The 70,239-nt window shown below is 46.6% G+C and overlaps 4 protein-coding genes across 13 annotated transcripts in view; 1 reads left to right on the top strand and 3 right to left on the bottom strand.

Annotated features, from left to right (window-relative positions):
• Positions 1–1,689: 1,689 nt before the first annotated feature.
• LOC134521661 (uncharacterized) lies at positions 1,690–13,611 on the bottom strand. Its single transcript, XM_063348361.1, has 6 exons — positions 13,418–13,611; positions 12,288–12,563; positions 10,053–10,301; positions 6,543–6,680; positions 5,806–5,925; positions 1,690–4,353 (listed from the first exon to the last, which is right to left on the bottom strand). The coding sequence occupies exons 1-6, from the start codon at positions 13,476–13,478 to the stop codon at positions 4,193–4,195; spliced, it is 1,005 nt and encodes a 334-aa protein (XP_063204431.1). The 5' UTR covers positions 13,479–13,611; the 3' UTR covers positions 1,690–4,192.
• Positions 13,612–28,975: 15,364 nt separating this feature from the next.
• On the bottom strand, positions 28,976–41,701 carry LOC134521667 (uncharacterized). 3 transcript variants are annotated; one of them, XM_063348375.1, is made up of 8 exons: positions 40,767–41,701; positions 39,609–39,899; positions 38,008–38,295; positions 36,108–36,407; positions 34,761–34,892; positions 33,355–33,459; positions 31,695–31,838; positions 28,976–30,504 (listed from the first exon to the last, which is right to left on the bottom strand). In XM_063348375.1, exons 1-8 carry the CDS (start codon positions 40,819–40,821, stop codon positions 30,116–30,118), a joined length of 1,704 nt encoding a protein of 567 aa, XP_063204445.1. In that variant the 5' UTR covers positions 40,822–41,701; the 3' UTR covers positions 28,976–30,115. The 3 variants fall into 3 exon arrangements, with proteins under 3 accessions (XP_063204445.1, XP_063204448.1, XP_063204455.1); XM_063348385.1 differs by having other exon boundaries at positions 30,330–30,504; positions 31,726–31,838; XM_063348378.1 differs by lacking the exon at positions 38,008–38,295.
• Positions 41,702–50,923: 9,222 nt separating this feature from the next.
• LOC134521680 (zinc finger protein 239-like) lies at positions 50,924–56,709 on the top strand. 4 transcript variants are annotated; one of them, XM_063348403.1, is made up of 5 exons: positions 50,924–51,526; positions 52,331–52,550; positions 53,079–53,226; positions 54,356–54,445; positions 54,897–56,709. In XM_063348403.1, the coding sequence occupies exons 4-5, from the start codon at positions 54,394–54,396 to the stop codon at positions 55,814–55,816; spliced, it is 972 nt and encodes a 323-aa protein (XP_063204473.1). In that variant the 5' UTR covers positions 50,924–51,526; positions 52,331–52,550; positions 53,079–53,226; positions 54,356–54,393; the 3' UTR covers positions 55,817–56,709. The 4 variants fall into 4 exon arrangements, with proteins under 4 accessions (XP_063204473.1, XP_063204490.1, XP_063204480.1 ...); XM_063348420.1 differs by having other exon boundaries at positions 54,359–54,445; XM_063348410.1 differs by having other exon boundaries at positions 53,079–53,206; positions 54,359–54,445.
• Positions 56,710–66,017: 9,308 nt separating this feature from the next.
• Positions 66,018–70,239, bottom strand: part of ILDR2 (immunoglobulin like domain containing receptor 2) — a 40,452-nt gene continuing 36,230 nt past the window's right edge. For all 5 annotated transcript variants that reach the window (XM_063348462.1, XM_063348455.1, XM_063348439.1 and 2 more), the window contains one exon: positions 66,018–70,239. This exon is cut by the window's right edge and continues 524 nt beyond it. The gene's annotated coding sequence lies outside the window, so the exon portion shown is untranslated.

Below are 70,239 nucleotides of genomic sequence, written 5' to 3' on the forward strand. Positions count from 1 at the left end.
ACCGGACCGTTATCAGTGTTGTCTATCTGGTCTCAGACTCACCAACTTCTACTCTGTTGTTTCTGTAGAGCTGATGGTGGCGGGGAAGGCTGGTCCTCCAGCTGCCCACAAACCGCTCGCTCTTGCCCTGGTGCCTCTTCCCCCATGGTGGGCTCCGAGGGAGGGCACCAAGGGTTATGTACACAGTCACCGGGACATCAGGCACGGTAGCCTGGGGTAGAGGTTGGAAAGCAGAGCACAAACTGTTTTGTTACTGGGATGGGGAGCTTTACTGGCATGGGAATTTTGTGGGGATGAGTTCTTCCTGAATGCTAAAAAAAAAAATCTCTGCTTGCCGTTGTATGTTTCTTTTCTGCTTTTCCTTTCACCTATATCTTAAGTCAAACAAGATCATTTTCTGTTCTCCTTTCATATTCATAAACTGCATGAATTACACAATGAAAAGACTACATAGCACATTTCATGTCATTTGTTGCCTAGCATATGCCACAAGCAGAGGGAAATTTTTCTCTTCACACCAGGAAATATTGACATGGATACAAATCTAAGTGCCCATTCTGTCCCGTATTATAAATCACTGGTGGTTTGTCTCAGCTGAGAAGAAACCACATCCCAAAACATCCACGTTTCCCACAGAGCAGAGCTCTCCTTGCCTCGCCACTACTCGATGAGCAGAGGAACAGACCCTGTCCTACTCCCAGCCTTCCCCAGCCAGGACCAGTGGCCAGAGAGGACAGCTTGAATGGTAGCTCTCCATGCAGCTCCCCTCCCCTGGAAAGCAGCAGCTCCTCACAGGAGGCCAGAGGCAGAAAGAGGCACCCCAGCACCAAGGGCTTCCTCAGCAACGCAGAGAGAGTAGGGCTGGTGAGGCACAGCCTCACCAAGGCCACCAGAAGGCCCAAAAAGGCAGCACAGACAACTCTTTTTCTGGTAAAATTCCTGATAGCACCATGTACATCCATACCCATTACTTTGCCAGATAGCCCCAGGCCTGAAAGTATCCTCACTATTGCCTGGGTGATGCAGCGCCATAGTCAGGATGGAAAACAACTGCAAATTCAGGCGGGTGATTCCTTGGGGTGCTGGGTTCACAGGCTGCCGAAAAGGATCGCCCATGTCCAGTCACACCAGTGTTCCAGGGCTAACCCTGTAATGGTAAAGTCAAGGGATTTTATATGATCACAAACCATCTGGACATTGGTTTTACCCACCATCTGGGCCCGCTTGTCTAAGGGTAAGCACAAGAGAGTGATGTCCTTCTTGCAAAAGGAGGTAAGCAGTCAAGCCACAGCTAAGGTGGCTTAGGTGTCACAAAAAAATACAGATGGATAAAGATGGGTAAAACAAGACCATCTCCCTGCGTCCCTTCCCTGCACCTCATAGTTCGAGCAAGGCACCAGAGCAGGGTTTGGTGAGCTGCTGGTGCACACAGGTGTGCGGGCACACTAGCACACAGGCTCCGGTGGGGACTAGTTATGTGCTGCTGTCCTACAACCTCTCCTGGACTGATTTACAAACGGATGCCCTTGTGATGCCTGTTCCCTAGACTACCCAAGCCAGCTTTACTCAGCAGTAACTTGTTATCGCCCTTCCTTTATTTGGCCAGATGAAAAATTGGAAACCAGCCTGCACTTTCAATGAAAACCATAAAGAAACAATTATTAAATAACAGAACTTAAACATTTCCAAAACAAGTTAGAAAACAGATCTTTTTATTAGGAACAAAGTCATTGCAGGGAAAAGAGAAAGAAAGAAAAAAAAAACCACTGAAAAAGAACAATAGCTGGGCACAAACACATACAGCTGAAGGAAGAGCACAGGCTGCACAACTTCTCTCCTGACCTCACGATAGCAGAAACCTTTGCCCTGTGGCTGAATGGCACCTTCAGCATGGATGGACAGAAAACCAGCCATGTCCTATCTGCCTCATAAAGACTTCTCGAGTCTCAGATTCTCATCTCAATGGGAAAAAGCCTTCCCAGACTGGGGTTACACCACTGTTGGTGCTAACAGCTGCCAGGGCACCCCAGACCCTCACGGGGCTGGCAGCAGCAAGCCAGCACTAGGGCAACCTGGAGTCAGGATACACCAGCCCAGCAGGACAAGACTGGCCCAGCTCTGTCACCCTCAGCATCCAAAACACTGGCATCTGCTCTGGTGCAGCTCAGAGCACCATTCAGCCTTCGAAGCATGTACTGGAGTCGACTGTCCCCTGCCTGCCCCTGCCGGAAAGTGCAGAAGAGAAGCAAAGCTGACTAAGTTCCTCCATTTCGGTGACGCTGGCCCCTGTTCACCCAGCGTCGCTGCCACTGTGCTGCCTACAGGCAGCTGCCACCCCAAGCCCTCGGCGTCACGTTTCTGTCATTCAACTCACAACCTTTGAGGAATGTTTGTACTGAAAGGAGATAGCGCAGCACCGTGAGGAAAAGAATTATTATCTCCCTCTTACCGTGGAAAATCTGCTTCCTACGGCAGCCTTAAAAAGCAGAGACAGGCTGAAATCACCGCCAAACACAGCACACAAGATCCAAAAATCTTCTAAACAGAGTCACAGGACAAGGAAACAACAAGAGCAACCACCTATGGCTGGGCGTCACCGATGCAGAGCTTTGCCATGTACACAGACACGAAGGCCTTGCAGGTAAGCATGCAGCTCCCCCGCCTGGGAGAGAAGCGTCCAGCTCGGGTTTGATTTTGACGGGGTACGTGCAGACCTCGCTGGGTGGCATTTACAAGGCACACCTCAAATCCATTGCCAAGGCATTCATGGCACAATGTCAGCACAATATAAAACAGGGACAAAATGACAAGGGAAGAGAGGAATGCAATACACATCTCCCCATCCCTTTCGTCCTCGATCTGTACCACCTCTGCTTTTACTCTACCGCGCCTTTCTAGTCCATTAGGCTAGTTTAACACCAACGCACCTCACTTCCGACTACCAAAATGCACTTACACAGTAAATACCTTGCTCTGGCAGTGCATCCTGCAGCCCTCCCTTGTGGCCCGACAGCCCTGCAGCTCCTGGCAGCTTCGCCAGGGACTCAGCTACCTGCTGCCTGGGACCGAGTCCTTGCCCTCGCCTCGTCCTTCTCCCCTGCAGGTCTACCCCAGCTGCTCCACTCGCAAACCTCCCCTGAGCAGAACAGGACGTGCATAGCAGCAAGACTTGCCTAAGAGACTCTAAAAATTGCTACTGTCTGTGCAGATCGCACAGCGCTGAAAAAGCCTACACGCGCAGGCAGATGGCCAGCTTTATCAGCTTGTAGTAGCTACATCATTACACTAAAGGCACTAACGCTTGCACTGATGAACCATCTCAGCATTATAATCAACGTTTCTGCCAAAATTACACACCCAAGCCCGAAGCACCCTTCTGCTGCAAGCAAGCAAGCTAGCGACAGAGCTGTTTTAACTCACTGGCAACCCGAGCAGTTAGGTTCTGGCAAAAGGTAAAACCGGTAGCCCCCTGCCATTACAGGGCAGCAAAAGGCCGGCCAGCCAGCGTCACCTCCCGGGGTCTGCAGGCAGCAGCCCCTACCACCACTCCCGACCCCAGGCAGCAAAGCGGTGAGGGCCAAATCACGAAGGGTCAGGAGCTCAGAGGAGTGATTCAGATCAACACCCGGCACAGCAGATACCTAGCCGAAAACTCCACCGGGCTTTCTTTTTATTTACAGGGCCTGTGAAAGATGCCTTGAAATCTCCTGAGAAGAGACTTTCTCAGGAAATGTCTGGCAGGTCTTTGTTTCTGTCTGGGACCGGCAGGCCACCTCAGTCTGCCTGTTGTGCCTGTCCCTGGCAGGAACCGCCGATGGGCAAAGGCATGGCAAGGCGTGGGGTGGGCAGGGCGCAGAAGGAACCACCCACCTCATTTCAGGCTGTCCTCTAGGGCTCCCCAGTTCAGCTGCAGGTCTATTAACAGGCAAAGCATCAAAGAGCTGCCCAGTTTTGTTTGTTAGTGAACCTGTCAGCTGACGGCAGTGCGGCCTTGAAGCCACACATGTGCTTTTCCTTGTATTTTCTTTGTCCTTTTTTTTTTTTTTTAAAATGAGGTTACCAGGTCTGACACCTCACGTCTTTTCCCTGACAAAATTTTCTGTACCAATTCTTACACACAATGAGACTATGGGATGCAAAGGACAGGTGTCGTAGGCTTCAAGAGAGGGTAGGGAACAGCAAGCATGCCAGATCAGTCATCAGTTGGATCCGGGAAACAGTCCGAGGCATTTTCCTGGCTTTCCACATCAACTATGACCTCTGGGTCTGGCATTTCCTCAGGCTCTATCTCCACTGCTAAGTTTTCTTCCACCAACGGCTGGGGCTCAACACCTTGACCAGTCTGGGCAGCATCTGGAAAAGAAGGGAGAAACGGTTTGTAAGTACCCACTCATAGAAATCCTCCTCACGGTCCACGATGCTGCAGGCTACCTAACCCGCTCAGTCCCCTCTCCCCAGGCGTCTGCAAGCCAAATTTCAATTTTCTTTGTAACCACTCCTTTACTGAGCTGTCCATCGTGGCTTTAGACACTCTGGTGTTGAAGCTCTCTGTGCTCAACTGCCCAAAATATACCAAAATACCAACGCCAAATCTATGCGGTTACATCTGGGTAATTAAAGCTGGCTAACAGCACACATTTAGTATGTTCTCACCTAAATACTTTCCACGCACACCTCTGCTTTTAACTCATTTGTAGAAAATTTAAATATGGGATATTCTGTTAGTCAAACTGACAACGTGTAAATTTTTTATTAAAAAAAAAAAAAGTTCTACACTTTAAGTATATTAATATTAAACAATGACCTGAATGACTTACACCTTTTTCTTTTCTATCTTGCACTACGTTCATGAGTAGCATTTAATATTTTGAAAGCAGAGGAAAGCAGCATCAAAGTTAAGACATAAAGCATAGGTGAGCTGCTGAGAGGCTGCGCATGGTACAGTGAAGGATACCAGAAGTGGAGCCAGCGGTGCTGAGACCAGGCTGTGACCTGTGTAAAGTTGCTCCAGTTCATGATATCTCTGCTAGACCTACTTCAGCTGATGACGGTGCATTACTAGGGAAGGCGTTGCCAGCATTCATGTTTGTGAAACAAAATTGAGGGAAGCATAATGCAAAAAGTGGAGTATTAATATCAAGCCCTCACAGAACAGGAGGTTTCTGAAAGATTTTTATCGCTGCATTCTCTTGACCATACTGTGCTAAAGCTGTGGGGTTTTATTCTCGATTTCTTTGAAGGATTTAAAATGTGAGCATATTCCCACTTTAGCCCCAATTTAAGGAAATACACAAGCCTTTGACTTTGATGGGATTTAGCTGTGTTTACAGCTCAGCATATTGCTGGATGCTGTCCTGAAGACGACTGCTTACAAAAACAATGCCGACTCTTATAAAATGTTATTGATGAGAAGGGAGTGTGTGTGATAAAATTGCAGGAAAACTGCTAAGTTTTGAAGGGTTGCTGTTTTTGAGATGTGTATTTTAGCACAGGAGATACTGGAACAGTCTGCAGTCTGCTGGCAGCACCCTCTGCAGGATGCTTATGAGATGGCTGCCACTACATCTCATGGCTGGGTGAGGGCAAGAGCTCCTCCTGCGCAGAAGCCGAGCGCGAGTAAGGTACTGATAAATGACCTGCTGCAACTTCTGTTGTCTGGACAAGACGCAGCATCTTCCCTGCGCTAGTGAGTCCCAGGCTCCTCTACACAGTCAGCTCCTCCCCCACCAGTCACACACATCCATCTTGTCCTTCACCCTCCCAAATGAGCTATCTGTATGACTTAAAACAAGTCACTGGACCCACCAGGTTTCGGAGGGCAGTCGATTTGGGCGGCTTGAGCCTCCACATGGTCTCCGTTGGGGGGGCTCTTCACACCTTCACTGGAGACCACGGACATGATTAGTCCATCATCCTTCTCCTCCTCTGTAAAAGCAAAACCAGAGACTTGAAGGAGGGAGGTCCCCCACATCCCAGCAGCCTTGGCACAATCGTTACGAGGCCAGACTACCAACACATGCTTGCTTCTCCTCCTCATGCAGCGCTGGCTCCATTCCCGGAGCAGACAGATGTCAAGTACAGCAGGCCACTGCCAACCTGTCAGAGACCATCTTGGCCATGCTGGCAGGATCACAGCTTGAGGTGGCCTCACTGGGCATGGGCAGATTGCACTCAAGGGCTGGTGCTGACAAAGGACTACCATTAGAAGCCTTCAGGTCATTCAGGATCAGACCTGAATGAGGCTCAATTTTTTTGCCCATAGAAAAGGTTTCACTGTGTTTCTCTCTGGCCAGGAGCACACGGTGGCTAGCGTGAGGTGAAAAAAAAAGGAAAAGCAAGGTTTAATTCAAGACTCTGCTGCTTGTAACAGTTGCCTATCAGCAAGCAGCTTTTTGCTCTACCCGGGCAAGGGAGGGCTGGCTGGAAGACAAGTAGCCACCCAGCTGAAACCAGTTTATGTTGAGGCTATTTCAACCCCAGCCTGCACAAACACGCTCCCCTGTGAGACTCATCCCAGGGAGGAAACAGCATTCTCCACTCACCTGAAGGCACAGGGATGAATTTGTGTTTCCTCTTCATGCAGCAACATATGACTGAGGACACAACCACCACCAGGATAACCGCACCGCCTGCGCACCCTGCCAGGATGTAAATGAACCAGGGGTACTGCAGCAGGTCTCCTGCAAGAAGGACATGGCATTTTTAGTTACCAGGGTGGACAAGCTTTTCTCCAAACAGGAGGAACTCTGCAGCCAGATTAGAGCACGTAGTCACTACTGTTGCGTCAGTTTGGATCAGGCGAGCTGACGCTGTGAACTGTGGCACATCGTGATTTATGTCACATCGTTTAATTATGGTATGGAATTTTTTGTTAAAGAGAAGAGGCTTGTGTGACTAAGCTGTGTGCATGTGATTCTGCCTAATCTGACCAGTAACACCTAAAATAATTCCTAAGTTTTAATCAAATTTAACAGGGAAGATGGCAGTTTGGAAGATATCACATTTCAACAAGTTTTATGAAAACTGGCATTTGAGGAAAGGGAGACCTAAGCAGCACCTCGTGGTGAAAGAAAAGCTGCAAAGTCTACCCTCAGAGCTTGTATTAGGCCGCAGAGAATTCACTCAGGACAGGCATGTAACAACTACGCCAACCTCTAAGCAAGTCTGATCAGAGCCTGCAGTTCCTCAGGCACCAGAAACGCCATCCACCCGAGCCAGAGCTGCTGGAAACCGGCATCACTGCTGCTCGGGGAAGGATTTCTCTTTATTCCCCTTCCTAACTGAGATCATGCGAAATGCCTAGCAGGAGGCGAAGGCTGCAGATGGCTGAGCAGAAGGCCACACACAAGTCAGTGCTAATTACTACCTAGTTCAGAGCCCCTTGCTCAGGGTTGCTGTGATGGGTTGGACTTGCAGGTATGTTGCTGCTGAGCAGGGAAGCTGGTAGAGGGCATCACAGACTTGCAGAAGAAAGAGACCCGTCCAGACTTCCTCCCTCACCAAGACAATGTGCTCCAAGCTGGGGCAGCCAGTAGGAAAACTTTTCTTCCCATATGAAAAAAAAACATACAGCTCAACTGTCACTATAATACAAATTCCTTAAAACTCCTCAGGGAAACCTATGCCATCGCTTTTTTAATCATTTGGCTTCTTTTTGGCTAATGCACACGCCCGCACAGGACTGCACTACAGAAACTAACAGGCTCCTTGGGAGCTTGTTTTCGAGACCCCCAAATGCACAAATTGCTGTGTGTCCCCAGAGGCTGGGAAGTGTTTCAAATATTCCAGGACATACTACATTTCATAGTCCACATACTTACCAGAACAGTAAAAACAACTGTAGACAGGTGCTCCTGTGCCTGAAATCACAAATACTCAAAAGTATTTTCGGAGTGCTTGTTCCAGCCTCTTTAGGAACAGTTACCAAGTTCAAGAAATCTATACTCAAACTTTCAGCAAATGAGAAATCATTTCCCAAGTAATTTTATTTCATTTTTGATGATAGCTTAGAGAATATTGTCAAAGGCATAAATATATGTTGGAAAAAAATTTTCCTGAATATTTTTTCCTAAAAATTTGCCATTCGATAAAAAGGTCTTCTCGACAGAAAATATTTTGTTAAAAATCAGTAATAAACGAGTAATAAAAAAGTACTGAATCAATAAAAGCCTTTTATATATGTTGACTTGTTAACTTCTGAATCCTCTCCTTTAGATCCTGCGTGATCAGAGCCCTTTCGTGCCTGGGAAGTTTACAATATTTCTGCCAAATTGTTTTACGCTGACAATTATTCAAAGTTAATTTCACCAACCAACAGGTTGCCTCAATAGGTGCTTTTACACAGATCTTATACCTACAGTGGAAAAACTATATTCAGCCCTTTGCCTGTAACAACCCACAAAAATAATGAATTAGTCTTTAATTAATCTAATTGTACTCGTTTCTCTCTTCGGTTCATTTTACTCTTCCGAACTGCTTTAGTTCACTTTTTACAAATGTGGTTGCATTTGGTGACTAAAAAGTAGAATCGCTGCTACTTTCTTGCTCTCAGAACCTTTCCAAGTATGTGTTCGAGCGCGTGTCCATCCCAGGAGCTATCACTAAACTCCCCTGTGGGCTTTTCAAGAGGAAATGGGGAACCGATATCTCACCCAGGGGACTGGGCAGCCACCCAGAATAAACAATACTAACTGTCAGCACTCCCGTGATTTATCACAGGGCTTGACTGAACAGCTCAGGGACGTTCGCAGCCTCACTCCCCAGTGCCTCAGCCAACTTGGGTTTGACTACACTGAACCACCTCTGACTAATTTAACTGGACAAAATCAACATCACACTGCTCCACAATCACAACTGCCAAACTAGTAGTACAGCTTGGTCAGCGGCACCAACATGATCAGGCAGGAACTGCCCACAGCGTGTTTGTACTGAATGCCAGCACACGACACCGGGTTTAAATCAGTAATTTTGCTTTCACACCAACTGTATGCCAAACATAGAACAGAAGACAGTTTTTGCTGTGGAGCTGGAGAAATTGCCTCAGACAATTTCTAAAACGCTAGGCTCTACTGCACAGTACAATTATTCTAGGAGCAAAGGTGATTAAATTAATTACAGCTAAATTAGTCAAAAACCTTATGGTTAAATTATGCCACTCTGATGTGGTTTTGATGACTATCTTCACTGACAGAGAGGAGAAAAACCTTCACTACCGGAGATGCAGCAAGTGAAATTACACCCAAGGATATCTAATTATTTTTTTAATTATTTTTTTAAAATAAATGTGAGCTTACAACAAGACCAGTGTTTTGCATCATTAAGGTCCATCAGTTTTGATCGGATATGGATTTTCTGTCTCATTAAACTATGGCTTCATTTGAGCAGGCTACTCGGCATTTATGGATAGCTTGCAAATGGATAAAGTCACAGCCTTCTCACAGAACTACACAGCCAAGGAGGGCAGGGAGGGAAAAAGCCCTACATTTCATAAGTAAATGACTTGTGTCTTTACCCCACCTCTGATGGTGTGGGGCTGATGGAAAGACATTTGTATAGACTGGTAAAACCCTGTGCAACCGGCCTAGATAAGGAAAAAAGGAGACAAAGCAAAGCAAAACACCTCAGCTGAGTCCAGCAGCAACAAGGCTGAACTAGTGGAGGAGTTTTTAAGAGCTGTTGCGGAAACTGGAAGGCCAGCTGGGTAATGGATGAATGTCAGAGTAGGAAGCAGACTGTGTTTCTAAACCAGCATAGAGAACCAGTGCACAGGAGGGTGCAAGGTCTCCATCACTGGGAAGTAGGGAAAGAGATCCATTTTTGCTGCAGAGCTGGGTAACAAACTTTGATCCATTCTGTGGCCATAGGCTGTGTCAGTCTGAGAGGCAGGAGGGAGCAGGAAGTCAAGGGGACACTTTCTAAAGGGAGGATGTGGTAAGTCTGGAAAGCAGCTGCCAGAGGACAGAAGAGTTCGGTATTATGCAGACAGCAGCAATTCCTTAGTTTTATGCTGCAAGAGACCAAAAGGGAGATTTTCTGGAGACGCTGTTACTCACCATAGCTGCAAGACAGCACAACAGGCCTGGTCCTCGTGACACTGTTACCGTGGTAAACCTCACAAACAAACTCCCCGGGAACGGTCTTGTCCAGGCGAACCTTCTTCCCACCATCCTTAACACAAGCCTCAGGGGCGCTCAGCGCGGTGCCATTCAGGAGCCACCGAAAGCTGGTGCTCTCATTGCTGCTGACGTCGCAGGACAGCTCTCCAGTCCCATTAGGGAAGCACTGGATACCAATGGCTGGCTCTGGTCACACACAGCACAGGGCAATGGGGACAGGGAGGAAAGAGAGAGGTGAGGAGCGGACTCATCAGTGAACATGAGCATCCCTTACTGGCAGTCTTACTACCACCACACTTACTGGTAGCCAGGGAGCACAAAAGTAAGTAACCAGACTCTTTGGAGCCTGCCCCCAGCCCCGAAATGCTTAGCAGTGCCTGCCCAACCTTGCTAGTGACTCTTGATCCCTATTTTGGGGGTGCCACAAAAATCTCGCATCTCTTCATTTTCCTTATTGAAATTGGGAAAAGCAAAAACTAAAAGCCCCTGATCTGGGAGGATGATGGAAACACCCAAAGCACCTGCCAGCCAGAGGCTTCTTCTGTAATCAGAAGATAAACATAGCTTCAGAGGAGACTCGGCACTCTCCTCCACCAGAGGTTTGTACTTTTGCTGTCAACTCTGCCTCTTTGTCCATTTTAGAGAGGAACGAGTACAAATCATGCCCAACATAGGTATCACCACCGGACACCTGCAGTTAGATAGGATGACCCAGACTAGGACAATTTAAAATGATGTAATGAATCACAGATTTTATTACATTTTCCTGAATTCCTCTCTCTCAGTCTACTACAATGAGCCAACCTATTTCCTGCATTTGCCACTTTGCAAATATAGACTAGGCAGAGAAGTGGTACGGTTTTATGACAGGAAGAGTCACATTGAGAACGTCTATGCAAACATCTATGTAAATAAGCTCAGAAATCACCTTCTTCAACTAGGACATCATCTTCAGCTAAAATTCGCTGCCTCCAGGAATACCTTTGCTGTGAAATTGTTGCCCTGACTTAGGTGTGGCAACAGAACACAGGGAGGACACAAAAGTTCCCAAAGCAAATCCACTGAAATGGAGGTTAAATCCAGGACACTTCTGCAGTCTTTGCCTACTTCCACTCTAAGCCCCTGATCTTGGTGCCAAGGAGTCACATCTTTGACCGACTCTCCGTGGCAGTTCTGCCTGTTCGCACCCGAAAGGTGTAAGCATTCATTTGTCTTCACTGAGACCAGTTTGCTCAGACATTTTCATTACCATTTCATACGCTTCAGTTTCTTTTAGAAGCTTGTGTAAGTGAAAGCCCTGCAAAAGGAATGGTGGAGATGAGGACCAGAGCACTGGTCGCTGGCTGGCTGGCACACTATTCAGCAGGAGGGCAAACCCATTTAAGCCTTCTCCATATTAACCCCAGCAATGAGCTGGATCCTGTACTGAAGCGACTTTGTTTCTGTCTTCTCACCCTGCAAATGGATGAGCAGGCACATGAAGGGGAGCAGCCATTCTGAGGCCATGGGGAGGACAGCAGGGAGACTGGCACGGTAACGGACCTATTGCTGGTGTCCGAACAGACCCAGACGATGCTGACCTCCAAGCTGCTCGGGGGCAGATAAGAATCAGAAAGTCACACCCAGATTCCTTTAGTACCTTTCTTCGGCTGCATGAAGCAGGGGAAAAACCCAGCACATGTCAACCCAGACCTGCACAGAAGTCCAGTTCAGTTTCCAGAGCCAAATCAGGTAGGGTTAACTCCTTAAGGAAGCGTGCCCACAGGCAGCAAAATGCTGTCAGTGAGAGCTTTCATGAGAGCCATCAGGCAGAGTACTCTGCAAATGGACTGAAATCTCCAGCTACATGTCTACATACTGCAGGCTCAACTTTACAAACACTTCATGCTGGTGTCTCTTGCATCAGGGAAAAATAGAGTGTAGCTCGACTGACTGCTTACTTCAAGGAAGGCTCAACAGACAGAAGAGACTGCCAAGACGGATGCAAAAACGATCCCTTAATTTACGCTCACCATTACTGTTCCCTGAGGTACCAGAGACTTACAAAGCTGTTCCAGAGGCACCTATAGCTCCTGCAAGCTCAAGCGTTCTCTCAGGAAGAATTTCAAGGCACCAGCTTCCAGCCAGGCTCACAAGTTCAAAAAGCTGTTTGTTGCTAAGAAGGCCACTTACCAAATACTTCCAGTGTAAAAAATCTGGTGATGTTGTGAAAAACAAACTCATATTTTCCTTCGTCCTCTTTATCCACACTCCTCAGCACTAGGGAGCCATTCTGCAAGTTCAGGCATCTGGCAGAAGTGCCGCACTCAGCCAACAAAGTATCATTTAAGACAGCTGTGAAGCACCTCACATCCCTCCTGGTCATTTTGGAGAGGTTCTGCAGACTTTGAATTCCCACAGAAAAGACTGCTGAGCCGCCGCTGAGCACACCGGTTGAGGTAACAGAGCCTGAAAGGAGAGGCAGAAAGTGTGAGCAGCAAGCTTGCTGTGTCCATCCATCCCCTCTCAGATGCATCCCAGAAAGGAAAATGCCCAGGTGAGACGTTAAGAGGAACAGACCCAGCCCTAGTGACAGGCTGGGGTCACCAGTAATTAAAAATCAGAGGGGTGGGAAGCCTTCTATAGAGGCCAACATTCCCTCTGGTAACATGGGAGTGGTGCACACACCACGCGCAGAGGCTGACAACAGGCTGAGCAGCCGGTCTTCTCTCTCCCCAAATTCAACATGACCATCACTACCACCCCCGCTCAGAGCTGAGAGACTGTTAAAAGGAAGATCCTCAGGGAGTCGATGCCATGGATCTTGTACAGAGGGTGGCAAAAAAACCTGCTGCCTGCACACCTGCTTTTACCCAAAGCGTAAGGTCGCAGTTTTAACTTGAAGCAGTCTCACAGTATCCTTGCACATTATTAAGTTGCTGTACACAAATCAGAGACGGGTAAATGGCAAGGCGACAGCCGCTCAGCACCAACCCAAGGTCACACCGAGCATTAGGAGCAGGACCACGCTGCTCTTAAGCCCCTCCAGCCAGTGTCCTGCGTACAAGGACCTTACATTCTCCGCCGAAATGCTTTTACAGACGCAGTACACTGAGAAAGTACTATATCGTTAGTTATCATTCGTTTACGAAAAAGATAATCTGTCTCACTTTGGTCTGACTGCCTCTTTCATGCATTAGCAGTTACACTATTTGATGTCTCCCCAAGTCTGGTAGAGTCCTTAAAAGATCCTGGGGAAAAATTAAGGTGTCTGTTCATCTAGGCAAATCTATGCCAGCTTCATAAAGAAAAATCCCACTTACCATGAGTAACAGTTATTATCAACAGCAAGCACTGCAGAGTAAAAGGAGAGCTGAAATCCATTTTAAAGAGCTCCTTGCATCGTATGCTGAAAAGGCGATCCGGCTACAGAGCTCGGTGAATATAGCGTTCAGGAAATGATGTCAGAAGCAAGAGTGAAAAAAAAAAAAAAAAAAAAAAAGAAACTCCATAGTGGACAGATTGAATAATGTTTCAAAACAGACTTGCAAGGTTTTGGGTGACTGAACTCGGGCTGAACCAACACGAGCCACAATGTGCTCTGCAAAGTCCCACACCTTGGAGCTAGCTGCAAGTGTGAGAATAGGGCTGAGTGGTGAGGAGAGAGAAAAATATCTTCTGGTCAGCTCATCCCATTTAGGAAGATGCTAACGCCAAGACTGGGCAAAGGCAAAACACTTATTTATTCTTTCACCTCTTTCCAGTTTATCAAAGTACAGCATCCCCAACCAGGAAAGAGGAATCAGTCCAGTCGGACGAAGCACTGCGCATGCAGACCAGCTGCTTTTCCAAAATGCCAACCGCAATCGATCACTCGTGGAGAGTCTCACCAGCAGGAGGTGTGGGAGAAGGCTCTCCCTCTGTACACAAAGGCTATGTCGCCAGCCTGAACTTTGCTGGGCTCTTCTGGTGACCAAATGGTACCTGCCATGCAGGAAAAGGCTCTGTACAGCTGCCCCTTGCATCGCAAAACTGGACTGAATGCAGCCCAAAAGCCACGCCGGCTCTGTTTGGAGTGAAGGTCCCAGAGATGAGTCTGAAAAGCCAGTCTTGAAGAACCACCGTGAACCAGTTATCTACAGCACAGGACGAGATACTCCGTTCGCACTCACTGAGATGGCTTAAAACACGCTGGCATTTTGCATTGAGCGCCGAGGTGGACTACACAAGTAACAGAGCAGAAACCCTCTCTCTCACTGGAGGAAGTAAATCACCGTTGCATTAGAGCCAACAGCTCGACTTTTTTCGATGCTCTTAGCAGATGTGCTGGGCAGTAACTGTGGCAGCAGTTTACGATTTGTCTGGAAATCTTATACTTTTGTGCTGTTTCTCTGGACACAGACATAGACATAGCCCAGTAAGGAAGTTCCACACAGTGGAATTACACGTATACACACATTTCTGAGAAACGGTTAAACCCCTTGTATTGTGGTCTGCACTATTTTTCAAACAATTTGGCTCTGCTTGATAATTCCACATTTCAACCAGTGGCTTAGCCCCTCTGGCTTCTTAGCAATGGCAAGTACATCTCACATCCTGCTTCCAGTTTCCCAAATTTACAAGTTGGTTCAAGGCCACCATAGCACCATCCTGTCTTTATCATACGTGCATAAGACAAGCCAAGTTGATCTAAGATGTGACTGAAATAGCCTCCTCTGAGAAAAGCAGTGGAGTCTTCAGACACTCACAGCAGTGCAGAGGAAGGGGGAGAGAGAAAAGTATTTACAGTAAGAAACACTTTCATTTCCTTCTGTGCTGCTGAAATGACATGAAGAAAATCTCTCTCAAATACCACTGCAAGACTAGGGCTAACCATCTGCCTCGGATGTGCACATTCAACTTCATTTCACCTTCATGCTTGAAGGGCAAGCTGGTACAGCTTAGGGTTGCAGTGCTGCGGTGGAGACATGAGAGCATGTGCAGGGTCCCTTCAAAATATCACCCCAAAATGTTCAGAATCTCAGAAAAAGCACAAAATGCAAAAAGGGTCTGCATACAGCCAAGTCCGGCAGAAGTTCACCTTCTCCTCCAGCCAATGATAGCAGCCTCGCAAACCTCATTTACAGATTTGCAGTAAAATCAAAGAAAAATATGGCCCTTCTACTGTAGCTCTGTTGTTAGAGAAGTGACTCTGCATGACTGTGACATTGCGGTGTCCTGTATTTAGTCTCCCTCTCGGTGACTCCAGGGCAAATGAGTACATTTATGAGTTCAATATTTCTGACTGCAAGTGCCCCATACATCACGCAGTATATGAAGTCCCATTAGGCTTAAAAAAAAAAAAAAAAAAAAAAGAAATCACAGCCAGGATAAAGATGACAGCACATGCACAATCTGTGTGTCATCTATCAGCAGCCTCCTCTTAAGAGCAAACCTTTGAAGTTTCATATATAACGAATTTTTTAGATTAGACACCAGGTTTCTACCATTGACTCATGAATGCTCACAACACCCTTGGTTAGCTAGAGAACTCAGTTCCCCTTTTTATATAAAGACACATAAAGTTTTATGTGATTGTTGCAGACAAAAAACACCTTGTGAGACTTAACAGAAACCACAAGTAGAAGAAGGGGGAGGGGGAACAAGAACTTGTAGAAGTTGTAAGGATGGAAGGTGAACTATCATATTTTTTACTTGGTGAGATGCAAGCTCACAAGGCCATTCTGTCCTTTCAGCCACTGATGGCATCGGAAAAGGAGAAGGGAGATTCATTCCTTACATGACATGAGGCATCGACGGAGCACGGGATATTGGAAGAACTGATTTAGTAAGTAAAGCAGGAAACAAGCGGTGAAGTCTTATGAAGTAAATTTGTACATACCAACTCTGCACATCTTCCTTTAAATAGGCTGCTAAGCGTAAGCAGCGCACCTATTTTTGCTATCATTAACGCACGTCAGCATTAACTGGGGAAATACACAGGCCTCGCTTCACTCAAAGGGAGGCAGCAGAGCTAAATGCCAGAAACTCAATGCGTGGAAACAGAAAATAAACCCCCTGCTCCAGCGATGCAGAGAGCCGGCTCTGCTGGCTGCTGCCGAAGGCTCCCTGCCCCAGCACCACCCCCAGGTTGGAAATGCTGTTGGCTGCCCGCGGTCCGCTCCTCCATCTCCCCACCTCCTGAAATCACCCATTTGCCACAGCTTCCACAGGAAGTTGCAGCCAGGGAATTTCTCCTGACCAGCTCTCACCTGGATGCTGAGTAAGGCAAATCAGGAGGAGAGAAAGAAACTGGAATTTCATTCACATTCCTGCTATCTCTACCTCAGACACAACTTGCAGGTGATCCTCCTTTCAGTTCGATCCATCCAACTTCCACGGGGCTGGTCCCCTGCCCTGAGACAACACCCAGCCCTGTGTGGCACCTCACAGCCACCAACCAGCTGCACAACATGAGGGTTAATCAGAGACCACTGTGAGGGGAGAAGAGAGTGAAGGATATGCATTGCCACACCATTTCTCCAGCTTCCAGCACAAAGAGACCATAAAAAAGGCTGTTCTGAGTCAGATTAAAAGTTCACCTCAGCAATTAGCCTGTCTTCAAACACAGCTGATATCAGAGGCTCAATTAAAGATGCTGTCTCTGTAACTCGGCCATTTAAAGTAACCTACAAATTACAAAAAGCACATTGCAGAAACAGAAAGGCTCTGGACCTAATAACGGACAAGGTACGTGTGGTTTCTCCAGTCTGTTGTACCTCCAGGAAAGGAACAGTCCAACACCTGGAAGAGTCAGAGCCAGCATTTCTGGAGCACCCAGGATGCCTGCACAGGGACTGTCAGCTCTCCAGTGACAGGGCCCATGGGAATGCTCTCTCTTCTTCAGAGCAGCCCTGGATATTTTCCGTTTTCTCTTGCCAGGGGATGGAAGGAACATCCAAGATCCTGCAAACACAGATGAGAACTTCACTGTTTTGGTGGGTTAGTAACAGGGCTGATAAAAGGAAAACCTCTATGGATAACTGCTCTGAGCCACAAAGAAGAACCTAGGAGACCTCCCAGTAGCAGGTCTGGCGCACCTCAGACACCTCTCCTTGAGACACACACCACTGGCCCTCATCTCACATTTCCTGCCGCAGCCTTTGTTTTTCCTCTGGAATACTGAAGCTATCAGGGACCCACCAAACCAGATGCTGCTGTTCTGTCTAGAATGTACCACTCAAGCAACGGCGCATGGCGGGGGGATCCTGAAGGGACAGAGAAGACAAGACTCTGCGTAGTTCCCAGGAGCAAATGGAGCACCTAGTCCACAGGAGCCCTCTGCTCAAAGTAACCCAAGTAGAAAAATTCACAGTAGCACTTTGATTTCATGCACATGATGCCCACCTGTCTCACGCTCTGGAGAGCTGACCTCTTTGCTGCCCTGTAATGCACAGCAAAACAGTGCCATGCCTTCAGAATATGGAAATAACAAGCTGCAGAGAGATCTTCTTCAGCTCCCATTTCTGACAAGTTAAAACCCATGTGCTTGTCATGGATCCCACAATTCATACACAAGCTCGCCCCTCCCAGCCCTCCCTCAGATGCTGACTGAGCTTGATTAGGGTTACAGACAGCTCAGGGTGAATGTCATGCATTTAACTCTAACGCCACTACCACTGAGCAGCTACGGGGCAGGGGGCACCCTGGCAGGTCCACCGCAAAGCAGACACATGGAAGAGGAACCATGCCACACTGCTTCTCAGGGTGCTGGAGCACAGAGCGCTAAGCTCCAGGCACATGGTCTGACAGCAGATATCATCCTGTCTCAACACTTCTGCCACATACTCCCACCCTTCCCACACATCCCGCTTGGGGCACAGGCTCAGGCTATGCCCGCTGAAGGCATCAACTCCATTGCTGTGGGTCTCAGCACCATCTACCACCTGCCATCTCACCTTCGTGCTCCATTATCGCCTCACCACTAGGTGAGACAAACAAGAACAGAAGGATCCCATTTGTCCAGGTCAAGCATACCAATCACATACAGTTTCTCTGACATAGCCCTCCTAGTGTGGCCCACAACGACAAAAGAAAAAGAAGAGTCCATATATGGAATAACTATTAGAAACTACACAATTTATATTTAGCACCACTGCATGCAGGGTGAAATGCTTTGCATTTGCTTTGAAAAAAAACTCCAAATTTATTATTACAGAGCTATTCAGATGTATGGGTTCAATCATGCTGCTATATGAACAGAACTTAACTGAAGGACCATATCAAGGAGAGAAAGCACAGCACCCGTATATGCTTTGGCCAGTTTCTCTAGAGTCAGAAGAAAATCTGTTTCTGTGAGTGGACAACAGTACGAGAAGTCAAGTTAGGACCCAAGCTGCCACAGTTTGTTTTTTTTTTCCATTCATTTCTAATATAAGTTAGAAGACTCAGACAAATTTCACCTGGGCCTTGCTCAGGGGCTGCTACCGTGTAGCTCTGCCACCAGTGCCCCCAGCTCACTGTCCTTGGCCTAGACTGCTCTTGAAAGGACAATCAAAATTGTCTCCAACAGAGATTCTCAGCCCCTGCCAACCAGGACTTCTCTGCGGCCACCCACTCACTCCTGAAAGTGCCAGACTAACTTGTTCATCTTTCCCCGTTTCTTCTTGCTTTGCCTTGCCTCATTTTGGTGAGGGAAAAATCGATATGGCAAAATTCCAACTTGGAAGATGAACTTGGGAAATTTCACTAATGTTGCCATCTTCAAACTAATAAACTTTATTTTAAAAGTCAAAGAGATTTTCATTTTAAAATTTCCTTGCAGGACTCACCTAACAGTTATCATCTTAGCCTTACATCTGCTGTGGTCTGCTGTGGTTATGAAAAGGTTAATGCCAGGCTCATTTAAGAAAATCTTTCAACACACTACAGAATGGGGACAAAAGCCACCAAAACAGCTTTACAACCACAAGATTGCAGGTGGTTATGACAGGGATTCCCCACCCCGTCATACTGCAATACCACAGATAACTTAATGTGACAGTCAAAAGACTTGAAAAAGCAGCAAAAAACGCTCCATGCATTTTGTGGAAGCTTTGCTACCTACCAGACAATGGCAACTGCTGGTACTTGGCGGCAAATTAGAGCGTTCAAGAGCTTCAAGAATCTTCTTCTAAAAAGCACAGACATAGTCTTTGATTAAAAAAAAAAATAAATCCAGCCCATCTAACTTCGTATTGCTTACTAGAAGTGCTTAGCAAACTCAGGCTAAGGTATTTAAAAAAATAGTAGAAAAAATTTAGGGGTCCACAAATTGAAAGAGGCTGAAAAGCAGTGTTGTATAGGATCAAAGCTGGAAACACGGCTTCAGCACACCGACTAGAACTTAAAAGGCAGGCTGAAAAGTCCCTGAGTCATGACGCTCTTTAACGAGGTAGCCCTGGCTGAGGCCAAGACAGGAAATAAATACGACCTTTTCAGACTAGATTAAATTCTTGCATACCCTGAAAATCTGAAGTAAGATTTTCAGAAAGTGCAAACATTTCTCCTGTGTATTGGGCAATGCCAGAAGGTTGACAGGTGTTTCTCCCGCGCTCAGTGGAAGCAGATGTGGCCTCCCAGCCTTATGGCTCCACTCACAGCAGGAAGGGCTGGGTCAGAACTGCGCGGAGGGGAGGGTGGAACAGCGTGATGCCCAGCTCCCTCCTGATGGAGGGGTCCCTGCGCAGGTCCGAACCACGCTGCGACAAAGCAATTCAGCTCCACGGAAATACAACTGAAGTACTGTCAGACCCAAGACTTCTGAAACTGAGGAAAGCCAGAGGGAGACTGACTTTTACATCCTGAAAAATTAAGAATACGTAGGGATTTCTACATTACATTTTCCAGTCCGCTGCAGCAGCACTTCTGATCACTGGCGCATGGACAGTTACCGCAGTGGAGGCACCTACCCCATAAAGTAAATTTGTGACAATGCTGACAATGACCTTAAAGTACTCCCTGGACACTGAGAGGTGCACAGATCAAGCTGATACTCACCCCTGGTTCTTTCCTCTAGAGCCCTTCTTCATAAATATTTCTTTTTATATCCTTGGAGACTGCAACCTGGGTGTATTCACCAGAGGTTTGGAACTGGGGGTCTCTCCGCAAGTAGAAGTCATGAAAAAAAAGGCAACAGACTGGAATAACTAGTTTTTGCAGCCCTGTATGTGTTCAGAATTTGAATATTTCTGACAAACAACACTTCTGCTGGGTCAATCTCAATTTATTCAGCATTCACCTTATGTGCATTAAAGCAACAGGTATAGCATCTGGCCATTGTAGCCTCTGCACAAATCTTTGATATATTTTTAAGGCTTTGATTCATTCTTTCTACTTTCCCTGATGATTGAGGGTGGTACAGAGTATGCAACCGTTGCTCTATTCCTGTTTCTTAGTTGTAGGCCTAGGCATATCTTGGATAGTTTTTGTTCAGTCATCTGCTATCTTCCTGCCCTCTCCTGACAAAAAATATCCTAAATATCCTACCTTTTCTTTACAGAATTTTAATTTGGTCAGGGAGACTTGATGGCCTTTATCAGCCAAAGCAACCAGCATTACTTGTGTCTTCAAAACAATTTTCCCTATTTGTACTTCCTATTAGCACATCATCCACATACTGTATTAATGCAGAGTTATTGGTTAACTCTATGTCCTGTAAATCTGTCACTAGGATTTTCAAAAATAAAGTCAATGAAATTTTGAATAAATTTCAAAAATATTATTATAAAAAACAACATTTTATTTTTTATTCAAAAATAAAAAAAAAAGGTTTCCTCAAGTCAAACCCTTGAGGCGATCTAGTCCACGTTACTGTTTCCCTTCCCAGGTGAAGGCAAAATATACTGAGATTCTGGATGCACCACTATACTGAAGCAAGCTGTGCACAAATCAATTACTGTAAAACATTTTTTGTTAGCTGGTACCATGGTTATAATTGTTGAAGGATCAGAAACTAGTCGATGCAGTTACCCATTTATTTATTGCTCGTTTGTCGTGGACAAATCTATAAACAGTTTTCCATCTGAGCCTAGTTTAGGTTTTTTAACCAGCAAGATAGAAATATTACAGGGAGACTCGCAAAGAATTAAAATCCCTCTTGGCAAAACGTCGTCAGTTATTGGTCTTATATCTTCCTTTGTTTGCTGAGATAATAGGTATTGTTTCACCTGTTTGTCATTTTTTATCTGTACTGGATTAGCTGACTTTAACAATCCTACATCCGCAGAACTCTGGGCCTGTAAAATCCTAGGTACATCCTAGGACTGGTTTCCAGTCCCAAAAGCAGTCAGCCAGCAGGTATCCTGACACAATTCCACAGCTCTTTTTCTTGACAACCAATGGGTATCCAGCAATTTTGCTCCAAGTACTCCAGACTTCCAATAACGAAGTACCTTTCACTACACCTTTTCCTGTTTCCAAATTAAAGTAATTATGTAGAATTACAGAAATTCCAACTTGCCACCACCTCACCTCCTTCTGGTTGGTCTCAGCGCACTCCCTGTGACAGAGAGAAATGCACAAACTCACATGGTCTGCGGATCACACGCTTGCTAAGAGGTGCCACAGTCGATCAGTGGACAAGGGAGATCCCATTCTGGGCTACAAATTCTGTTGCAAAAGTGATGTGGGATGTTTGTCAACCTACAAAAGGTTTCTTTCATGATCATGGGACCTCTCCTCCATAAGAGAAGTAAAGTATCCAAAGATATTTTCAAGGAGTTTGTATAGAAATTGAAACGAAAGGCTAAGCATAATCATCCAATAGCACACAGACACATTTTTGCCCTCTCCCACCACGTTCGGGACCTTTGAAGTATTCTCAGACATCCAATATTGTGCTGCCTCTGCCGCGGTTAACACAGGACCTTCTGAGGTCTAGATGTTCCCCTTTGATTGCCAAACACAAGTTATTGTTTATTATTGTTCTCCTAAAGGCAACCTGCTAATGTTCCTTCTCACGATTGTTATCTGGCACACTAAGCTCAGCAGTTACCCCTTTAATCACAAAAGCCAGCAAAAGCATCTCCCCCTAGCCAGACAGATATAACATCTCTACTCAGGCCAGCAAGCCAGACGACCCACACGTGGTCATAAAGCAAGAAAGAGCCATGCAAGAAGACGGTGTCAACCGTGCACAGCTACAAGCCAAAACCACACTCCTGTAAACAGAAAGACAGAGCCACACTCTCCTTGCCCCAGCCAGCACACCAAAGCCCTAAACCACTTGTGTGGGACAGCAAGCCAGAGTGCTACACCCCTTGCTACGGCCAATAGCCAGAGCGCTACACCACTTGCCAGAGGCAGACAGCCAGATCACAAAAACCACTTGCCCCAGCCGGCTCGCTAGATCCTTAAACTGCTTGCCCCAGCCAGATTGCCAGACCCCTAAAGCGTTTGCCCCTAGAGGCTAGCCAGAGATCTGCAACACCTGCCCCGGACACAGCTAGTAGTGTAGGGCTCTGGCTGACGAGCCAGGGTAAGTGGTTCAGAGCTCTGGCTGACCGACTGCCAAACTGGTAGGGCTCTGGCTGGCATTTCAGGGCAAGTGGCATAGAGCTCCAGCTGGCCAGCTGTGCCAGGTGGTATAGCCCTCTGTCTGGCCAGCCGAGGAGAGTGGTATAGGACTCTGCATGGCTGTCAAGGGGAAATGGGGTAGGGCTGTGACTGGTCAGCCGGGACAAGTGGTGTAGGGCTCTGGCTGGCCAGATGGGGCTATTGGTAGGGCTCTAGCTGGCCGGGTGGGGCAACTCTTACAGGGCTTTTTTCAGCAAGGCCAGGCCAGCCAGCCAGAGCCCTACACCACATGCTCTGGCCAGCCAGCCAAAGCCCTGAACCACTTGTCCCAGCCAGCCAGCCAGAGCCAGACAGTGCAGATATTGTAGGCCTCTGGCTAGCCTCTAGGGGCAAGTGCTTTAGGGATCTGGCAAGCTGGCTGGGGCAAGTGGTTTAGGGCTCTGGCTGGCCGGCTGAGACAAGCGGTGATAGGGCTCTGTCTGGCCGGCTGAGCAAGTGGTACGGCTGTGGTGGGTGTCCTTGTTTGAGGTAAAACAGAACCAATTTTCTGATCTGTAATTTTACTTTTTAGCTGCGCCTCTCCTAACTGACTAAAGTCTGAAATTAACAGCATATTGTTCAGAAACTGTTCACTCTCAGAGTGATAAGACCTGATTATACCAAGAAATGGTATGCACACAGGCTCTTGCTTATACTTATTGCTATAACAACCAAGGTCAGCTAACTTCACTGTTTGCCCCCTTGGAGGGTCGGAAGCGGAGAAGCGTAGAGGGGTCCCACCCGCAGGGAGGAGCGGACGGGACAGGTGACCCAAAACTGACCAACAGGGTATTCCATCCCATCTGCATCACGCTCAGTATAAAAGCTAAGTGATCAAAGGGGCAAGGCTGCTCTGGCTCGCTCTCTTTCTTCAATAGCCGACGTCTGATGAGGGACCCTCTCTGTTTGTCTGCCTTTGATCCCGATCTGAGCATTCCTGACCCTAGTTCCGGAATTCAGCTCCTGTCCGTCGCTGACTCCAGTCTGCGACTTTCCCTGTGTCTGCTGGTCACGCGATCATCATCCTGGGAGCTGGATACGGCTTTGTATATATTGTATACTTTTTTTTTAATTTTTACTATTCCATTATTATTTACTGTTTTCTTATTTATTATTATTTTCATTAAAGTAGTTTAGTTTTTTTTCTAAACTCGTAAATCTCCTTATCTCTTCCTCTCCTCTCTGAGGAGAGGGGCGGGGGGAGGGCCATCTGTCATTCTGATTGGCCAATCCGGCCAAAACCACGACAGCGGGACAGCCAAGGCAAGTGTTGTAGAGCTTTAGCTAGCCAGCCGCAGCTAGTAGTACAGGGCTCTGGCTGACGCACTGGTCAAGTGGTGAAGAGCTCTAGCTACCCGCCCAGGGAAACAAGTGGTGTAAACCTCTGGCTGGCTAGCTAGCTTGGGCAATTTTAAGGTTCAAGCTGGGCAGCCAGATGAAGTATTTTACGATCTGGCTGGCCAGCCAGGGAAATTAGTGTAGCTTTTGTCTAACCAGATGGGGTAAGAGAGGTAGGACTCCGGTTGTCTGGCCGGGGCAGGAGTTTTATGGCTGTGGCTGACTACTCCTGAAAGTGATGTAGGGCTCTGGCTGACCCCCCAGACCAAGTGATATAGGGCTCTGGCTGGCCATGCGGAGTAAGTTGTGTAGGGTACTGGTTGGCCCACAGGGGCATGTGGTGTACAACTTTTGCATGCCAGTAGGGCCAAGTGGTATAGAGTTCTGGCAGGACAGCCAGGACAAGTAGTATAGGGTTACGACCTGACGACGAGGGAAAGCTGTCTAGGCCTCTAGGTAGCTGCAGAGGAAAGTTGTATAATACTGAAAGTCCAATACCACTTGGTGCAGGGATCTGGATGGTGGGCCAGAAGAAGAAGTGTATGGCTCTGGCTGCACAGCCAGAGCAAGTGATGTCGGGAACTGAGCGGCTAGTTGGAGACAGTAGTCTTAGACACTTGCTGACCAGAAAAAGCCCTACATGACTTGCCCTGGATGGCCAGACAGGTACCGACAACACTTGCCCCAGCTGGCCTGCCAGAGACCTAACATAACTTGCCCCAGATGGCCAAACTGAGCCCTAACATTACTTACCTTGTCCGAATACCAAGAGCTCTACAGTACTTGCCCCCACCAGAGAGCCAGACCACTACTCGATTTGCCACGACCAGCCAGCCAGAGTCCCACCAACACATGTCCAGCTGGCCAGAATGAGCTCTACACTATTTACACAGGTCAGCCAGCAAGAGCCCTAACACTACTTCCCCCATCCGACCAGCCAGAGCCCTACCACCACTTGCCCTGGCCAGCCAGTCAGTTCCAGACACAACTTGCACCGGATGGCAAGCCACAGACCTGCACAATTACCCCAGCTGGCCAGCCAGACCCCTACCACCACTTGACTCAGCCAGCCAACCAGATGCTTACACCACTTACCCCAGATAACCAAAACCGGCCCTAGAGCGCTTGACCCGGCCAGCAAGCCAGAGCCCTAAAACCACTTGCCCACCCAGGTAGCCAGAGCCTTAACGTAACTTCACCCAGCCAGCCAGCCAGAGCCATAGAGTGCTTGCCAAAGCCTGCCAGATAGAGCCACAACAGAACTTTTCCCAGCCGGCCAGCCAGAGCCCCAGAGCACTTGCCCCAGATGGCCAGACAGAACCCTAACATCGCTTGCCCCAGCCAGCGCCCTGAACCACTTGCCCTGGCCAGCCTGCCAAACGCCTAACATCATTTGCTATGACCAGACAACTAGAGCCCTATCAGCACTTGCCCCAGCTGGCCAGCCAGACCCTAACCCTTGCCTCAGCCAGCCAGAGCCATACACCACTTGTCCCAGATGTCCGGTCACTTATACAGACCGCCGGCAGAGTCCAGTCAGCAATAACAGCATCACGAACAAGCGAAACAGATATTAAATGGGTAATTCTAAAATGGATACAGTATGGAAACGATACAGTAACGCCACATTACCCTTCCAGTAGTTCTCCGGGTTCTTTTATTCTGAGCCCTGTAGCAGGTCCCACGGCATCACGCTGTCCCGGGAATCCGGCAGAGCAGGAGACAGAGTTTTGAGGCCCGTTTTGCACCTCCTGCTCCTCCCTCAGGCACGGCACGGCACCCATTGCACTCCCCTCCACAGGCCACACCGGCCCCTCAGTGGGTAGGGCAGCCCCACCCACATCCCACAACCTGCCAATCACAAGGCAGCTAACAACTACGAGCCAGCCAATCCAGAGGCAGCTGACAGGCGCCCCAGAAGGTTCTGGAACCCACTGTGGAAAGCCGCCATTACGTGGGGTTAACAGCTAAATGAGGGCTGCTAGAATGGTGGGGGCGGGTGGCGATGGGGTGAAATAAAATAAAAATAAAACCCACGCAGAGAAGCTGCTGCCCAGAGGAATGATACAGCCACAGCAGCCGGCTGCTGGCGCACACCAGGCCCATGGCAGTTCCCCGCAGCCAGCCCTGGGCCGCTTCACCCCAGCCATCGGCACAGCACCAGGCCTCGCCCGGCAGCCATTGAGAGCAACCTGCTGCCGAACCAGGCCTGGCTGTGCTCTCTCTCCCTGCCATAGCCTTGCGCGCTCCTCCGGTGGCAGGGCTGGTGTTTGGGTACAAGAGGAAGAACAGGCCTGAAACCCGGAGGAAGCTGGCAGGTTTCTTGCTGACTTCACTGCACACTGCTGTTGATTCAATAGCACCAAGAAGTGCATCGCAAACCCAGAACGTTGGAGATCTTATTGATAAACACGACCCTTTAAAATAAAGAGTAATGACACACATGGAAAGTTGAGGAATGTCAACCTGAAATCTGCAGTCAGTCACTCTTTCCTTCAGAGACATGGTATAGTTACACCTGTGGTGCCCTCCTCGCTGAAGGCCAGCTTTCCTTTCCCCTGTAAAGCCACCTCCTTCGTGCAGCGGACGTGCAAAGTTCCTGTTAAAGGAGAAGCCGCTGCCTGAGCATTCACACACGCTCTCGGGTGCGCTCCCTCTTTCTTCAGGCTTGACCCTAGGTTTCCCACAGCAGAGTCTGAGGTGTTGGATTTTATAAAATAATTACTTTAATTGAAAGGTACAACACCAAGGACAGCCCAGGCTGGGTGCCTCCAAAGAGAGGGACCCCAAACAAAGAAATCCCTGGGCAATTACACCCTTGTGATCCATACACCTGCTGCTCTCGCACTGTTCACATGTCTTTTAGTCCAATGGTGATTTTTGGTCTGGGATCTTCTAACACCTTATCAGATTCTTTTTCTGTGTCCAGCCAGGCAGGCTCTTTTCTTGTTAATTTGCAGTTTCAGCCAAGGGTTGGAGACTCCTTGTCTTCTGGTTCACACTCCTTGTGCACCTGCACTCGCTGGCAGAACATGGAGAACTGAAGAATCCCAGACTTGGGAAAAACACTGCCAAAACATCAGTGTGATATCAACATCTTTCCCATACTAAAAGACTAAACGCAGCACTGTACCAGCTGCTAGGAAAATTACTAAGAAAAACAACTATCACAGCTTAAAGACTTCAGCAAATCTAAGTACTCCTGCTAAGTAAAGCTAGGCAAACAGCAGAGATCACACCATATTATAATCCTAAATAATTTATTCTAATTAAAATTTACGTATTTACATTAAACAACTAATATCCCTCAACAGTTCCCACCATTAAATACTTTGCAAATTTAAACTAATCTGATATAGTCAATGAAATTGCAATATTTACTTAGTTTTCCCCTTGTAAGCAGGAGGACATGCTAAGCACACAACCCGTTTTGGAAACTTCTTTGCTGTGACCTCCTCCAATTTGCGACTTTGCGTAGCCTTTCTCAAATCCATCAAAGATTCCTCACTCAGTTTTCAGACACTTTGTACTCATCAGCTCTTCATTTTTCATCACACTACAAGACTGGCTATCTCCAGAAGTGTCATTCATTGTAATCAGATAGGGATGATTCTCAGTCTAAATCTAGAATCACCGAATTCTCATAGATCAACAGCAGAATTGACTTTTCAATTTTTTTTCCTATAAATACCCAATAGGAATTTAAAGAGCTCTTACACCATGAAAATGCGTAAGCTCACACCATAGACAGGAAGGTAAACCTGAATTTTGCCTTCAGACAGAGTGTTTTCTGTGGTCATCCTGAATGTGAGCTAGCACATGATCCTCTTCAAAAAAATACACATTTCCTTTCTGAACACAGGGGGAGCAAGAGCTATGAAGACTAAGCAAAGCAAGAACAACCCTGTGGGAACAAGATGAGAAAGGTTTGTGGGTTTTCCCCCATGAAAAAGGGCAGTCAGGAAGTAGGATTGTAACCACAATCATCTGTTTGCTCTAAAGAGACACCAACCATGTGTCTTTGCCTACGGCAGGGTTAGAATACAAAGCCAGAGGTTTTATCTACAGAAAGGACATGTGTTAAGATATACTTAAACAGCTAAATAAATTACATAAACAATCCCAGTTCATAATGACTGTGGTGGGTTGACCCTGGCTGGATGCCAGGTGCCCACCAAAGCTGCTCTATCACTCTCCTCTTCAGCTGGACAGGTGAGAGAAAATATAATGAAAGGCTCACGGGTCAAGGTAAGGACAGGGAGAAATCACTCACCAATTACCATCACAGGTAAAACAGACTCGACTTAGGGAAAATTAATTTATTACCTATCAAATCAAAGTAGGGTAATGAGAAAATAAAACCATATAACACCTTGACCCTACCCCGCCCTTCTTCCCAGACTTAACTTCACTCACAATTTTCTCTACCTCCTCCCCCCAAAGCTGCACAGGGGGACAGGAATGAGGGCTGCAGTCAGTTCATCACATGTCTCAGCTGCTCCTTCTTCCTCAGGGGGAGGACTCCTCACAGTCTTCCCCTGCTCCAGCATGGGTCCCTTCCACAGGGTGCAGTCCTTCAGGAACAGATTGTACCAGCTCGAGTCCCCCACAATGCCACAAGTCCTCCCAGCAAACCTGCTTGAGCATGGGCTCCTCTCTCCATGGGGCCACAGGTCCTGCCAGGAGCCTGCTCCAGTGTGAGCTTCCCATAGTGTCACAGCCTCCTTTGGGCATCCACCGCTCTGATGTAGGGTGCTCTGTGGGCTGCAGGTGGATATCTGCTCCACCATTAACCTCCTTGGGCTGCCCAGGGACAGCCTGCCTCACCATGGTCTTCACCACGTGCTGTAGGGGAATCTCTGCTCCGACGCCTGGAGCACCTCCTCCCCCTCCTTCTTCACTGACCTTGGTGTCTGCGGAGTTGCTGCTCTCACATATTCTCATGCCTGTCTTTGGCTGCAGTTGCTGTATTGTGCAGTAACTTTTCCCTCTTTGTAAATATGTTACCACAGAGGTGCCACCACCATCGCTGATGGGCTCGGCCTTGGCCCAGCAGAGGGTCCGCCGTCTTGGAGCCAGCTGGCTTTGGCTCTGTCAGACGTGGGGGAAGCTTCTATCAGCTTCTCACAGAAGCCACCCCTGTAGCCCCCCTGCTACCAAAACCTTGCCATGCAAACCAAATCAATGACATTCAGGAACGCCTTTTCAGTAATAACAAAAAACCACCAACTTTTATTCAACATTCTGTAAGAAAACATACTTCATGAAACATACAAGCAGCACCTTATAACTAAAATAAAGCCATCTTAAAATTACTACATACCATTTAAGATAAAATTTAACACAAGCATTGCAGAAAATACAACATTAATTACCAAGGCTCCTCATTAATTACATAGATGGCTATACCCATCTGCTAGCAATGTTCTGTTTTCCTTCCTTTTCTTTTTTCCTTCTAAAACAACAGTTCCTAAATCAAAGCTGCTGCATGTTCTTCAGTTCCCATCTCCTGATACAGTTTGAACTGACTGCCACCTAAGCAGCACGTTCCTCTAAGCAAGCAACAGAAGTAAGATTATGCTTATATCTACCAAGTTAAACTGCAGTTTTATTAACATTGTATGTATTAGATGAAGGTTTAAGCAAACCACGCCCATCCACCGAGCCGTTAAGGTGCTTGCCCTGTTTCCCTGTCCATTCAGTCAGGTGCATGGACCACCCAAAAAGAGAGGGGGACTGAGGTCAGAGCCCTGCTCTGGCCTCCTGAAATCCCCAAGGTCCTTCTCTTTTGACAGTGACACCCGTTAGTGGAAGCAAAGACAAGCAGGGACTGAACTCTTCTCAGGGATAATTACCATGTCTGCTTTCCAAGGGGTTCCTCATGGGTTCTCCTGGAAGACCTTCAGCAGAGGGAAGAGGGCATCAGCTGTGGAAAACAAACTGATCCACAGAGAGATTTCTTTTTAGGCTTCCAGCCAATTCTCAAAAGCAAAGAAAGAATCAGATTTATATGAGGAACAGCAGAATTGCAAGGTTAGCTCAAAGCTAGCTGGGAGAGACGGAAGAGTCAAAACCTGAAGTCAAATACTGTGGACTTTTTTTCTGGCAAATCAATGGGAAGAACTGCATACTGAATCTCCAGGCTTGTCTTCTGGGAGTCCCCTTGTGCTCTTGACCACAGCATACTGAGAGGACATGTCTCCTTCACTGCATTTGCAGGACGCTGTGGATCCTGAAGGCAAATAGTCATCCTTCAAGTCCTCAAGTCCTGGAGGACTGCACCAACTGAATTCTGCAGGAGTACAGCCATCAAGCACTGGGGGAATGGAGTGATCAAAATCTGGTGAAAAGCAGTCCTCAAATCTGTGAGGATTGCAGTGCTCAGATTCTGGACGGGTGGTCTTCTCAATGTTTGGGGCAACATACGCTTCATTAACTGAAGCCTGAGGCTTTACAGATTTCATACTTTTGAGCCCTGGCAGCTTGGGTCTTTCTCCATCTGGAAGGAAATGAGTCGGTTGCGTAGAAATCTCTTTAATGCCACTGACTAGACAAGATTATGATGCAGACATAGGAAAAACACAGGGCCAGAAGCTGGCAAAGGCTAGCCAAAGAATATGTGCAAAGCAGTCAAGAAGTATGTGCAAAAGAACCCCCATCTACTTCCCATCCTCCAGGAGGGAGGGAAGCATGGAGAGAGAGGGGCCAGGTCGGCCCCTCACCAAAGAAGCTGGTGAGCTAGAGGCTGCTGACCAGTTGATTGTAGACACTGGGGCACCCTGAGCCATATCTCACAGTGCATACTGTCATTGCTCGCCCACAGGGCTGGTTTACCCAGGGCCAGGCCTTCAAGAGGTTTATGGAGATGGGGGAAGATGACAGACCCCTAGGTGAGCACTTGCCTGCAGAACAGCCCCAATGGGTGCAAGCGTTCACAGTAGCTCCTCTATTTATATCGGCTGCTCCTTCCTGCCTCTCGCTAGCACACAGTAGGAGCGGACGCCTGTGGTTACTGCAGGGTTCAGGTGTAGCACACAGCCTGCTAGGCCTGGCCTGCCCACAGACCCCACACCCACAGGGTCTCCCTCAGCTCCCACCGCCTGTGTAGGCAGAGAGGCACAGCCGCCCCTGCAGGCTGCTGGCTCTGTTCATAGTGCCTGAGCTCAAGCCTTTCCCACAGCCCCCAGGGAAAGATGTGGGTGTAAGTGCAAAGGACATGGGGACACCCACAAGCACAGCCTCACCATCCCCTGGCAGGAAGGAGCACCACAGGGGACTCTCCCACCTGGATAGCCAAGCACTTCAGGGCACCGCGGCCTCACTGCCCACTCTCTCCTCCATGCTCAGGTGGTGGGAGCGGAGCTTCTGGCCAACAGCTCACTCCTGCCTGCACTGGTATCTGCCAGTAACGCTGAGCAGAGCCACCCAAGCATTTTGGACAGGGCTGGCTGCAGCTCTGCACGCCAAGAGGTAGAAAAGGCCTGGGCTTTAGTTCCAATGGCAGTGCATTCCCTGACCAGAGCATGGGCCAAAACACGCTGCCCTAAGCACAGGCCAGGTGCCGAGCACAGCAGCACTTCCCCTGCCCCAACCAGAACCTTGCTTCCAATCCATTGCACAATTCAACGGGAAATTCTGTTAAAGCTCTTTGATATTTTGAGTTCAGGTTTTGCTTTTGCTTCTGCGTACCTTGAAATCTGGAGACAACAGAATACATCACCTTGTCAGCTGTTGCTGGGTTAGCCTCTTTGTTGTTTCTCAGCAAATCATTAGTCTTTTGCTCAGTGAAGTTTGTACCATCTAATCCCTGCACACTAAGATTTTCACCATTTTCTGAAAAGAGAAATAAAACACATTTAATTGAAAACAAACTCAGTGTGTGGACAACAAAGAAGGAGTTCGGATGTCAGTTCCTGGTCTGACTTCTGACTGCCTTCCTTTAGACACTCTTCTGAAGCCACTTCTAGGACAGGAATGGAGGTTTTCATAGTAAAAAGAAGAAAAACACTAGCTCAAGGTTCAGAGTTCAGACAGGCAAAATGGCTTTGGCAAACACGCCAGGCACAGAGTTTGTGACCAGTGCCTACAGTTATAGTGTTTTCATCTGAACATCATTACAACTGCCCCTGCAAAGTGTTCCCGTAGTAGTTCAACTTGTTTCTCTCAGGCACTGTTTGATGAATCCAGCGCTGACAGAAAAGTAGTAACCAGTCTGGGGACTCACATGAGGGTAAGGAGCTCTACAGGAAGCTCTATAAGTAATTACGGGGATCCGGGCTAAGTAATAACCTCCATGAGGAAGTATCTTGTTTAAACCAGAAAGCAAACAGAAATGTCTATATTTCACAGCTGAAGCCAAGTTTCTAAAATTATTAGATTTGTATATTCACTGAAAAGTCAGAAAAAGTGTAAATTGAAACCTAAGTCTCTGCCATGCCTCTCAAGTAGAACATCTGAGTTTCACTTCACTTTACCCACTACCTCCATCACTTCCTATAACTACAAAACAAAGCAGGCAAGGAGCTCAAGAAGAGACATCTATTCCCTGAACCACACAGTTCACACGTGATGCCTCTAGTGTTGCAGTGCTCAGCACTCCAATGCAGGAATCACTTCTGGCCACCAGAGAAGCCACTGGGTTCCTCACGCACCCTCTTTAGGGGTGACACCGGGGTCTGCTCCCTTTGCTCCCTGCACATCACATCTGGGTGTTGAGCAGACAGGCTCTGCAGGCTAATGAGCCACATGTGCCAAACACTGCAATAGCCTGGCTCTGAGCTAGGGTGGAAACTCCTCCTGCCGAGTGGGAGGAACTGCGCAAGGATCACAAAGGGGAAGAAGGAAGAGAGCATGGGGAAGACAGAAGGACAGACAGATGGAAGGATCACTGCAGTTAATACAGGAGAGATACTGTCTGCCCTGCATAGTCTGAATCCAACCCCTCTGCCCAGAAAGCATGATGCCTAACAACTGTGCAGGCGATTGGAAGAAGGGAAAGCACCAGCCATCCCCAGGCAGTGAGTAGCTAAATCTCTGCAAACAGCTGAAGAGCTCACAGCCCAGTAGATTAGGGTAGGAAGGACCTGAGACTGCAGAAAACTCATCATCTAGAGAGTCCTAGTCCAGCGCACATGAGATTACCCTGGTATTCATGCTGTCAGGAGCTCTAAGTACTTTCAGTAATTTGAATCTTTCAAATTTCAGATAATTCTATGCTAGGAAAAGATCCCTTTGATTACAGTAATCAGTTTAAATAAGACAATCAGGCCTCACTAAACCACTCAGAAAAATCACACTCTTGGCTCCCTCTCTATAATCGTTAGGAAGCCACACAGTAATGGATACTCACGTGAACAAGGACTGTTTTCCTCCCTTTCTTTATCTTCCTCAGGATTGTCTCTGTCATCTGTAAGTATCAAACTTGCACGTCGAATGCTTGGTACTGTGATCCAAACTTAAGCCAAGTCAAGTAAAAAGCAGACGAATACACTTGAAACGTTTGCAGAAAGAGGTGGAAGAATTCAAACCCAGCATATCTCTCAATTCCCTACAGCTCATCCCTTACTAGAGAAAAGTAAGGCTCAGAAGCACACAACTAAAGGCAATGGCTCTGACTTAAGTGCCCCTCACCACTCTGAACCATGGAGAATATTTTACCCACCCATCATCATGTATTTTTCAGTCTCTTCATGCACGCCCCTTCCTCCAAGAATGCACCCTCCCCCCAATTCTCTTTTTTATCTGACCTTTCCTAACCCCAGTCCTCTGTTAAGATTTTAAGCCTTTCAAATCACTACCCACTCCTTCACACCATATGGGACAAACTACCTTTTGTCTCCACTACCAATGTGCTGGGCCAATTTTGCATTTGAACCGCCTGGAGGCGCTTTGGAATAACTAACAGCTTCTTTTCAAAGAAGGCCACCATCTTCCACTAGGCCACACAAACCCACTCTCTCCTCACCTTACACATTTGCTGCAGGGACCCATGATTCTCATTCCCATCTTGCCCCCATTTGTGTGTGAGCTACTTAAAACTGACAAACCAGATCTTAAATTTGGATTAAAATCTCACACAGGCCTTGGTGCTAACGTGCAGCTCCTGAGCAGCAGCACAGCTTCATGCATACTGCACAACACTGCCATGGTTCAGCCCGGTTAACAAACACTCACCCGCACAGCTCCAGCAGTGACATGGTGTCTGGGCTTGGGGAGGTCACATCACATTCAGGCTAGGGTCACTGACTCAGGAGTAAACATGGGTGTCCCACCACTGCTGGCACTCACCAACACTGTGTTCCCAAAAGTGCCCAAACCCAGATGAGCCCCACCGGGCAGAGATATGAGGCCCTGTTTTAACAGCCAACATTCCACCTCCAATGACAAAACCATCTCTCAGCAGACCATGGAAACAGGAAAACGGCAGCTGCTGGGACCTTCTAAGGCCTTGCCACAAGTGCACCTTGCAGACGCACGGGACCAGCCTGGACACTCCTAGCACAGGACTTGGCAGGAGGCAGGGCTGAAAGTCCTCTCATCAATGTGGGAAAGCCTCAGGCAGTCAGCCCCTGCAGAGCCATGTGCCATCGCCAGCCCTGACCGCAGTGTAAAGCTGCAGCCTGCTAGTCTTAACCCAACTCATATTAGAAACTGCACTGACAGATATTCCCTGAAATGCAGAGAACTGGATCTACACAGGAATGGCTATTTAAATAGAGTTTCTGTATTCTGAAAGCATTGAATAGGACTTCTTACCTGATCTGTCTTTGTGCTTCTGAAAATGCCATATCAGTGCAACCAAGACAGTAATAGTTACAACTCCTAGTGATACTATGAGAATATAGAATGGTACATGAAGAGGATTTCTTCCGAATGTCTCCTTTTGCTCTACAAGGAAAGTTCAGTTGTAAAAAAACACTTCACTGTACCTTCATCCTCCTGTACTATGTTAGCTTTATTGATCTTAACTATTTTTGTAACATCCTGTTAAGTACATTATTGTCGGAAAGCTGACTTCTAAAACTGAAGGTTCCTTTCTTTATTTTCTCTAATGATTTTACAATCAAAGGGCCTCTTTTCCCAAAGCATATATGGGAGCCTGTAACCCATGACATCGGGACAGACCTCAGCCAACAGCCTGGCTCACTGGCTCTTCTTTCTGCCTCACACCACCAACTGAGAAACATGTAAGGTGTGATAAGAACAGATACTGAGATATATTCACACACTAGGTATTTTAGTATCACTGTGTGATAGTCAGCTATACCAGTAAGTCTCTCTGTATCACTCTGATTGGGTTTCTGCATCACGGAAAAATCCAAAGCCTTGTGTACAGGGAAGCGCATGCAGCACTGAAGCAGTGCTCGTGTCATTTCATTGAGAAGCTAAGATAAGATGTCACTGCCCAGAACTGCGCTGGCCCATGAACACAAGAGTCGGCATTAAATGTAGGAGAAGAGACAAGGAGGAAATGTGAGTCATTTTTTCACTACAGTTGGTTTTCTCTCTTAAATGTGTCCCTTGCCCAGTAAAGGCTAATTTTAACCCAAATGAAAAAGTTGTATTGATGTGACTACACTGGTTGTATCTCTTACACTGTGAAATTTAGAAGAAAACTAGAATTGTAATTTAATTAAAAGTTTGCAGTTTCCCCACCACAGTAACCCTTGCAGATGTGAAAGCACATTTTTCCCCAACTTGGGGGAAACTCAAATTCACCAAAAAGTTCTTCAGATGCATCTAAACCAGCAATCATTAGAACACAACACATCTACTGTCTCAAAAAGTCATTTTTCTATCACAGCTCATAGTATTTTCAAAATATATTGGAGTAACAAACTAGAAACAAAATGACACTTTCTGCTGACTAGGCCGTTGGCTGGAACAGTCATGCTGGCAAGCAAACACCCAGCTTTACACACTCAGGCTTACCCTAGCTAGTCTTTGTTTCATCCATCTGTTAATTAGCTAATTGCTAGTGCATTTGGGGCAATCTCTTACATAATCCATCTGGGATTGTGTATTGAATCTGGATTCAAGAAAAGAAAACAAAACAAAACCCCTTTGCTTAACTGAGAGCCAGCATTTTTACGTGATACTCACCAACTTTCACATTAGCAATGCATTCATAGACAGTTCTCCCATTTCTGTCATTCGCTTCTATAGAATATCTCCCACAGTCACGTTTCTGAATCCTGTCTAGTCTGAGACTGTAATTAGACACAATCTCAGACCTGTTACAATATTCCTCATGGTACCAAACCCAAGAACCATTTGTCCAAGCAATTTCTCTGTTTTCTTTTTTCCAGACTACCTGGAAGAAGTGTTTCAGCTTTGTCTCTGTTAGATTCAAGAACATGGATCCACCAATAAATTCTGTGATTTCTTTGAATGTTTCCACTCCTGAGGGGAGAAAAACATAACTGCTTATTATTGGGATATTTTACATTCCACAGAGAGTGACCACAAGCAGGAATATTCCTTGTATCTCTTGTTAATTGGAAGTGTTCTTCCTTTTCAAATAGTTATTTGAAATATCAGCCTGAAACCAATACAGAGAGATGCACTATAAGACTGCTTTAATATCTTAACTTGTAATAAGACAGCTTTTTTCCATTTTAATAATGTTTCTTCCATTTCACGTGCCTACACAGATTTTCCTCACTACAAGGTGGGCCCAGGGCTAGGTAAGCTATGGGTTAATGGACTCCACTCAGCCTTAAAACATTCATTGGTGCTGTCTGCACAAGACTTACGTAAATTGAGGGCAGCCCCTTCGCACTTTGTAACTCCATTATGGTCTCTGCTCTGCCTGTGGCTTACGTGCATACCTCAGGTAGTGGTAAAATACCACCCCCAGAATGCTGCAGTAGCGGCACAGAGCTTAAGGTGAAGAGCAAAACCCCTAGGGTAGATGGGCACTGCTTAGCTCACGCTGACCTCTGAGTCTGCATGGGTAAAGGGTCACTGGTACCACAGGAGCTAACCCTGTACCTGCGAGTAAATTGCTCTGTGCTAGCTTGAAATTGTACCCAACATGCACCCTCAAAGCACCCCCACTGCCACCCTCCTCCCAACAAGAGATAAGGACAGAAAACGAAGGAGGACATTGCGTGTGCTGAAAAGAGCAAAGGGAACTTGAGGAAGGACACACACAGATTTGGAGCCAGAGCACTCCTTCAAAAAAACAGACATGGAACCGCTCATGCCTCTGTTCAACGTTTGGTTTTACATCATGCCTAAGACCCAGGTCTTCTTGCAGACCATTGCACTTTGGAGAAGGCTTGAAATGCAGCTAGACTTTCCAAAATTAACTTCTAAAAGACTGTTTTACCAACACGAGAATGACCCTTAGGCACACAATTGTCCCCAACAGCCATTCCAGACATCAACCTGTACATATAGAGACCCTCTCCCACCTATGCAAACTATGACATGACACAGCACTGACGAGGGTGGATCAAAGTCTGGGTTCATGTTACAAAGGGCCATTTGAGTTGAAATCAAGCATTAGGCAAACCACAGGAGTCCGAACCCTGGTAGGACCCTTTCCCAATTCTGGGTTTTACTGGGTTTTCCCATAATTATATTTTTCTTCATGCTGGCAAGTAAACCATAAGCATGGCCTGGCCAGGGCTCTTGGCTTACCATCCTGTTGGAATTCAGAAGCCAGATACCTTCTGAACACAGGCCCTGGACAAGGAAACCTGTCAGAGTAGCATACACCATCTAAGTGTTGTTTTCAGGATTTGCCACACAAATGAGGGTATCTCCTTGCTCTGCTACCTCCAGGCAAACTACACTTCTAGATTTATGTCCTATGACACAGCTATACTCAGAGAATGGAAGGGAAGAAATGTGGGAACGTTTCTCTGGATATTTAATTCCTCTACAAAATACAACATTTGGGAAAAGACCCCAAAGACAAAACAAGGCACACAAACAGTGCAAGGCCACCTACTGAAAATAGCTCATCACACATGCATTGCACGCTCGGACTTACTATGCAGTTCCAGGTTAAAAGTTTCCTGATGCAAATGGAAGCCATCCTCATCATATACTTCTGCCACATACTCTCCCTCATCCCCCCATTGTGTGGGGCAACGGCTCAAGCTGCCGTTAGGGAACACGTGGGCTCTGTTGCAGTAGATCACAGGGGCATTTTCTGCCTGTCTTATCTTGGCCACTCGCTGGTTTTCTTTCTTCCACATGATATGGATGTACCTGACTGATTGCACGCAGTTCAGGTCAAAAGTAACACAGTCACCTACATGCCCTCTGACAAGGTGCCCTGTTGAAAGGGAGCACATGCATATTTACTTAAGGGATGCACGGGACATCACACATATTTGTTTTTTGAAATCTCTTACTAACTTGGAAGCATTTCCACACAGGCTTACAAGTCATCTACCAGGAACCTGCATGCAGCCAGAGCTTGCTTTTAAGAGCAAGGCAGGTAACAAACTAAGTTCCTGAACAGTTCCTTGAGAACCATGAGAAGGTCCATTTCCTTGTCATGCTGAGGAAGCATTTTGATTGGATTTGATTTAGGAATGGAGAATCCTACTGGGAGGGCCACAAGACATATCAAGAATGTATTATGAATCGGCATCCATCATATATATTAATGCCTAGGGATATATCTAAAATATTGTCTTCAACACTGTTCAAAACCCAAATAGTAACTTTTAACAGTTTCCCGACAAAACTGGATCATGTCATTTGCAATAGCTGCTATGTCAGAAGTGGAAACAAACCCTATGCCATAAGTTGAATTTGGCATGTCTAAGTTATAAAATTACTGTTGTCTCAAGGTCTGAATGAAAATAACTCCCATGCAAATGATAACTGCTTGCTTCTGAAAGGCAACTGCTTCTGGGCGAAGATTGTTTTGCCCTGACAAGCAAAGCTTCTGCTTACATTAAAACCACCTGCCATAATATAGTTCAGTTGCCTAGCTATTTCAAAATAAGATACCATGCATCTCAAACAGCTTAAAACAACTCCTGTTTGTTTGTTTATCCATTCAATGGATAAGAAGGAAAAAATTTGTCTGGTTCCTACCTCCAGTAAACAGAGGATGGGCACTAACTAAAAGGCACAAAAAAGGATTGGCCCCAAACAGCAGTGTAATCAGAACCCTGGTTGACCTCAATAGCTATGTTAACACATATTTCAAAATAAACTTCTAATTTTTCTAGTAAATTCCGGTAAATTTTCTGGTAAATTCAAGCACTGGATAAAGAGACAGAAAACCAAGATTTGAAACAGAGTCTAAAATTAGCACCCAGTAACTAAATAAGGAAGCTCATAAGAGCTCAGCACATTTAGGAGCTTAAATGGTTTGGTTTAAAAGTCTAATTGTAACATCTTGCTTTTAGACTTGTAGCACAAGCGTAGATGCTAATTGCAAGTGTAACAAATGTTTAATCAAAAATATAACATGCAAGTGTTCTCATCCAGATTATCAAATGAACTCAAAAACAAAGGCAGAAGCTGCCAACTGTGAATACATAATCTATACATCACTAAGATAAACAAGCGTCTGATCCAGGCATCCCAACACAGAAAAACAAGGACTTTAAAGTGAGAGTTTACACCCACCATGCACACGTAGCTGAAATTTGCTTTGGTAGAGACAATGCTGAGAACTGTTGCACACTGTGGCTGTGTACCATCCTGCATCCTCTTTCCCAACCACGCGGAGCCCCAACGTCCCATTAGGAAAGACACGAATGTTCTGGCCATGCCTGGTGTTGTCATACGTCCAGCGCTGTGTGGACTTATTTCCCTTGTGCCAGCTGATCCAAAAGGACCGCTCCAATTGGGCATAGTCAAGGTCAAAAATAACATAGTCGCACACTCTCACATCTACCGTTGTCACATCCCTGCAAGCTGAAAACACAGTGCACACACAGAAAAAAGTTCAACACCAAACAGTTCAACATAATTACAGCCATCAGGCTGAAGCTCTGGCAATGACACGGGTTTGAGAACATCCCCTGAGAGCTGGGATTTAAGAGAGAAAATTGGGATTCGCTTCCAAATCCAGCTACTGAAATGTATGATCTCAAACTAATCACTAAACTCTGGTTTGTCCGAGTACCATAGATTATGCTCAGGTGGTTTTGTACTAGTCTTTCTCCTTAGCAGTTTCATAAAGCTTGAGAAATTTCTTTAAAATCTTGTAAGAGATTTTTGATGAAATAAAGCCACAAATGGCATAACCTGATACATGTTGAAAAGTATTCCTGACAGCTAACGAATCCACCATTTTTATTATTTGTAAATATGAAGACACAACTCATACTCAATTAATAATATCTAGTAAGCCAACTCTGTCGAATTGTATTTGTTTTATTAGTATTATCTTGCTAGAGTTTACTACAGCATTCCTTCAAACATTAAATCTTTAAGAGGAAGCTGTAAGCTTAATTAATTAATATTCTATTTTTAATTGCTTGACTTTTTCATATTACAAATATACTGACGTAATTCCATTAGCTGAGGTCTTTTATTTCCCATTGGAATTAATTTCAAGCAGAAGATGCTTAGAATAGCAAGTGCAGCAAGCTAAAACACTTTGAGAACATAATTTTGTTTCGACCCAACACTCAAATGTTGTCCTAGTCCTGCAGCTAATAAACTCAGCAGCATAAACCTCTAAGAACACATCCATACCAAAACAGATTTTCCATTCCAGTTTAGCATAAAAGCATGCTGCTAGTAGGAAATCATTAAGAATTAAATACATTTACTTACCTTCAAGAATAACAAGTGCACACAATGCAGCCTGGAAGGTGAAAATAGGTAACATTTTGGATGGAAGTGACTTTTTCTTTGCTATTATGTATACACTTCTTTATGGGCTTGTTCACCAGGAAATCTTTAAATCCTGCTAGCTTAGAACCCTAGTGAATGATACGGCTTGAAGTAAGAAGACGAGGAGAAATATTTAAAGTATTCTTGCATGCTAACCATTTCCTTACTGAACCTGACCAAAGAATTCTGAAATAGCTATTTTGTTAAAAAAAAAATCCTGTGGTTGAAACCCCTGTTAGAGCAGTATCAGCTATGAACTTGTGGGTATGCTTCCCTTCTTTCCAAGCCACAAGTGGAGGTTAGCACTATCAGACAATTTTTCACAGCAAAAAGAAATCCAGAGAAAAGGTGTAGCTGCAGGTCAGCAAAGGAGGATTTACTGCTGGAGATGGACTCACATGTCTGTACAACTGCTCCTCTGGCCCTCTGCGAAAATACTCCAACACTGCAAAAGCTCTTATTTGTGTTTGGTAAGGTGCGTAGTGGTGGCTTTATCATCAAAAGCGTGAGAATGTCTACCACAAAGAACTATATTACAGTTACCTGCAGTATTGGAGCTTTCCCCAAGGAGACAAAATTTATGTGAAACAGGGCAACACCACACAGCAACCCAAAGCAGCGCCATGCGTCCTGCTCAACTTCCAGTTTTGCCTGAGCATGTACATGACCAACCAAACGAAGCCACAGGAGACAGCACAAAGCACTTCTTGATACACCAAAGGGGAGTATGTGAAGAAGCCAAACTCACACGAGTCTCTAGAGAAGCCCATGATTCCAACACACCTCTGTCAGCTGAGTGGTCACCTTAGAAAGTAAATTTATTTCTGGAGTTCAGAGAATCTGATTTCCCAGCCTGACAGAAAGCCCATAAATTAGGGTGAAGCTTACCTTTGCAGTACGTGCACCACACCAAGGCTGCAACTTGAGCAGCAAATTATTGATTGAACCTGTCTTTGCTGCCTCTTGTTTTTCCCCAAATCACTGCATCTACTTCAACAAGGAAAACTGCACATGGGGCAGAGCTGACACACAGGATAAGCAACAAAATGGACAGAACTTCTGGGGAGGAGAATAGGTTGCCTCTCTTTCTGCTTGTCAAGCAACGCTTCGGGCCCACACTCAGCAAGTATAGGGTCATAGAAAAGCATGCATCCAAGAGCCTTAAAATGAAACAAATGTCAACTATCACACACTGACTATCTAAAATAACTGCCTGCTGTGGTTCCCACTCATATAGAAATGAGAGACATCTCAAAAGGGACCGCCTGAAAGACCTCAGCCTTACTAAAAATATATGCAGCCATTCAATCAACAAGTCAAGCACTTCTCATGTGCAAGCTTTACCAGAGAGCCTCCATAACCTTCATTGCTACCTTCACTGGATATGTGTTTGACCACGAAATACAGCCTTGTGGGTCATCTTTACTGGCTTGTTTCAGCAAACATGGAAACTGTGAAAATCACAGCACTCTGAAAAAGAAAAAACTATGATTACACATTCAGAAGAAAAGGGAGGAAAAACTGCAAACTAACTTCTTTCAACACAAAAGCATTCAAATTAATTGCAAGAAACAGGCACAAAAAGCCAGCAAATACAGTAAGTCTAAACCATGCACAGTCCTGCACCAACTCAGAGAAGCCAGATAAACAGCCAGAAGCCTGTCAGTGCCATCTGCAGCCAACATCATTCAATTTCAAAAGATCTCTGAAGGAGAACAGCTAAGCCAATAATGAGCATCTTTCACCATAACAAAGATGGACAGCACGCTGCCTCAGATACCCCCTCCTCAATATCAATCCTTGTACGGTAGTCAACACCTAGACCAGTAAATGAGTCCCACAAGCAGTGCGGGTCCCCAGAGGCATCCATTTGACCTACTGCTGATATACTGGTGATGGCACAGGTCCTCTTCCTTCCTGCCTGCCACACTAAACTGGTGATGGTCCTTGTTACGTGGAAAAATGGCAGCAGGTAGTTGGTAAGCAGCTAAGTCTTTACACAGCCCAAAACAGCAGCAACGCTTGCTGAATAGTGGCAGTTGGCGTTTCAGCTATTGCTTTATCCTGGGTTCAAAGTGGAAAGATGTTGACTTGCCCCATTAGTCACACTGGTCTTGTTAACATCAGTGGGCCCTTCATAATTCTCACGGTATGATGAAGACGTGTATGCATGCAGGTGTATATGTGCCTATGCACGTATTTATGTGCAACTCTATTTAAGCTTTTTGTTTTAAGCTTTGTCTTGCTTGTTTGACCCTCAGGCAGTCATCATAATCATAGAAGGCTCAAAAGAAAACCAGCTGAGTGACTCCAGCCTCCCTTTGATAGGCTTCTCATGCAAAACCTTCATGGAGTACTAGCCCTCAGTATTCTCATAATTACCTTAACTGTTTAAAAAGTCTCCTTTGGTAATCATTTCTTCTCAGCATCCACAGACCGCTGAAGCCCAAATAATTTGCATATACCATTACCTTTGGGCAGATAAGGCATGCGTATGTAATTTCAGGTACACAGTTTCACTTAGAACTTGTCAACCGATCAGTTCCAATTGAAATGAAGCTGCAATGGGACCCGAGGCTGCTATCTTTTACTTTGCATAACACAATTACTCTGATGAGACCGACAAAATACATATTTAAACAAATAACCACATTAATATAGCTCAATTCCTGGATCAACCATTACCTAAAATGATGTAATTCAACAACGCCTGAGGGAAGAAATGGGGAAAGACTGCCCCCTTCAGTACACAAACACCTTATTCCCCAGATCTCCGAGAGCAAAATCTAGTTTTCTTAACACATGCTGGGACATTTATCTAATTGAAAAAAAAATAATAATAAAGCAGAGTTATTTAAAGCTGTACAAAGAACCAGTTGCAAGTTCTCTCTGGTGAAAAACAAGCTTTCAAATATAGAGAATAAGCATCTCATTCATGGTTGTTCTTCCAGTTCTCCCACAACTGTAGAAGACATTTCACCCATTCTGGTTGGCTTTCCAATGCTGTTAACTGCCTGATGTCCCTCCACACACAGGACTACATTAGCGCAATATTGCTACTTCACAGAAAACTGCTAGAAAAAAATGAATGTGTACCTGTCACTTCCTCTTGCCCAACTTCTGCTGCCCAGTATGCTCTTAAATGTGTTTTCTAAATACCTAATCAATGCCCTGACAAGACTCTACATCCCCAACGAAACTGATCTCCCAGCTCACTCTGTTTGACAAAAACATAAAAGAATGGGAGTACTGACTCACAAGTCACCAAGTATAACATTGAAATATATCTGGATATTAAAAATACAGTAGTAGACAACTGCAAGCTTCAGCAATGCCAGACTCAAAACACTATTACAGGGCAAAATCTATGACATTTGCCTTTTTCTTGAAAGTGTTTCATCCATGATGCTTAAGCGAGCCTTTTTTCTTCCTACAGACAGAAGTGTGAATTAAGTAAGACAGACTGCATTTTATTTTGAGCAGTCTGAAACACTTCAGCATAAAACATGAGGAACTACAGTGCTTTACTGCAAAAGTTTCACATTTTAGAAGCACTTTCCACAATATAGGTTGAGTTCTTCCTCTAGACCACTAAGATTACATTTTCAGCTTAATTAAAACTGAGAAATCAGTAGGTAGTATTGTTTACAGATACAGAAAACTCAAGTGAGCGAGAGTAAGATGTTTACTAGAGTATCATGTTCAGACATTTGCAAGGAAAAGACTGTAAAAGAAATCTGTAAAACTGTGACGTAAATTATATCATAAGTTACACTCCTCAGATATATGGATCAGAGTACCGCAGCTACAACCATGTGAACGCAAAGTTGCAGATACAACCTTTAGGCGAAGGTCGCCAGGCCACAGATAAAGTTGACTTGGAAGGGCCTTACACAGGAAGGAAGCGTCACTCCATGCTTTCCTTTCTTATAGGCAGGCCTTTAGGTGGGTCTTTAGTGTGACTCGGTATGGCAGTCCTTCTTCAGCGACCATGGAAACAGGCAGCACAGGCCAAAAGGAAAGATGGAGTACATGGCTTACATTTTGCCGTTTCCATCAGTGCCACACAGATGCAAGAGCTACTTTGCCCTCCCCTGAAGCCCCACACTCGCTCCCCACCGCCACGCTCCCTCGGCCTGCAGCCCCTTCCCACACCGCCCTCTCCGAACTGCTGCTCCCCTGCATCGACCCCTTTCCTTCCACATCTTTTCTGCCTTTCTCCATGCCGGGTCCTGCCGGGCCACGACCCCGACAGCCGCCCCAGACCGCCTCCCTCAGGCCGCGCACGGCAAAGCGCCCCGCGGCGGCGGAGCCCCCCCAAGGGTGAGCGAGGAGAAGCGGAGTGGCAGCACCCACCAAGGGGGCGCGGAGCGAAGAACGGCTGGGCTCCCTAATGTGTAATAAATACATAATGAAATAACTGGCGCCGCGACCCCGCCTGCCGTGTCCCTACTGCGCATGCGCCCCCCCGGCACCTGTTCGCGCCCCGAGGGTAGGCGGTGCGGCCTCCCGCCCGCTGGTGTCTTCTGGGTATCGTAGTCCAGCACGGGGCGGCGGCGGGGGAACGGCGGCCGCCGCAGGACTCCGCTTCCCATGGTGCGCAGCGGCCAGCGGCGGGCGGCGGCGGTCAACGGGTGGCGCGCGCCTGGCGGGCCGTTAGCCGTTGGTGGTTGGCAGTTGGGCAGCCAGCAGTCGCCGCCAGGCGGCGTGTCCGGGCCCCGCTGCCGGGCCCTCGGGCTGTTAACGAAAAAAAAATACTAACTCGGGCCCTTCCTCGTAAAGGGGAGCCGCGTGGCCCCGCCCGAAGGGCAAGGGCTGACGCTTGGAGCGCCAGCGGGGCTGCGTGAGGGCCGCGGGCTAGGAGAGTCGTCGTGGGTGGGAAATGGGCATCTAGTGCTCCTGTTTGTGAGAAATGTTCTTTCACGTGACAAACCGCTTTTGAGAAGCCCTTTGTAACAGCTCCTTGAAAATTCTCGGTTATTCCTAGATATGGGGGGGTTGGAGGGGTCATCAATTACTCCTAATCCTTCAGTTACAGACGCGTTAAGGGAAGACTGAACGCTAGAGCACAGAACTGGCCACAGCCGTGAAACGGGAACTGGGGAAAAGGAGGCTGAGTGGGGACCTTATTGCTCTCTACCTGAAAGGAAGTTGAAGGGAGGAGGAGGTCGGTCTCTTCTCCCAGGTACCAAGCGATAGGACAAGAAGAAATGGCCTCAAGTTGTACCAGGGGAGGTTTAGATTGGCTATTAAGAAAAATTGCTTCACCAAAAGAGTTATGAAGCAATGGAAGAGGCTGCCCAGGGAAGTGATTGAATCACCATCCCCGGAGGCATTTAAAAGATGGGTAGACTTAGTGCTGAGGCACATGGTTTAGTGGTGGACTTGCCAGTGTCAGGTTAATGGTTGGACTCAATGATCTTAAAGGTCCCTTCCAACCTAAACAATTCTATGATTCCATGACTCAAAGGGTCAAACGAGTCCTTGGGCAGCGCTCTGCTAGCACAGAGAAGCATCACCTGCCACCATCTGATGAAAGGCAGTCTCCTGTTTCCCTGGTATGAGGAAACAGGCCGCATAGGGAATTAAAAAGACTTAGACTGTTTAACTAGCAAACTATTTAAATCATATCTGTCTTCTAAAGATGTGATAAAATTCAGCATCTGTTGAAAGACTCTTCAATGCAGTTTCCCGGTTGCTTTTCAGTCTTTGGGGTTTCTCCAGTTCTTAGCCCGTACTTGGCTTTGTAAGAGCGTAGCCAAACCAGTAAATCTAGGTAATGGGTAATTAAGCAGTCAGCAACTGAGATAAAGGCAGTCACTCCTGTAACTGACAAGTTTTATTGGGTATGTACATAAGTACATAAAGCATAACCTCCATTACCAAGCTTGCACCAGTCCATTGGCTGGCTGTCCCAGGTGCCTCAGGAGCTGGAGGCTTGTTTCCAATTAATTCAAGCAGAGATTCACACAGGTGTGTTTGCTTGTTCTTCTAGTCCTCATGTACATTTTTTCCCAGTTACTCGATGCTGGGAATCCCTCTGCGTAGTCACTGGTTGATCTTCCTCCTCCAGCTGTTATGCTCCTTTATCTCTACAAGGGCTTTTTTCCTTATCTCTTTCTGTTTTACTTAAGGAGTCTTAAAAATCACACAATGACAGCCACTCTCCATTTTGGATGAGGGAATGGCCCATCACACGTTCCTTACACTAATCTTCGTGCATGTCAGCTACACACTGCTGGTCTACAAGAGTGTACCAATGATTAATATGTTTTATGGGGGAGGTAAGCATCAAATAAGAATAAATCTCAGCTACGTGTTACTTGCCAAAGTAAGTAATGAATCAGGTGCGCAAACATAACTCTGAGTTTGCATCTCTCATGTAATTGGCCAAATACATTGAGGTCGATTTCTTCAAAAAGGGAGTGAGTACCATCATTTATAAACAAAATAACACATTAAAAATAGCAGATCCATGGATATGCACCCATCTATTTTTTTTTTATTTCTATTTGGAAAATCTGTAGTTTATCTAGTCTGGGTAAGCTCGAATCAAACCTAGCGAGAATTTTGAGGTAACAAAGGGTTGCTGTTCCTGGGCTGCCCTGATCGTGTGTTTGTAATAGCTTTGATGGTGGTTCTAGTCCCAGTCAGTCATAGGTGTCCTTGAGTCTCCTGGCAGAAAGCTCTTCTTTCTGCATCTATTTTTAAGGCTGCTAGCAGATTTGATTCAAAGCAAGAAGCATAAAGCAGCAGTTACTAACAGGACACAATATGAATACCTTAAGCTGGAATCCTCCCAGAGTGCTGGCGTGTATTGTAGTCTGAAGAATGTATATCCCTGAAACACAATGAAGTTGCCCTGATCTACTAAAAAACGGAACATGACACGGTGATGCTGCTAAGCTGTTTGACAGTTTGCTTGTTCGCTTGCTTTTTCCATGAGCACATGCCTAAATTGGGGCAGCTGCATTTTAGCATTGATATAGCATCTGCTTGGTTTCCAGTTTTTTAATCAATCTAATGATGCTTTGCTTCCCATCAGTTTTTTTCCCTGAAATATAATGGACACGTGGAGATACTCAGAACCTGACTAGACATGGTCCTGGGCAGCCTCCTCCAGCTGCCCCTGCTTGAGCAGGGGGTTGGGCTAGATGATCCCCAGGGACGCCTTCCAACCTCAACCACTCTGTGATTCTGCAATTCCCATATCAGAAACTATCAGGGCTGGGGGGAAGCTTTAATACTTCAAATCCAAACCAAGGGATGTCATTATCTTCTTGGCAAGCACTGCACGTAACGTTTTGCAGTGGTAACAAACAGTCTTATCTAGGCTATGGAAAACCGCATGCGTTGATGGAGCTGAAATACCTGGAATAGTGTTTCCTGTCAAGTGGGTTTGAAGAAGAGTTAGACAGCAAACTGGCCACGTTGTTTTTTTCTCTTTTAGAGCAGTGCGGCATTGGTGTTCTACATATGAGTGATTAATGTATCGCTGCATCAAAAGCTCTTTCAGTGTAGGTGAAAATGGTTAATCAAGACTGAAGTTTAAAAAACAATCTTCAGTGGGCAGCCACAATCCTTCAAATGTCTTTAATAAATTTCCTACCTTCTATTCAGGTGGCAGTTTTGTTGAGTGTAAATTAATTGCTGTAAAAGCTGTGGGTAGGTATGGCATTCCTTTCGGCGCTACAATACCAGAGACCGGTAAAGCCGAAGGTTAGCTAGAGCTTACTGCAAAACGGGAAAATAGTTATTCCCATATGTAGTACTTCTCCTTATCTACTGTCATTCTCACGAGGGCTTTTTCATTGCTTTTCTCCAACAAGCTCTTCATTAGACATGGGGGTTTGGTCTTTTCAGTGATTTAAGCATTTTGGGCTTTTTAAAGACAAAATACTTTTAACACTAAGAGCACAGAACGTTTTAAAACTCCTATATTGGCTTTGTCAAAACAAAAAAAGGGAAGGGGTCTTGTAAATCACTAGCCAGCTAAAGTTCAAAGTCATCAAACGATGAAATTGCTCTGAAGCAGTAAAACAAGGAGCCAAGGCTTCACATGGTGGTGTTTCTGAACTAATGCAGCTATTTTGAAATGTAAGAACTTTTTCGATAGCATCTGTCTAGATTCAGGCAGTTGTATTTTAACAGTGATCGAGTAAATGCTGGCTTACCATTTATGTCAACATGGAGACACTTTGCTTCTTTCCCTTTTCCTTGAAATGTGGACACATTACCCAATTTGTGTGCTTTATTGCTTTATGCGTTTTTAAGACAGCCAAACCCTTTTCTGAAGATTTCTCCCAAATTACCAACTTTTAATTACTGAATCGTCTGCAGGATGCTACATGTATGTTAACATGTAGCCCATAACATGTAACCCATAATTGCCCACATCTTGGTCACAGAATCACAGAAATGTTGATTGGAAGAGACCTCTGGAGTCCCACCTCCTTGCTCAAAGCAAACTATCAGCAGCACCAGATCAGGTCAGCCATGGCTTTCTCCAGCCACATTTCAAAAACCTCCAAGGACAGAGATCCAGTAACCAGGATTAACTTCCTCTTCCATTCTTTTGCATACATTTGTACTTTGATTGTGAACATATTGATCTTCAACCCCCCACACACTTCTAAGCAACTGTGCTATATGCTACAAGCATGACAAGGATACAGCAATGGGCCCCTCACTTGCACTGTTTTTAAACTGATGGGACTGTGTTTTCCCTTTCATTCTATTTCAGTATTCCCATCTTGTTTTGTTGATGACCATTTCTCCATCTGTCCACAGCCAGTGAAAATTACAGACTGCAAATCTAATGAGCCCGTAGCAGTCATCACTTCTCCAACAGAAAAAGTCTTTAATGCAAATTGATGCTTAAACCTTAATAAACAAAGCCTCGGCATGGCAAAACTGACCCCTGTTCATTTCTCTTATTGCAATTCCTTTACAGTTTAGGGCACAAGGTCACTAAGGTTTCTGACTAATTCAAATTGCTTGTGCCCTGATAACAATATTTTGAAGTGGAAAGGGAATCGGGAGGCTTTGAGAGTATTTTTCACTTTGTTAGTAGGAAAGATTTCCAGATTCCTGGAAAACCACTCCTTTCTGTGCCCTCATCCAAGTCCTTATCTCATGGCCAGCCTGTTTTGTACCACTGCTAAGCTCATACTACCTATTTGGGTGCTTTAGGTCCTAGAAAGGTTGGGTCATTTTCTATATTATCACCTTGGAGCAAGCACTGGCTTGAAAAAACCACCACCCAAAAAAGGCAGTGTATTTACCAGTTGGGATACAGGGGCCAAGGTGAAAAGCTACTTGTTTTTTATGACTTCGTGGAGTGAAGCGCATCTGCTGTCTCCTGCCTGTGCCTGTGGCCACAAGGTGGCCTCCTCCGTGTTCAAGCCCACTCCTGGTCCCCTGGTAAGGTGTCAGGGAAACACAAATGTCACCGTAGCAAGAAAACAGCACATGTCCAGGTCACCGCCACAAGAGAAGCTGTGGTCTCACAGATGGCTGGTCCCTGTCAGGCTTGAGGTGCAGTCCCCTGGAATCAGACTTTTGACTGTTCGAGGCCGAAGGAACAAACACCCCCACGCCACACAAGAAAGTGGACAGCTGCGATAGTGATAAAGACCTGTGCTGCAGTGGGTGTATCCAGGTGGAATGGCCTGGTTTATACTGGTGAGCAGTAACGTTGCCGGGACTGCTCTAAGCGCAGAGCCATGCCGGGAATTGCCTGGAGAGAGGGCTGGCTGGTGCACCTCAATCCACCAGCTCTCTGGTCAGGCAGTTGTGTTCCAGTGCCCTGAAGGGGGGCTCCAGGTGATGGTGTGAGTTCAGAACTGCAGAGGCCCAAGTTAACCCTTTCCTATGTCACCTATTGTGTAGGGAGAACTTCCTCTCATAAGTGAGGGAAGAATTCATTTACTTGGCCGAGCTCTCAGCTTTCCTACCACATTTCATGAAAACATGCACGGTCACCTACCTTCTTCCCTCCAGGTATGAGTAACATAGAGAAATTAAGGAGAGCAAGCACCGTGTTGTAAAACCACGTGTACATTTATTTCCGAATAATAATTCCAGAAAAAAGGGACTTCTCTCCCACCTTGCATGGCATGCTGTCCTCAGAAGGAGCTGCTGTGTGCTGTTGCGTGTCCTGTTGTCTACCACAGACAAGTGCTTCAGCTGCTTCCCTTCTGCCGTCGAGTTCATCTGGGCAGCTGGATGCCGAAGCACCTAAGGGAAAGCACCTTAGCAAAGGCAATTCTCTGCATACGGCCCATAAAACAACAGTGCTGTTTCAAAACCCTGGGGTGCGCCAGGACCCGCCTCTGGGCAACCGCCCCCTGAGCGGTGCTGGATCTAAGGCGAATAATCCATCCCTCCTGCCGCCAGACCCCGCCGAGCAGTCCTCCCCAGCGCGCTTCCTCGGGCACAGAGCTGCGGGGTACCCAGCCGAGAGGGCCAGGGCGGCGCGGCTCCCCCCGCAAGGACCGCGGGGAGCGGCTCCGGCCGCCCATGTGCTGCGCTGCGGGGTGCCCGGCGCAGGGGTGCTTCGGGGGCCTCCCCGCCGGGCGGCCCCGGCTCCCAGCCCGGCGCCTCCCGCTCCGCCCAGGAAGCGCCCTTTGCCCGCGGAGCAGGAAGCTGCTGCCGGCGCGCAGCGGGGCGGGCACCGGGCGGGAGCGGGCGCCCTGCAGGTAGGGACGGCTGGGCACGGAGCAGCACGGCGGGGCCGGGCCTCCCGCAGCCGCTCGGCTGGGGGACAGGGCGGCAGTGAGGGGCAGGGCCGGGGGAGCCCGCGGGGGTCGGCTCTCGGGGGAGGAGAGCCGGGCTTTAAAGCCGTGTCTGAGCCATTGTCTGTGGGCACTGTAGAGGAAGGAGGTGCTCGGAGGAGAAGAAAAGTGCAGCTCGGAGAACGGGAGGGACAACTTGCCCCTCATGTAGACCCGGCTCTGCTGTAGCTGCCATCCTTGGCTGCTTCCATCCCGTACCTGTAATGCCATCTCCCCTCCCCCATTCCATCCCTTTCACCTGCCACAGAGCAAATGCGTATCCCCAGTTTCCACCCAGTGCCTCCGATCGCTGTTGTGGACAGGCAGCTTCGCACCCCTGCCCCAGCTACGTGGAGAATCCTTGTTCCCCAAAACTACGCAGTACTTGCCCCCTTCTGCACACCCCCTGCCCTTGGGTGCTCTGGCAGTGCCCTCTGCAGCAGCCTTCCCGTTCCACCTCCTGTGTCTGTCCCCCAGTGCCTTCCCTGCATCCCAAGCTGGGCACGGAGCCGGGCAGGAAGGCAGTTGCTGATAGGTGCTGCTGTTTATGAACAACTCAGACAGTACAGGGAAAGGAGGCTCTCATGCCCAAGAGAAATGTGTGCACCTGCATAATTAACAGTTTTCTGTGATAAAAATGTTTTCACCTTTTGATTTTACTGCAAGCATTTTCTACCCCAGATAAGAGTAGGGGAGAGGAAGATTTGAATGTCGTCTTCTGAATTGCAGGTTTGAGCTGTTGTGCCTGGCATGGCCGTGCGGAGCCTGCTTAGCCACTGACAGCACTTCAGGAGCAGACTGCAGGAGCACAAGGAGCACGAGAAGCTGAAAGTATGGCATTCCACACCAGGATGGGTCCCATAACCTCCACAGCTTGGTACAGCCACGGGTGGAATACAGAGCTGAGTGGTTGGAAGAGAAAATAAGTAGCTATTTGCAAATAGCTAAGGTAAAGAACATAAATTGTAGGACCCAGCTACAAAATCCATATATGCTGTCACAGTACTAAAGCCAAGGCCCCAGGAACAGTATGGTGTGTTTACAAAGCCCCTGCTGGGGGTCCAAATTAGATACTCTTCATATCTTGTTTTAGCAAAGCTGTGGATGTTGCATGCAGTAGCCCCACACACCCACATACACAGGTGTTCTTCCCGTTTGGGTTTCCACAGTCAAGCAATAACCCAATATGCCCAAGGATTATGCTTCTTCCAGTAACAGATGAAGTCCCTGAAGCAACTTCCCCTCTGTTGATGAGGTTTGTCCCCTCCTTTCACAGACACATGACTGTGATCGTGGGAACGGAAGAAACTCTGTTTCTTACTCTGGACTAGCTTGTTAATTGTATAAAGGTTACCTGCTTTCTGCTGAGCTGCCATAGCAAATCTGAGCATAGCACCAGTGTGTCAATGGCAACCTGAGCTATGAAATTGGCAGGGTCAGAAGGGAACTCTTTCTTCTACCTTGTCTCCTTTCTTAGATGTTTCCCCGGGTGGTTGTTATTGGATGTTTGTCGGATGCTGGTACCACCTCTGAAACGGTGAGAGATTTGCTCCTCCAAAGTTCCTGCTTGTTGACAGCTTTCAGAGAGAATCCCTGCTGTTTGTGGTGAGCTGCCTGGGGGAAAGGTCTGTGTGTGGACAGGGTTTTGACGACTCCTGCTCTAGAGCGGGGGTGGGCCATCTGGTACATATTGCAGCACGTAAATACCTTGAGCGGCGCCTACTGCCAAACTGTTGCAGCAGAAATTCTCAGTAGTGGCAAAGTCCTGAGAGCTGTAGGGCTGCAGAAAGCAACCTCCCTTTGTATATCAGCTTGGAGCTGTTGGAAATGATCCATCTGCAGGGGTGGACCACTTCAGCGTTCAGCAAATATTTAAAGTAGGGACTCTGATGATTAAATTTTAAGGCTGCTTTTTTTTTTTTTTAAGATTGCAGTCTTTCTCGTTTGCTTGCCCTCTTTCTTTCAGTACAGCTTTGCCACCTAGGATCAAAGACTTCAAGATCAGTGGTTTTATAATCACTGGAAACTGAGGTTCAAAACTGTTCCCTTCATCTGAGTTGTCTCCTTGATTCTGACACTATCTGATCCCTTATTACCCATTACCTGCCGTTAAATAGCTGTTGGGGATGGATGAAGTGGTCCAGGCACCCATCAGTTTACCATTTACCAGAGCCCATCTGTCCAGTTAGTCAGTTCCACCTGGAGCTTGAGTAGTTGTCTGGAGGTATTGGTTGTCCAGGGAGATTGGTAGCTTGAAGCAGAGTTCAGGGAGTGTATTTTTGAAGTTAGGCAAACTAGTATTAAGTAGCTATAAAGATTAAAAGGGGGGGGGCGGGGGAAGTAATGTCTTAAATGCTTTAAAAATATTCCCATAAGTGATCTCAGCTTTAGCTGTGATGCACATCAGTTTCGGGTCCTAGATTCATCCACATGCTATCCTTTCCCTGCCATTTTCAATTCTTACTCTTACCATTGTATTTTGCTCTGTTCTTCTCCATTTTTTTTATGCAGCAACTGCTAATGCCTACTCTCTTGATGCTAACTGCTGTTGCTTACTGTTTGGCTGGTTTTGGCCTTAAAATAGTAAATACTGAAGGAAAAATTCTTGTCTTTGGTGATGACGGTGTGCTGATTCCATTCTTTTATGCAACCACTCTGCTTCTTCCCCATATTCAGCAGGGGCAGTAGATTTAAGACACATGAAAAGCTTTTGCCGAATATTTAACTAAGATTACTTTTGTTTGCTTTTGTAAGAAGTATCCCTGATTGCTGAACCTGACATAACTGTCCAGATGGACCAAGGAGAACAACAAGATCATGAGGCCTTGGAGGAGATACACATGGGTGAGGAATAAGTTAGACAAGTTTATAAACACAGTGCAAACAAAATGCTTTTTGAGCTGCCTCAGTGTTATTTAAGCCACTTTATTCCATGCAGCTCATATTGAGACCCGCTCTTTCCCCCCCAGGGGGGGCAGACAGCCTACCTTTGTCAGCCTGCTGTTAAGACTATGTATGAGAAGACAGAATATTAAGGAGACAACATGTGAAGATTTCTTGGGGGCAAGGAGACACCTGTAGCGTTGCCCTTGGTTCTGCTGTTTGTGGCACATCTGCTCTGGGTTGCATGATGACACCGTACAGCCTCTCTCACAGCTAGTTTTCTGTTTGCTCCCAGTCTTCCCTTTACTGCTTCTCCTACACAGTGCAGACCAGGCTCCCTAGGAGAACAGCTTGCCCGTTCTCTCCTGTGCCTCTTCCCAGCGAGCATCACAGAATTGTACCTCTTTTCCAGGTGGTGACCTAGGTCCCCTTCCAGATCACCTTGCAAGCACAGATCAGCAGGATGTGTTGGCAGCAGGGTCCAGGGGAGGAGAGGAACAGTTGGGGGACAGCCGTGGAAGTCAGAGCAGTTTCCCAGAGGCGCAGCAAGGTGACTGTGAGGAGGAAGGGGAGGCTAAGCTGCCTTGCTCTGATATCAGCCTGGTGAAAAGACAGGAGAGAAGGGTGGCAGCAGCCTCACGGCGAGCCCCTCGTGCAGAGCGGCCCACCATCTGCTCTGAGTGTGGCAAGGGCTTCAGTCGGAGCATCCACCTCATCCAGCACCAGCGAATGCACACTGGGGAGCGCCCGTTCCTGTGTGGGGAGTGTGGCAAGGGCTTCAGCCAGAGCTCCCATCTCATCCAGCACCGGCGGGTCCACACAGGCCAGAAACCCTACACCTGTGCCGAGTGTGGGAAGAACTTCAGCCAGAGCTCCAACCTCCTCAAGCACCAGCGCATCCACACCGGGCTCAAACCCTACGTGTGCAGTGAGTGTGGGAAGATCTTCAGCGACAGCTCCACCTGCATCAAACACCAGCGTATGCACACAGGCGAGCGGCCCTACAAGTGCCCAGCCTGCGGGAAAAGCTTCAGCCAACACTCCCACCTCCTTCAGCACCAGCGAGCCCACGACGGCATTCGGCCTTACGCCTGTGGGCAGTGTGGCAAATGTTTTGGGCAGAGCTCTGACCTCATTAACCACACTCGTACCCACACCGGTGAGAAGCCTTACAAATGCAGCCAATGCGGCCGGGGCTTCAGTGGCAACTCCAACCTCATCAAGCATACCCGCATCCACACTGGGGAGCAGCCCTACCGCTGCACCCAGTGTGGGGAAAGCTTTCGGTTCCAACCCCAGCTGGTGCGCCACCAGAAGCACCATACAGAGTAGATGGTGGAGAGGAGAGGGTCATGTGGACCATAGGCCGCCATCTGGTGTTGGGAAGACACACAGCTGCTCCCTGGACACCTCACAAAGGACATGAATTTTGGGGGAGGTAGCCCTCAGAGCCTGTCCCCTTCTGGGTAAATCTGTGAGTGCTGCCCAGGCACTTGAGCAAAGAGGGAGGCCACTGCCGAACGAATTAGTGTATGCTCACTGTGGTGCGGTACTTGTTCTGAGCCCCCATTTTGGGGATGGGGAAAAGAAAGGTACTTACGGTACGGTACGTTCAAGGCCAGAGAGGAGAACATAGAAACGTTCCAAGGATCAGTGCCTTTTTCTGTCACTTCTAGCGGGGAGTGATTTTTGTCCCAGTAAAAACCAGCTAAAATCTATACCTGTTTTTTGTACAAGCTGCCTGAGTTTTGCCCTCGCAGTAAGGCCACAGCCTGGGATAATCGCTCCCCTTAGAATCCATGTCTCCCGCTTGCTGGTATTCTTGGGTTTAGGTGGTATTAGCATCTCTTTATTTCAAAACCCCACAACACTTTCCTGGGTGTCTCTGCGTACATGTTGTGGGCCCAGCCGATGCTCTACTGGGGCCACGTCTATGGAACGATATTTTTGCTGGGTTGTATGGTTGTTAAATTGGCGGTTCCACAAATTACGCTGCTGTTTGACAGCAGTAATTAAGTAAATTGACATTCTAATAAGTATTGCTGTCAGATTCTTGTTTAGGTGCTTTTGTGGGTAGCACTTTATGAATGTTTTTATAAGACTTTTAAAAATATTTAGGATGACTTTTTTAATTGTGATCTTCTAATTGTCCATTGATGAACAGAAAGAGGATGATGTTTGAAAAATAAGCTATGTCAGACTTTGATTTTATATTAAATATTAAACATTTTTCCTTGCATAAAAATTTTTAACTTAAATGCTATGATTTTGAGTTGTTAATGATTATGAAGAGGTAATCATGGCACTGATTTCTAGATTTTTCTGTGATAGTTTTGCAAGTGGATCGACATCTTTAATAATGACTTTCTAAGAAATATGGGGAAGGCAGGACTCTCAGAAAGCAGAAGGAACTGACCTCTGAAGACATCTTCTTCATTTTAAGGAGGAGAATACTACTACTGGGAGTCTGTCCTTAAAAGGAATTCTTGCTCAGGCAACCGCTTGGTACGGGGGAGGAGAGAACTGGCAGTAATAACAAAGATGTTAATATCTCTAGTGCGGAAGAACTCCCTGTAATCAATGTGGCAGTGTATACTGAAATGCCTGTTCCACCCACGGAGCCAAACAGGGGAAGAAATCACAGTGTGCTTTAGGCAAGAAAATGAAGTGATCAAATCTGTTGTGCTGTAGAATTTTTATTTTCAGCAGCGCATGTAGGCCTAACGCTAATAATGAGCTTTCACACGGAGATGAGCTCCCAAATGGGGGATATCACTAAGGGCAAAGAGAACGCCCAGCTTGAAGAGCACAGGATCCTGAGGAAACAAGCAAGCTGTGAACAGTAGCCATGTGACTGGAATTACTGGCTGAGTAATGCGGATACATCTATACCTCCCTTAGCCACCAACTGCTACCACAGAGGGCACAGCTTCATGCTTCATTGGCGGTAGATCTGGTTTAAGTCATTCGGTCTCACTCTACTCCCACCTTCACCCCTAGAGCCTGAATTAATACAGCTGTGCTGACTAACTGTTCACATGGCTGTGCCCTACATCAGATCCATAAAATGAGCCACATTTTTTAAATGACAGGTTTTGGAGAGTTCATTTTAAACTGCATTAGTCCAGTCTGGACCATGGCCTCACAAGCAGTAGGGTACACACCACTGAGAGGCTTTGTGTTAGAGAACAGACAGGCCAAAAAAGGAAATAAATAACATGACCAGTATTGCTGTTAGTTCCCAAGAAACACATCACATCACTTACGATGCTTATTTTCTTCTTTTTTTTTTTTTTTAATGTTTCTAGGGAGGGCTAGACCTGGAAAAGCCTTTATTGTCTTTGCATTCCCCACTTCATCAGGAAGACACATACCCGCATTAACACAGTATGATGGAAACTGCAATTAATTTGTGTGGTGCCCGTGCCACACATACTGTTACCAAAGTATGTATTTATTTTGAATGGTAGTTCTCCCCCATAAACTGGCTGAAAACATGTCTCTTGCCTTGAAGTTGGACTGTCAGCCTATTACGGTTTGTTTGTGGAAGGAGCAAAACAATGCAATGAACAGAACTGTTACATCTACACAGTAAAAGGCGCCAGGGGCACAGAAGCCAAGTGCTATTAGCCCAGGTGAACTCCTTCCAAAAATGCCAGTTTGCCATCTAGCTAGACGTGGCCCAGGCTACATGTTAGTTTTGGTTGGCCTGTCCCGTAGCGCCCTAGGCACGTAGCTCCTGCAGGGTGCCCTAGAGGACAGCCTTGTTCAACCTTGTTCTAATTGGTCCTTTAGGAGCAATTAGAGTCACTGGATGTGGACTACTGCAAACAATTTTACTCCAGAATATAGCATAGAAATACACCAATACATTATACAGAGCAGATGATCAGGGACTGAGCACCCAGCTTCATTCTCAGGGGCTATATTACACACTTCTGTAGATAAGGCTAAGGCTTATCTAAGCTTCTAAGGCTACTAATCATCTAAAATGATCAACTTTCATGCGGCATTTCTCAGTTGCCTGTGTTGCCACTTGATGTGTTGAAGCACACCAGCATGTTCCCCTTCATTTTGCTCCTGTGCTTGAATTCAGAGCTTATCTGCGGGCAGCTGTTTTCCTTCTCTCCTCCAGGCTCTCATTACCAGCTGCTTCACAAACACCAGTGTCCTCCCTCATTAGCTTAAACAGTTTGTCCAATATTTTGACCATGGATTCTTTCTGTTTTTCCCATTAATTGTAAGAAGTTTAATCATTAAATCAGTGTAATTGAGATGCTCAAACAGGAACTCAGTTAAGCTTAGCTGCAAGAGCTGCTTCTTAATTGATTTGCCTTTGAGTAAAGTTGAGCTTTTCATGGAAGTGTATGGATCTGAGGTCTCCCCAGCAATACTTGGGATGCTACCTGCAGTATTCCTTTCAAAGATCTTTGCAGTAGTAGAGAACTGTGTTCATGCCCTTCAAATACATTTGCTGCACGTGCTCGAGTGTTGAACTTTTAAGACTTATAAATTTGTTTGAAATCCCCTAAAGCCTTTTGTTGGGAGCTGTGTAACTCCAGACACTCATTGATATGATGAGGGAAGCTGGGACACTTGGGAATTGTTTCAGCTACAATGTAGCATCTTTGCTTAATTAAGAAGTGTCTCTCATCAGGATGACAGGCTGTCCATGGAGACCTCTTGATTACAGAGCTCTGCTGCAGTAACTTTCCTTTTACAACCAGAACCAGCCTAACTTGCATCTTACTGAAACTGAGGAGTGAAATTTTCCACTCAGGCACCATGCTAACCTGAACAGAAGGCAGACACAGATCTCTCTTCTCAGAAGTGAAGATGAAAATGTCTATATATAAATATATATGTCTATTTAAAAAAAAAAAAAACACAACAACAAACAATCCACATTTCACTCCCCCGGTACTACTTAAAACGTACCTTCAGCTCTGAGTGTGCTACCCACACAAGTTCTGTCACTCTGGTCATCAGGGGAAGGCCTATCTGTGCATGGGACCGAGTGTTCTCCTTGGGTCTTCGCAGCTCAGTCCAGCAAAGATACAGGTTCCAAGTAGTCGGTTCTGGCTGCTGGGGGGGCACAGTGCAGTCTCTGCAAATCAGGTGCACTGGGATGCTCTGGACTGTAGTTTTGCTAATTTGAGTAGTTTTACCTTCTCAGAACTCCTGCGCACTTGACTGTGCTGGTAGTTTCAGCTCAAAGTGCTGGGGCTCTGAGTTCTAAAGAAAAACATTCCAGGTACCAGGCCCACACATCTTTCCGGCATGTACTTAGTAATAGCAGTCGAGCAACTGCATAAAAATTTGTAGGATCTGCATTTTAGGTAGGTATTCCTCAAACTTTAACCATGCAGGCCTACCCTTCAAAGTCTAAGATTGCCGAAAACTTGAAAGAGAAACCCAGGAAGAGCTTATATAGCTACGGTAGTCTTTGTTTTAGTAACCTCACCCTTCTTGCAGAATCTTACTGATCTGAAGATGAAAGAGGGGTTGCAGTTCCCCTTTGTTGGGGATGCTGACAGGGGGATGCTGTCAGCAGCAGGGCTGCTCCCTAAGAGGAGCCTACAGCCAGCAGCAGCAAGCCAGGCTGCACAATCCCACAGTGCCAGTGGCCTCTGGGCAGTTCTCGTTTGGCTGACTTGCTTTAACCCATACTTACCCCTACATCCTCCAGTTGGAGGTCCATTTGCATGGACCACGTCTATTTTCTATGATTGTACGTGGATTTAGTGATGACAAATAGATGCAGTAGTCCTCTAGGTAGGACACAGCAGTGTATCTGCAAGACGTAAATCTTTTAGCTTGTTATGCTCCAGTTTTACCTGATCTCCACCTTACTGGATGTTAAAGTCCTTGCCAAAACTTGCAGTTCCAAGGTGAGCAGGATTGAGGCGTGTAGAAATAAACATTCTGGCTTTGCCAGGAAGCAGGGACTAAATAAATTAATCATTTAGCAGGCTCTTGAGTGTAAAATGCATCCAATCGGAGCTCAAACTCTCACTACCCTGGAGTACCTATTCAGAGACAAGTGAGCTGACTAATCTGTTGCACGAAGACAAGATGTGATAACTGGGACATGAAAATCACCAACACCTGCTCTAGAGGGGCTGATGGAAACAAACATGAGGTATAACCAGAATGGATTTCTACCCCACAGCGAGCACTAACTGAAAGCACTACACCTCCTGTAAGAAGCGGTCCTGTGCCACTTCAGACAAATGTTTTCAGGCTCATGTCTCTAATTCAGAAATGGCCCTGAATCACAAACCTGTATGTACAGCCGAGAGCTCTGGACCAAGCGAGCCTGGGCACAAAAGAGCCTTACCTATATGAGAGGTAACCAGAAGTTACTGTGGGAGCAGTGGGGACACTTCTGGCTTCTACCTTGTCAGCATAAACATTTGCCCAGCCAGAAGCGACTTCCCACCGGGCTGGGTGACCTCTCAGTAGTTCTGCTGTCACACCCCATTTGTTCTCGAGGCATGGGCACCTTACCTTTCTCTGGTAGGTTTAGAGATTTCTTCACTGGGCGGGGGGACGGGATGTTGAAGGAAGGGGGAAGAATAAAGAGGTCCAAAGAAACACTGGAGTAATGACGATTTTCAGGCGCTACGCGCCCCATTCGACTTTCACCACACCTCCGACTCCTACCGCGCGGCGGCCGTTACCGGCCGTTACTGGCCGTTAACGGCCGTAACGGCCGGCGCGCGGCGGCAGGGCAGGCCGCCAGGGGGCGCCCCTCCACAATGCGGCGCCGGCGGAGCGGTGCTGCCCGGGCCGCCCCCACCTCGCCAGCCTGTGAGGGGGCGACTGAAACCAAGCGGGACGAGCCCGGCCGGGCTAGTGGGCTCCTTGGAGCGAAGCAGCAGGAGGTGAATCGAGTCCCCCCGGCTCCTCTCTCCAGCACAGAAGGGCGTGGGGGGTATTGTTTTGGGTTACTTGGTGGGGGTGTTCCCCTCAGTGCTGTGCTCCAAGCTGAGGGGCCCGGTGAGTCTCTGAGGAGAGAGCTTGCTTATGTGGTATTTTTGGCCCAGGAGCTACAGCTGTTAATTTAGAATTACAGAATCATAGAATAATTTGTGTTGGAAGGGACCTTTAAAGGCCATCTAGTCCAACCTCCCTGCGGGGACATCTTCAACTTGGATCAGGTTGCTCAGAGCCCCATCCAACCTGGCCTTGAATGTTTCCAGGGATGGGGCATCTACCATCTCTCTGAGCAACCTGCGCCAGTGTCTCATCACCCCACCCTCACACTAAAAAATTTCTCCCTTATATCTAGTCTAAATCTACCCTCTTTTAGTTTAAAACCATTACCCCTTGTCCTGTTGCAACAGGCCCTGCTAAAAAGTCCCTCCCCATCTCTCCTGTAGGCCCCCTTTAGGTACTGGAAGGCTGCTATAAGGTCTCCCTGGAGCCTTCTCTTCTCCAGGCTGAACAACCCCAACTCTCATTCTGTCCTCATGGGAGAAGTGCTCCAGCACTCGGATCACCTTTGCGGCCCTCCTCTGGGCTCGCTCTAGCAGGTCCATGTCCTTTTTATCTTGAGGGCCCCAGAGCTGGACACAGTACTCCAGGTGGGATCTCACCAGAGGGAGTAGAGGGGCAGAATCACCTCCCTCAGCCTGCTGACCATGTTGCTTTTGATGCAGCCCAGGATATGGCTGGCCTTCTGGAGGGCTGCAAGTGCACATTGTTGGCTCATGTCCAGCTTTTCACCCACCAGTACCCCCAAGTCCTTCTGGGCAGGGGACTTAACAGAGTATGAATGTAAGGATTGAGCCTGTATTGTAATGCTTGTATCTGGATCCATGTTTGCCAAGGGTATAAGGCTGGGGTGTTAGTTCAGTGCACAGCCAGAAAATTCAAGTGGAGTCGTGATGTAGCCCAGCATTTGGGAGAGGTGTCTGGAGCAGGGCTGAGCTCGCTGGGGCTTGACCAGCATTGCCCTAGGAAACAGGTGGCCCTGGATTGCTTCCCTTTCCACAAGGAGCAAACTGAAGAGCCAAGGGATGACGTGCGTTGCACAGGAAAATACAGACCAGAGCTGGGAGCTGCGTGCACTTCTCCTGCACCCGACTGCTGATAACGCCTAGCGGATATGGATCTAAACATGTAAATGCTGTTCAGATTACATCTGCACACAGTGTGAGAGTCCACATCCATTATTTATAACAGGGAGATGGGATCTGAATGAAGTTACTACTTTATGAGGAAGGAAAAACATCAGTCCAGAGTACTGCAGACATAAGCACAAAGGGGTCAAACTGCCAAAAGGAAAGAATGCGTCTGTAGAAAAAAGATAAAGTTTCCCAATAAAATCCACAGGGAAAAAGCTTTTAAGGTCTGCAAAACCAGGGGAGAGTTTCTCCTTTCTGTGAAGTAGTGTGGCTCCATGGGGTGCTTCTAGGGATTTCTTGCATGAGAGGAGGCTGGGCAGAATGTGCTCATGTATGTTATCCTGTGAGCTAGGTATGAAATTTATGGAGGGGTCTGCTGCTTCACTGGAAAATGTTTGGTTTGTCATCCATTAATCAAAAAGAGTTGAAAACTGCTCCTGTAAACCACTCCTTTCTTAGTAAGAAGTGGGCAAATTGTTTGCCTGCAGGATAATAAAAAGGCAGATTGGCAGTAGCTTTTCCTGCTTTTATTCTCCATGGTGACAACTCAAAAGCAACAACTTTGAAACTGCAAGCATGACAAATGTATAATGCTTGGTAATTGGGGATGGGGATTTGTCCCCAAAAGCTATAAAACTGTTGTATTTTCATTATACAGAGTATTTTTATGTCCTTCTCCCCCCCATTTTTAAAATAAGTTCATTACAGGAGAGAAGGGCAATTTAACTAAAATAACAATAGCCGAGTACAGCAAAGAAAGCCACTCATTGCATAATGGAGAGAAAACAGCTGTTGCAGGCAAGCAACAGCAGCAGGAAAAAAAAAACCAAAACCAAAACACAGCTTATTAATAAACAGCAAGAGGATTATTCCCCTGAGCCAGGGCTTTCAACAGGGTCTATGAAAAGCCAGGAACAGCAGGCACCTATCTCCCACCCCAGAATGTGCGGACTGTAGCTCGTACAAACAGAACTGGAGGTGAGTCTGTTGGGCGACGTGATGGGGACAGTATTGGTGCCCTGCGGACTGTCTGCCCAGGACAGGGATGGTCAAGAGGCTCCTTTCACCTCTTAGTTCATTTTGGTGCTTGGGGCACAGAGGGCATGTTGTTCTTGGAGCACTCGTAGAGGCTTTGCAGAAAAAAATATATTGTTCTATATAAAGTGAGCAGGTGCGATGGAGAGCCAGCACCAGGCATTAGAGATTAAAAACCTTGCCGTTTCCTTGAACTGAATTTTGCTTTTAAAATGAGCCTGCCAACTTTTAATTCATACTTACAAACTCAAACGTAACTAATAGCATCTTGGATTCCCATTTGCTTTCTATGACTCATGAAGTGCTTCTTCTCTCTGCCACTGCTCTCACCAAGGACAATGAAAGCTGAATACATTTGCTTCAGTTGTTTGCACTTCAGAGCTCTGACTGCAGCTGCCCTGGGGTTGAAAACAATACTTACTTGTTTTGAAATTATGTTCAGCTTTAATTTTTAAAATGTTTCCAGTAACATCCTTGCTTGGGCTTGAGAGAGTATCTGGAGGGCTTGGGGTTTTGTTTGGTGTGTTCTGTAGTTTGGGTTTTATAGGGGGTAAAAATGACTTTTCACAAAATATCACTCACTCTACATCTAAATTGACCAGAACCCCTAGGCGCACCGCTGAAGGTTAACTGGAAATAGCCAAGGAACGCAAAGGGGTCAGAGAGGGATGACAAGCATGACAAAAAATGACAGGCAGAAAGGGAGAGTAGGTGAAGGTCTCTCCCGGCAAAGGCCCCCAATGACAAAAAGCAATTATGAAGGTCACAAGAGAATTCATATGGGGAACATGGCAGAGTCACTCCTTTACTGTTAGCTAACTTTATTCTTAAGATTTTTCTGTTTCTAATGCTGGTAACCCAGCTGGCATTTTTAAGATCATATCAAAATTATAGCCGTCCTGACACATTATGTAATGGATTTTCTAATCTCCCAGGCAATGGGAAAGGGGCTGTAGGAGCCCCAAGTGACTACGCGGGTGGTTTCAACGTCACGGCTGTTGGAGGAAGCTCGTATGGCCAGTGTAGCCTGATGGAGATGCTGTACCACAGAGATTTCTGGAGTCATAGGGTCAGATCTGCAGCATCTGACGTATGCTAAAGGTCTCTTTGCATCTGGACCCGGTCAAGGAATGAGCTAAAGCCCCTTTAGCTTCTGTTTCCACATGTCCCAAACCCTGTACTTAGGGAAGCAGAACCGATCCTCACCCACAACCCTGTGTGAAAGCTCCCTGGAGAAAACGGAAGATAGCTCCAAGCGGTTTGTCACCAAAACAATCTCCACCACATTAAATTTATTTTCAGAATAGCCCAGGCATGATAAACAGCTCTGTTGTGTTTATGTAACAGTCTGTGGTTAGGTTTGACTTCTGAAACATTCTGTGATCGCTCCTTCTCAGGGATGTGTATTTGTACAGCCCAGGGGCTGTCCTGCATCTCTTCAGAGAAGCTTTGGGAGGGACCTTAGGTCAAAAGAGACATAGTCCTCTTCAAGGATATGAAGAGTTAGCAGTTACTTTGCTCGAGACAACCTGGAACTGTAGTGGGCTGGCAGCTTGACCAAGCAAAGCTCTTCTGCACAATGTCAGGTCACTCTGTTATCAGAAGAAGCTGGTCACACCCCAGTGGTGGCAACCATATGTGGGTAACTCCTGAAACTCCCTGAAAAACGTGCTCTGAGAATGCCCCTACTCTCCTCCCTGCAAAAGATCAGTTCCATCTTACAATGCCCGATACTCTCTCTGCTACTCCCTCCCACAAATTTCTCTGGCCAGTTCTAGGTAACTCTGGAGAGGATTGGCATGTAAAAGTTTCTTTGGTGACTGCAAAACCACTTGTCTTATTTCTGTTACAGGTGAACTGGTGTTGCTCACCTGGAGAGGGCTTGTTGGAAAAGGTCAGGAAAGCAGTGTAACTGCTGATCCACGGGCAGCAGGTACCCAGAGTCACAAGACAAATCGAGTACCACAATTCAGTGAGCTACGGAGGGACCCAAACATCAGAGCAGGAGCTGGGACCTCTTGGGGAAACTTGGCACACACAGCTGCCGATGCTGGCTGCAGGGAAGGTGAGGTGGGCCCGGGGCACGCTGCTGATGGCCATCTCTGACCTAGTAACAGCAACAAAGACTGGGATGCTTACAGTTCCCGTCCCCTACAGTACATGCCAGCACAAAGACATGAATAATTCTGGCTGCCTTTCTCAGGTGATAGATGTTGGAGTTTCTCATAGTTTGTAAGTATTCAATGTGCTAGTTTTGTTAATTTTCCATTGCAGTGGAAATGGAGTGATCTGAGGATACTCACACTGAAGACACACCCTGGAATTTTTACAGTGTACTTTAAAGGAATAATGGGATTGTTGAGAAGTCATTACCAGTGGTATTTATTTTCTCATTCCATTATGTCAAAACTTCTTTCAGTAGCCCAGATCACGTTTTTGACAGCACAGCCAAGTTTACCACTGATGCTTGATTCTGCTGTTGCTCTAAAGACTTTTTTCTTTTTTTACAGGTTTCACTCCTCATCATCCCAGTTGTCTTCTTAGCAAGTCACTGTTGTGATGCTTCATTTTAAGGCCACAAAACCATCCATGCCCTTGACATGACCCAGACGTCCATATCCTGTATGAAAAGGATTTTAATTTTATGCCAGCAATAAAAATTGATCACTGGAAAATTTATAATTTGAGACCCCATAATGATCAGGCTCATTATTTTCCAGTGCCAGCATTCTGCAGGTGTTCTGAAAGACAGTGCAAACACAAACCACTACTTCTTTTCTGAAACAGGAGTCTCCTCTCAGCCTCTGGCCCTCTGGTCCTCTCTGTTGCAAGAGTCATGGCTAATTAGCGTTGGGTAGCTATAGAGATGGAAGCCCTACTCTAGGTCACCCCTCACTTTTTGATTTGGTCCACTTGGTGCTGCTGCAGACACATTTCTAATGGGAAAAATAAAGATGGCCTGAGGACAGACGCTATCAGTAACTGAAAATTCCTTCAGATCTGCATAGGGAGATATGAAATCTAAAACTCTAGAGCAAAGGCGGAGCCAACTGATGGGTTCTGCCTGAAGATCTGACTTCAGGGAATTAAGACCTGGTCTTTTTTTTGAAGCTGAAATTTTTATCATTTGGTAAAACTCTTAGAATCACCAGTCATAAAATCTTCAGGACTTTTCCAGGTACCTGGATACAAAATAAATGTCGGACAGTCCTTATGAACAGCTGTTTCTACAATTAAAATAGTTTTCTTAAGAGAAATTACCTTGCAACTACTTATTTATAAGCTAGATACATAAATGGCAACTTCCTACACATACTGTACAAACGGCCTAAAGTACCAGCATGAAGCAAACACAACTGATTCAAATAAATGATGGGAAGGCTTGTATTTTTAATACACACAACTCATTCCTGAGGGCTTGATCAAATAAACTACAGTGACTGTAGAGATAAGGGACAGACATATCTGAAATGAGAGGGGGATTGTAACGCTCTGGCTTTCGGTATGATTTAAAAGATAGAGGTATTCAGAGACTGTAAATTACTGTTTTGGCCGCTTTCTTACCCAGCCATTGTTGCAGACACACTTTCAAATTTCCATGTAAAATGTTTGCTGGGTCTGCTGGATGTCTGATGGAAAAGAGAGCAGGCTAAACTCCCTTGAAATTTGTGGCATAGGGGTTCCTAAGGTTCTCAGACTAACAAAACATCAATGTTTGTTGCTGCTAGTATCATCACATGTCAGGGATGAAACGTTTTATTTAAAATAACATGTAGCATAACTCTGTAGACTTCTCAAGGCCATGGAGACCTCGGATGGCAACCAGCTGCCTACCTCTTGTTAACTGAGCTGTAGTTTTCCTAGTAACATACATTAAAGGTGAGAAAAGATGAAAATACTTAAAATGTAGTCTCTCCAGCCATAATACAAGTAGATGTAGTTGCCACGTAGCTGGCAAATGTAGTTGCTAAGCCACTCTACCTGTCCGAAAAGTCATGCCAGTCAGGCGAAGCCCCCAGTGATGGGAAAAAGGGAAACATCACACTCACTTTTAAAAAAAGGTAAAAAGGGGAACTACCAGTCAGCCTCACCTCTGTGTCCAGTAAGATCATGGAACAGATCCTCCTGGAAGCTATGCCAAGGCATATGGATGGCAGGGTGGTGATTAGAGACAGCTAACTTGGCTTCACAAAGGGCAAATTGCGCCTGTCTGGAGGCCTTCTGTGATGGATTGGTGGATAAGGGGAAGACCAACTGATGTCATCTGCCTTGACTTCTGTAAAGCCTTTGACATGGTCCCACACATCCTTGCCTCTAAACTGGAGAGATACGGGTTTGATGGATGGACTATTCGATGGATAAGGAAGTGGCTGGACGGCTGCATACAAAGAATTGCAGTCAATGGCTCAATGTCCAAATGGAGATTGGTACCAAGTGGTCTGTATTGGTACCAATACTATTCAATTTTATTAACGACATAGACAGTGGGACTGAGTGTAGCCTCAGCAAGTTTGGGGATGACACCAAGCTGAGCAGTGCAGCTGATCTGCTAGAGAGAAGGGATGCCATCCAGAGGGACCCGAACAGGCTTGAGGAGTGGGCCCATGTGAACCTCATTAAACTCAACAAGGCCAAGTCAAGGTCCTACACCTGGGATGGGGAAATCCCCAGTATCAGTACAGGCTCGGGGATGAATAGATTCAGAGCAGCCCTGCAGAGGACTTGGGGATAGTGATGGATGAAAACTGGTCATGAGCTGGCAATGTGCACTTGCAGCCCAGAAATCCAACTGTATCCTGGGCTGCATCAAAAGAAGCATGGCCAGCAGGTCAAGGGAGGAGATTCTGCCCTTCTACTCTGTTCTAGTGAGACCCCACCTGGAGTAGTGTGTCCAGCTCTGGGGCCCCCAGCACAAGAAAGACATGGACCTGTGGCAGCGGGTCCAGAGGAGGGTCACGGAAATGGCCAGATGGCTGGAACACCTCTCCTGTGAGGACAGGTTGAGAGAGTTGGGTTTGTTCAGCCTGGAGAAGAGGAGGTTCTAGGGAGATCTTATTGCAGCCTTCCACTACTTAAAGGGGGCTTGGAAGAAAGACGGTGACTTTTTACCTGGCGCACTGGTTTTAAACTAAAAGAGGGCAGATTTAAAGAAATTATTTATGATTAGGGTGGTGAGACACTGGAAGAGGTTGCCCTGAGAAGTTGCGGATGTCCCATCATTGGAAGTGTTCAAGGCCAGGTCGGATGGGGCTTTGAACAACCTGATCTAATGGAAGATGTCCCTGCCCACGGGACCTTTAAAGCTCCCTTCCTCCCCAAACCATTCTGTGACTCCATGACTGTATGCCCCTGCAGGCTAATCCTTCTCTGGCCAAGAAGACCCTGGACTGGGATTTCCAAAACTACATTCATCACTAGAGGAGCATGGGGGGAGAAGAAAGCCATCCTTTCATCAATCCACCTTCTAGCATGAAACCTGCACTGTCATCAAATCTATGGAAGTTATCCTTCCTCTCCTCTGACCGCTCCTGGTGAACTAATATGGCAAAGGAGTAATGCAGAAATTAATCTGTCATTTTTACAGAGAACTGCAATGATGTTAATAAATCTTGTGCTCAAAACAGTATTGCCAGAGTACCTGAGGCCAGACAGCTCCCCAAATATCCAGAGTAACAACAGAGATGGCACTTCAGAGGCTGACAGCAGCAGGGCATAACACAGTAGGGCACTAAGTTGTTTCTAGGCTTAACAGGGAACAAGATGACGGACCTTAAAATGTTCCCATCACCTTCCTTCACATTATGATTTTAGCAGCTAAAAATTAAAGAAATGACTGCATTATGCCCTATGAAAACCAAAATGTCAGGCTTCCAGATGGTGTGAAGCACTTGCTTCTAAATTCAGGTGTTCCTGAGACAACAGCCACTAAAACCATGTCACAACTGAAGTGAACGAAATGGCTGTAACTGAAAAAGGTGACTTTCAAAGCTTGTGTTCATCCACAGTGTTAATTCTTTTTCCATTGCTGTTACCGCTTCTTCAACGTCTGGAAACAATGACCAGAAAGGAGTACTACCAGTCGCACAGAATGAAGATCTGCAGCTGCCCTGTCACTGAGGCTTTTTCCCCTTTTTGCTTCTTTGAAACAGAAAGGCCACTCACTAGGCAGAGATGTCTGGTGGTGCTGGAAGCAGAGCGCCAGCAAGGCTGGAGCACTGCTTATGATATGGTGGAGTAGATATTCCAGTGTGAAGCTCTACAAGGTCACAGCTCAGCTGCAAGAAAATGCAACTGTATCAAAACAAATCACAGTTGGGGGATGGGGGAAAAAACACATCATGCTCTCATCACAATAAAAGCTACTTTGATCCACTTTCAAAACAATACATCTATCTCACCTGCAACTCTCATCACACAATGAACAGAACTAAATATATTGGACAAACCAGTCCATAACTGTCTCCCTCTCTCTCTCTCTGCTCAGCCCTTGCCAAAGTAACACCTCATCAGTCCATTTCTACAGTGTCTGAAAGGATGTAGATTTTCTTTCGCGATTTAGGGCCCGATCAGCTGGAGGCAGTCTGCAAC

Source organism: Chroicocephalus ridibundus, chromosome 1 (genome assembly GCF_963924245.1).
Source record: "Chroicocephalus ridibundus chromosome 1, bChrRid1.1, whole genome shotgun sequence".
NCBI classification, from domain to species: domain Eukaryota; kingdom Metazoa; phylum Chordata; class Aves; order Charadriiformes; family Laridae; genus Chroicocephalus; species Chroicocephalus ridibundus.

Excerpts from the sequence above, each read along its gene's own strand:
- LOC134521661 (XM_063348361.1), bottom strand. The coding sequence starts at position 13,478 with ATGGATTTCAGCTCTCCTTTTACTCTGCAGTGCTTGCTGTTGATAATA. Across the intron at positions 12,564-13,417 it reads GATAATAACTGTTACTCATG|GCTCTGTTACCTCAACCGGT; the intron begins GTAAGTGGGATT and ends CTCTCCTTTCAG. Across the intron at positions 10,302-12,287 it reads TTTTACACTGGAAGTATTTG|AGCCAGCCATTGGTATCCAG; the intron begins GTAAGTGGCCTT and ends GTGTGTGACCAG.
- LOC134521667 (XM_063348375.1), bottom strand. The coding sequence starts at position 40,821 with ATGTTACCTATTTTCACCTTCCAGGCTGCATTGTGTGCACTTGTTATT. Across the intron at positions 33,460-34,760 it reads GAAGCACAAAGACAGATCAG|TTTGGATCACAGTACCAAGC; the intron begins GTAAGAAGTCCT and ends ACTTGGCTTAAG. Across the intron at positions 30,505-31,694 it reads TGTTGTCTCCAGATTTCAAG|ATGGAGAAAGACCCAAGCTG; the intron begins GTACGCAGAAGC and ends ATTTCCTTCCAG.
- LOC134521680 (XM_063348403.1), top strand. The coding sequence starts at position 54,394 with ATGGACCAAGGAGAACAACAAGATCATGAGGCCTTGGAGGAGATACAC. Across the intron at positions 54,446-54,896 it reads CTTGGAGGAGATACACATGG|GTGGTGACCTAGGTCCCCTT; the intron begins GTGAGGAATAAG and ends CCTCTTTTCCAG.